Source organism: Aristolochia californica, unplaced genomic scaffold (genome assembly GCF_029961685.1).
Source record: "Aristolochia californica isolate CCGP_79_NKW_82.1479 unplaced genomic scaffold, dmAriCali1.0.hap1 SCAF_8, whole genome shotgun sequence".
In the NCBI taxonomy this organism is placed as follows: Eukaryota; Viridiplantae; Streptophyta; class Magnoliopsida; order Piperales; family Aristolochiaceae; genus Aristolochia; species Aristolochia californica.
Window position 1 is genome coordinate 4,274,738 of NW_027182279.1, and position 72,089 is coordinate 4,346,826.

Genomic DNA, 72,089 nt, shown 5'->3' on the forward strand with positions numbered 1-72,089 from the left:
AGTTATGGATTAGTAGTAAATCTTATGTCTTGGAATATATGTCTTCGGTAATTATTATTTGAAATATTGAAAACTACGTGTACACATAGTATCTTCTTTTAGTGAATGCAATAATAGTGAATAAAACATTCAAGAATAAGACTAAGAGTCTTGTAATAAACTCGAGTAGATGGTCATAATTGACCTTACATAGTTGTAAAAGTGTGGACTTGTGGGTTTTTGAAGAAAAGCAAACCATAATATTTGGACCCTTGGGATATGGGGATATGTATATGTTTACAAAAATTATGCCCAAATGGTAGTGGGAATTTGAGCCTCAGCTAGATGACTAAGAGAAAAAAAATATTGTGCCCTATCTGCATAGAGGAGGAGTTTGGGCCTCAATTGGGTGACTAAGAAAAGAAAAATAGTTGTGCCTCATATGTAGTGAGGAGTCTAGACCTCAATTGATTGTCCATAGGAGGATTATATGGATTTTATCAGTATCTTGACAAGTTGATGTGGGTTTGGGATGCCAAGTGGGGAATCATGACCTCTTTCAAGATGCTGATTGAGGGATGTGGACTGGCCACTATTATGACTATGCAGTTATTAAGTCTTATCTCTAAAAACATTATACTTAATTTGCAATGAGGAATAAGGCCTTGTTGGGAGACCAACATGGGTATGTGTATATCTAAGGCAACCATAAGGACCTCGTTGGATGATTAACAAGGGTATGTGTATGTGTAAGGCAGCCATAAGGATTTTGTTAGGAAATCAACAGGGGTATGTGTGTTTGAATAGACCAATGACTATATAAACTTTAGAAATGTTGTGCCTCATCTATACTAGTGAGGACCTTGTTGAGAACATGTAGGGCGGTATCGAATCGAACCGGTTCGCGAGTAATTTGAGTTTGGTGTGGCTCGAATAAACCCGATCTCAAATCGAATTTGAGATTAAATGAGCAGGTTCGCGATAACATAAATCCAGGGTAAAATAAGGGAACTCAGAGTTGGGACCAAAGGAGAAACCTCTCTAGTCGGGACCGAAGGAGGAAAGGAGAACACTCCCCCTTGTCCAGCTCATGAACATTGAAACAGGGGCCGAGACGCCAGAGCCAGTGGGACGATCGTGCGTGCCTTCTCCGGTTACAGGTTCTCTCCCTCCTCCTCCCTCATTGTGTCTCTTTTTTCTTTCTTCTTGTAATCGCCTACTGGAGCATCTGCTTGGGAGCTTGTACTGGCTCCCTCAAACCGAATCCGGGAAAGGAGGATGAAACCCATTTGATTATATATCACATGCATTCAAAATCCGGGACAGTAAGGATGAAACCCATTTCTTCAGCCTGTATTCGCTTTTGTTCCTGTTTTCCACCCTGAGAAAGCATCACTGACTGACCTTTATTGTTTCTGATCTCTTCTTTGCCCTTGAGCTACAACCTTCTCCATTACTTTGATTTTCATCTTGTTTTTCAAGCAGCAAACTTCGTCTCCTCCTTTTACATTCTCTTAGATTTTTTTGTTCTTTTTTTTTATTATTAGGCTCTGTTATTTCTATAAGTTATGCTTTACACTGATTTTTTCTCAAATAAACGAGCAATCCTTGTTGATTGCATCACGATGTATGTATTTGTTATTATTATAACGAAGACACAAATCCGAGCACAATAAACCGAGAATAACTAACCACTAAGTATATAATCAAGGGAGAAATACGTAATAGATGCATAATCAGTAAATCAACATAAACAACACAAAAGGCAACGATCTTACGTGGTTCGACGACAACCTACTCCACGGGAGGAAACGAGAATCCACTAAAATTGGAAAGGGGTGAAGCTTTGCGGCTGCAAGCATACAAAATTGAGGTCCGATTTCTCCCTCGACGAACCCCTCTTTCTCTACGCCGAGAATCCCCAAAACTCTTGTCGTCTCGACCTCTCCTCAAAACCCCAAATCAGAGAGCTCCCGATTTAATTTCTTAATAGGGTCCTGATGCGGATCCGAACCGGGTTGGGTCGGGTCGGGTAATCGGATTCAAGACATCCGATTAAAAAATCTCCACCTTAGCTTGAATTCGATTACTCCTCTCTGAAAAACTGAACCTGTCTATCGCCTTCTCCTCCTTGCCTCTTAGGGCATCCTCCTCAGGTACTGCAAACACCAAATGAAAGTCCAAACCGTGCTTGAACTTGAGTGTAAAACCTGAAAGTCTGAATTGACCAGCATCACTACCCGTGACAGCTTCACGGTACTAAAAAAGAGGGCTCTGGAAACTGAACGGTCTCTGCCACAGGTAATGCATAAGCGACCATGTCGGCGTAGCCATACTCATCACCCTCAAACTCCACCTACTCACTGATATGCCCTAACCGAATATTCTACAGACGAGTCGTGTCAATATTTGAATCTAAAGATAAGGAACCTGCTACAGTACCTATGACTGTACTGCCCTGAAGCACATAAAAGATTACCAACCTTTTTTCCCTTTCATCATAACCAGTGTACCCATACAGACCTCCAAAAAACTCCACCTTTAGCTGTATATTTGCAGCCAAGGGAATCAAGAGAACCTAGAGAAAAAATAAAATTGGTACATGCCGAACTTCTTACAAAATTCTCACTATACCGCCATACATCTTGATCTGAACCGTTCCAATCCCAAACAGTTTTGCAGAGAAAAAAATTCCCATCAAAACTGTACCACCATCTACCGACTGATATGTCGCAGAACAAATCCTTGATAGGACACATGTAGTAGGAGCAGCCCGAATCAAGTATCCACTCATCCTGTGAGTGTACAACACTTAGCTGTGAGAACATATTCTGAACAATCATAATGATCTTCAACAACCCCAACAACCTCTTCCTTTTCTTCTCTTTTCTCCTTCTCTTTGAGTTTTGGATAATCTCTTGCAAAATGACCTGGTTGACGACAATAATAGCACTTGCCCCATTTCCCCTTTGACTTTGGCCTAGAACGGCCACTGCCTCCAGAATCCTTCTCCTTCGTTCACCCTCGAACAAACAGACAATCTGCTTGCTCCTCGCTGCCACTGGTAGACACCTTCTTCTTCAACTCCTTAGAGTATAAAGATGCCTTAACATCCTCCATAGAGATGGTATCGTGCCCATGGAGCATAGTCGTAACGAAGTGCTCATAGGATGGGGGTAAAGAGCACAGCACAATCAATGCTTGATCCTCATCTTCAATGGTAACATCTATATTTCTCAAATCCATAACGATCTTATTGAACTCATTAAGATGTTCTTTGAGAGATGTACCTTCCTTCATCCGAAGAGTGTAAAGGCGTTGCTTTTAATACAAATTGTTCGTGAGAGATTTAGTCATATAAATACTCTCCAACTTCAGCCACAAACCAGCTGCTGTCATCTCATCTGCAACTTTTCGCAAAACCTCATCGGCCAAACACAACTGAATGAAACTAAGAGCTTTGATGTCAAGATCCTCCTTGGCTTCTTCTGACAACGTAGCTGGAAACTTATTCTTTCCATTCAATGCTCTGTGGAATCCTTATTGTACTAACAAGGCACGCATCTGCACGCACGACAAACTGAAACTCATCTGCTCATCAAATTTCTATAATGTATACTTCGTAGTCATAATTACCAAAATACCCTCAATAATGAAAAAATGCTCAGATGCTTAAATATTTTATCTGAACCTCTCTGATAAACAGAATCTCTCTCTTTTCACTTCTAGAATTTAACACCGAACAGTGACCCCCAAAATTTTTTTTTCTTCTCCTCGGCGCTTATAGAAAACCACCGAACAGTGCCCAAAAAAAAATTTCTTCCCCTTTCGGCACTTCTAGAAAAACACCAAACGGAAGCTCGGGATAAAGAGCTCTCTTCCCGTAAGCGGAAACAGAGAGGGACAAACGGAAATCCGATGCCGTCGCCGAAAAACCCCGCTCTGATACCAATTGTTATAACGAAGACACATATCCGAGCACAATAAACTGAGAATAACTAACCACGAAGTATATAATCAAGCGAGAAATATGTAATAGATGCAGAATTAGTAAATCAACATAAATAGCACAAAAGGCAATGATCTTATGTGGTTTGACGACAATCTACTCCACGGGAGGAAACGAGAATCCACTAAAATCGGAAAGGGGTGAAGCTTTGCGGCTTCAAGCATACAAAATCGAGGTCTGATTTCTCCCTCGATGAACCCCGCTTTCTCTGCGCAGAGAATCCCCAAAACTCTCGTCGTCTCGGCCTCTCCTCAAAACCCCAAATCAGAGAGCTCCCGATTTAATTTCTTAATCGGGTCCCAACACGGATCCGAACCGGGTCGGGTAATCGGATTCAAGACACCCGATTAACAGTTATAGTGCTGACTACTTGTTTGATAATATGTGCATGTGAAAACCATTAGGATATCATAATTTCTCTAAATGTGATACAAATGTCCTGTTCATTGCAGGAGTGTATTGTTCCAAACCTGAGGCTAGAATATCATAATTTCTTATGTTGGAGCTCCTTCAGATAGCCTGCCAAGTATTATGCAACTAGAGCAAATTGAAAATCCCATCATACTTGTCGAAAATCTTCACTTTCTATTCCTTGACCTTTAAGGCAAATGTGCGATGTAAGATCTTTTAGTTGGAAAGTTTGAGTGGAAGTGCTCATGATGAAATTCTGTTTTCTCAAATAACCATAATTTGTCCTTTGAACATGTAATGGCAGCTTAAAAGATAAAAACTGAAAGAATCTAAACCAAATAGTCTTCTGGTGCTGCAAAAGAAGCATGTTAAGGTGCTCAGGGCCAGAAATGGGTAAAGTTGGGGAGATTACTCGATTCTTCAAGCACAATAGTATTGTGATAGTTAAAGACTTGAATTTGAAGATTAAGCATGTGAAGAGCAAAGAAGAGAGTGAACAAGGACATATTATTAAGGTCGGTATCTTTATATTAGTTTTATCCCTTACTCTATCCCAATTTTGTGCAAATTTATATTTCTTTTCACATTGTAACTACCATCTGTGCTCCAAATAGTAATTATGAGCCACGATAGATAGTAGTACTTCTAAAATACTAAATTGACGCTTAAAATATTCACTGTAGGTGTTCAAGCAGATGGGCTTAGAATCATGGTCATTTTGTGTGTCTGTTGATGAATTTCATAGTTGTGATTAACTGTTAATGGATTCATTTGTAGGTAGAACATTTCATATAGTACATACATTAGCAAATTTTTCAAGTGTGGCTTATATGTTTATGAGCATACATTTTCATGAGCTCATGGCAACGTGCTCCTACCAGCTTGTTGCTATGGACAAGCAACTCTTCCGAAAAATGCATCTGTGTATGTTGCACTTAAAATTTCTTTTTGAACTAATGTATTTTTCTTATGTACAGAAGTGTAATCGACTTGCTTGTTTTCTTTCTTCCACTGTTAATATATATATATATATATAGGAACTAATATTCGTGAGTTCCATTGTAGTCACAGAATATAAAAGGTCAATTTTTTTTTTGAGTTGAGTAATGGACCTGGGAATTTTGAATGTCAATAATTGTTAGAGAGAGGAAATATAAAACTGCTCCTTTTTGACAGATGAATTATTTTTTTAATAAAGTTTATGCATAATTATGCAACTTTTATGATTAATTTTATGCAGTGTATAGATAATTTTATATACAATTTATTTAACATGTATTTTATGCAAACTTTTAAATATAGGTGGAAGCTCGAACTCGAACTCGGTTAAAATTATGAGGTTCGAGCTCAAGTTCAAAATATTTAAATCAAACCCAACTCGAACATTGGTAGGTTCGGGCTCGTCTGGATTCGATGCCACCCTAGGAACATAGATATGTGTGTGTGAGTAGAACAATAAACTTTGGAAATGTTATTCCTCATATATTTTGAGGAGTAAAGACCTTGTTGGGAAATCAATAGGGATATGTGTGTGTGAGTAGACCAACTATTTTATAAAATTTGGAACTGTTGTGCCTCATCTATAGTGAGGGGTAAAGATATTGTTGAACAATCGACAAGGTTATGTGTGTCTAAAAGAATACAAGTACATGAGAAAAAATGTTAATTAGGAGTAAGGAATCAAAAGTTGACATAGGTTGTAAACACGGATATAATAAGGACCCAAGTAGAGAGCAAGACGCCTCAAATTAGTGGAGAGTATGGATGTGGTTAAGTGTTCAATGAGGGTATATTATGAGATAGTGTTATAAAAAAAATTTATATGCTTCACAAGATCTAGTAACATGTATATCTTTGCAATTAGAAAAATTGAGGATGAATTGGATTCACATTTATACTAAATAATTTTCATGAAATATCTATGTTGGGTGGATGTTATTGTTAGACAATATCCAAGGTGTTAATAGAATGATACTTGCATAAGTGTATGTATAATTGTTTAATGGTTGAGGTATGTAGGGATTCTGAATTGGATTAGATGGCAAAATTTTATTGTAGCATGTATAAGTTTTAGTTTGAATATGTGCCATCTTCTTTGATGATAAATAATGTTTTGAAATTCCTATTTGGTTTCAAATTTTTTCTATGACCAAGAGTAGGACATACTAGGCAATAGTTCACCCACTTATGTGGATACTTTTTCTAGGGAATAAGGGACTCGAGCAGCTTGTTTTATACTCAAGCGAAAACATCTAAGGAGTCAAATTAAGAGATTGGGTAGGTGTAAGAATTTGACTTTATTGGGTAATTATATGTTTTTAAATTATAGTTGGAGATTTTGTACCCAAGATATTTGAAACATGTACTAGTATGTATGATGTAAAGTATGAAGTCTTACAGTAAACCTTTCAAAGTGTGTATACTTTAATAAACTTAGGAGCATTTCTTTGTGATTATGATAATATGACATTTGTCAGAATGTTAACATAATGCAAGTAGTAAAAAAAATAAAAATAAAAAATTGCCACTTAAAGGAGCACCATGTTTGATGTTCTATGAGTTAGAATTCGGGTGTGACAAATAGAGCATAACATAGCATGAAAAGTCAATTATCTTTCAAGTAATAGGAAGAAAAACAGAGCATTCAGAACTAATGCAAGTGGCTCCTTCCTCTCCTCCCTTTTCGGTAACAATTCATTCTTTTCCTATTACAGATATAGGAACATATCTCAATTTCAATTAATAAGTGTAATAATTCTTAATTCACAAAATATTTAATCTGAATGTTAATGTTAGGTATTTAGTTTTAATATTCGTGTATATAATTAACTATATATAGAAACAAGATATCATTTTGAATAATTACTATTATTATAAAACTATTTAAATATAGAATAAATAATATTAAATAAAAAGAGTGATTTATTAGAAAGTTTAATTTATTTAGTAGAGAATCTTGAAAAGCATTTTCTTTGTGTGCTTATAGAAATTGACTCAATCATCAATAGGGTGGCATGTCCCTATAATTGGGTGCATGCTCCTTCTTCATTCGTGTTAGTAACTTTCCCCCCTCTTTCTATGACATAGAGGTAAATTCATTGACACAATAGAGGCCAATTCTCATCGGAGTTTTGAGCTTACTTTGGGGTCTATCAAAGTCCTAACTAAGAAAGAAGGGTAGGTTCCACTCAATCGGTTGATGTGGTCCAAGTTCTATGAATTTTAGGATTAAATATTAGTCACTATCTTAAAAACCAAAAAATAAATAAAACTATCAAGAACAACATGTTATCAATATAGCCCCTATATGGCTTGAACTACTTTAAATGGCATCAATTGGAGTGTAAAAAGAGGCAAGGACGAGGTAATGGAGAAGTGTGGGGCTTGGTTGTACGCGGTAGGTGAAAGTCGAGGTGGAGATGGCAAGACAATTACCTGAAGGTAACAATAAGATGTTTTGGCAAAGATTTGATATTCCTAGAGGACCAGCTACATATTGTGATTGGTATAAAAAAATTGGTCATGTAAGAGATCAATGTTTGGCTCCATTTACAGGAAGCAGCTAATGAATAGGATGATGCTCACGCACTAGACGATGGGGGTGGTTGGCTGGTGAGCTTAGTGAAGTCTTAAGGGTGTTAAGTCTGAAGGAGGATATGTTGTTCTTCATGAGGTGGGTACATCAAGGTGATGAGGTAGAGGACAAGGTTGAGTTACGTTCATCAAGGTGACGAGATGATAAGGGATTAACATAATCTTTTCAGTTATTAGATAAGATCCCATTGTATTTATCCCATGTTGTAATTATTTTCCCATGTAAAGCTTGTCTTTTTTATTCTAAATTGTATAAATACCATCCTTAATCAATTGTAAAATACTGGCTCAATTCAACATCTAACATGGTATCAGAGCATATCGATCTTCTGCATCTGCCATCCTCCTTTTTTTTTTCTCTTTTGCTACCTCTCCACATGTAACTCACTCTCTGCCACACCCTCCCAAACTGAACCACCCAGACGATGCACTCTCAATTCCGTCTGCCTCGCCCTCTCCATCTGCAATGACCTTTCATCGATGCCGCAAAAACCTTTACTTCCACCGTTTTTTCTCTGCCTCCCCTTGACCATCCGCAATGACCCTTCTGCGAAGCCGCAAAAGTCTTCCTATGAATATTTTCTTCGAAATCGCCTCCTCACACCAGCGCCAGTGCTTCAACTCTCCTTGCAGAATCCCCGCCACGACATCTCTTTCTTCATCTAGCCTTTTGATCACTATTAGTTGTTCGCCTAATATTTTTTAACCTCCCAAAGCCATCATCACCGCCGCAGAACAGCCTACGCCGCCGCTCCTACCGTCACCTTCATCGCTTCTGTCCCTCCATCCACCGTCATCTTGCTATATTCCGACTCTTCTGTTGTCACCAGACATCGCCGCCGCCTCCTTCCCGAGTCTATCGCCTTCATTCCTTCCGACTTTGTTTCGATCATCACCTTCGTCATTGGTGTCGTCGTTGACCTTCACCACTGTTAGATCTGCCGATAACTACACTCTCTTACATTGCACCAGCATTCTCTGCCAATTGTGTCATCTCAGTAGAGCCAGACCTAAGTCTAGGGGGAATATTATTTTCCCCCCTCGATACCCCTGTCCCGTGCATGTACCATTCGCGCATGGATGAACACAAGTGAGAAATAGCATGACAAAAAAAAAAAACTCATTGTCAACAACTGCCTGTCTTTTGCTTCCAAGAACCCTCGAAATACATCTCTTCATCGGACGATGTGGTCTCTCTGATTCTGTATGCTCCAGCCGCTACCAATGCCATTGCTCTTCCCATCCTTTTGCTTCCCCTTGAGACACATCTCTTTGCCGGATGATGCACTCTCTTTCATTCCGTCTGCCCCAACCCTTACCAATGTCGTTGCTCTTCCTGTCCTTTTGCTTCCAAGAACCCTCAAAACACATCTCTTCGTTGGATGATGTGCTCTCTACAATTCCGTCCGCTCTAGCCGTTACCAATGTTGTTGCTCTTCCCGTCCTTTTTCTTCCTAGAACCCTCAAAACACATCTATTCGCCGGACGATGTACTCTTTCCTATTCCTTCCGCCCCAGCTGCTACCAATGTCGCTGCTCTTCCTGTCCTTTTGCTTCCAAGAACCCTGAAACACATATCTTCACCAAATGATGCACTCTCTCCAATTCGATCTGCCCCAGGTGCTACTAGTGCCGATGCTCTTCCCGTCCTTTTGCTTCCAAGAACCCTCGAAACACATCTCTTCACCGGATGATAGGTTCTCTCTGATTTCGTCCACTCCGGCCACTACCTGTGCCGCTGATCGTCAGACGATGTGCTATCTCCGATTCCGTCCGCCCCAGTCGTTACTAGTGTTGTTCTTTTCGTCCTTTTGCTTCCAAAAATCCTTGAAACACATCTCTTCGTCGAACGATGTGCTCTCTCCGATTCCATCTACCCTAGTCGCTACCAGTGTCGATGTATTTCCCATCCTTTTGCTTCCAAGAACCCTCGAAACACATCTCTTCATCGGACGATGCGCTTTCTCTGATTCTGTCTGCCCTAGCCGCTACCAGATTAACATATAATACCTTCAGTTATCGGATAAAATCCCATTGTATTTATCCCATATTGTAATTATCTTCTCTTGTAAAACTTATCTTTTTTATTCTAAATATATAAATACCATCCTTAATCAATTGTAAAGGTGTGAATCGTCTAACCAGAGAGAAAAAAGGTTGCAGTGGGAGTAATAGAATGGCAGGGCCGAACTTACGGAGGAATCAGGGTCGGGAGATGTTGGAGGTGGAGTCGAACACTGGGTTGGATCGGAGTGGGTCTGCTGGGTTGTTTTGTCGAACTCGGTGATCACGATTGCTCAACAAAGAATGATTTTCCAGCAGGACCAAATTCGAAGAGAACCCCTCGTCCCCTCTATATAATTTTTAGGCATGATTTCCCCCCCTTAATCAGGCCCGATGCCAACAAATTCATTCAAGCTCACTCCATTTCTCTCTCATTCCTGCTTCCAGAACATTTTCGCGCTCTTCACTCTCCGTGTCCGGTCTCTTCGTCTATCTTTACACCTATTCTCGCCTCTTCTATTTTTTCCTCAACCATCGCTTTTTCTTTCTTCCTCCCCCATTCAACCATTTACTTTTTTTGCGAACTCAAATCAACAGTCTGCGTAAACGTTGTTCCCATCTTTTCTCTACTGAGCAGTTTCACTGGTTTTATCTATCAATTTGACGATTAGCGGGGAACTATCCCACCGTCATTCCAATCTATTTCCCATACGGATCTGCCACTGCAGGTATGTGGTTAATTAATTTCTTTGTTTTTTATGTTTTTCTAATCAAGGCTGATTCTTTTGTATTTTATGTTTATTTATCTGCTTTTTAAGATTTTTAATTTGTTGCTTATTTTGGTTTCTCATGTTTTATTTGTTTTCTTCTTTGCCATTGATTTGTGGGAACTCTCCCTTGCGGACCATGAGCGCAACCTTTAAAATGATTTTAAATTAAATTTTGCAGTAAGTTTTGGGTTGTCGATTTGGAATTTGAATTAAATGTTTAAGTCTTAGTTAGAATGTGGAATCTAGTGTTTTTGCCTAAATCTGAACTCGATATTCTCATTTATTATATTTTTTTTCTGTTATGCAAAAGAAATGTCTGTCTGTTCTGTTTTCTTTGGACTATTTTCTTAGACTTTTTCCTCTCTCACGGAGTAAGTAACTGTAAAACTTTCATATTTTTTTTCTGTGAATGTTGATTACACATACAAACTACACTCAATACCTCCAGTGAGACTTGACCTACGATTTCAGACTAGAAACCCTCTCGTGCGGCCATTCAGCCAAAGGCTCTTAAGTGAGACTAATGTAACTATTCACATTTATGATGTACTCCTCAAAGTTTGTCTTCTGTATCATTTCATTTCAGATCTGCTAAAAGGACTACATTTCAGATCCACATTTTACAAGGTATGGCTACAATAGATAATCAAATTCTATCCTGTAAGCTCTATCTAGTCTAGAATCTGTTGCATGACAATTTCTGCCTACTATGGAAGTACAACATAGCATTAATGACATTTGTCTCAGTAATGATTGGTATTCCGTGACCTTTCAGGAACTGTGATGGAAAACTGGCAAGTCTCTCATGTTCTAGTCAAGCTATTGTTTGGCACCATCATGATCATATTTCTAGGCAGGATTGGTACATGTGATTGCATTCCTTCATCTTACAATGAGGTTGGTCTTCTTTTCTCTTTGTGCTTGTTAACACAACATTTGTTCTTGTTAACATTCTTCTTCTTTTGTTCCTGTTAACATTCTTCTTCTTCTTTTGTTCTTGTTAACATTCCTTCTAGGTGACATTCAGCATTCCTTCTAGGTAACATTTGTTCTTGTTAGCATTCCTTCTAGGTAACATTTTTTCTTGTTAGCATTCCTTCTAGGTAATATTTGTTCTCGTTAACATTCTTCTGCTTCTTTTGTTCTTGATAACATTCCTTCTAGGTAACATTTGTTCTTTTTAACATTCTTCTTCTTCTTTTGCTCTTGTTAACATTCCTTCTAGGTAACATTTGTTCTTGCTAACATTCTTTTTCTTCTTTTGCATTTAAGTTGCGATGCATGAGTTTGCCTCAATATTTTACTGCTTTTGCGACAGCTTTCTTTGGGTGATATTTTTATTTTTTATTTTTGCAGGCCGTCATGGTTTTATTAGTTAGATTTTGTGCACGCATGTGAGCATTGGTTATGTACTAACTGTTTGTGACCCCGAAAGATGAACCCACTGGTACTAAATACTTGAGCTATATCACTGAAGTGGTTGAGGACTAACTTTCAGATAGATTACATCCATTTGATTGTCATTTACCATGGAAAAAAAAAACAGAATTTTTTACAACATGATCACTGCAGTTGAAAAAAAAATTTACTATGGAAAAGGAAAAGAAAAAAAAAAAAAAACAGAATTTTTTACAACATGATCACTGCAGTTGAATTTCTGTTGTCCTGGAGGTCGCCCCTTTTTCATGAGTCGTGTGTTAAGCCGTGACTCTTAAATAATGATTAGTGAGCTATTTCAATTAAATATGGATTTATAGTTGATTTTTCCTGTTTATTCTGCTGTTCTGCTCTGGGTTCTTCATGCTTTAACTGTATTATTTTCTATGTAGGTGGGAATGCATTATCCATATGTTGATCATTCAGACAGGTGTGATCCAAATGCCTCTATTAGCTGCACACTATGCTCTGAGAAGTATCTTCTTGAATCTTACTTCAACAAAAATTATAGTCTGTTGGATTCAGATTTTCAAACATTTTTGGACAAGAAATTGTGCTCTCATTTATGTAACTGGCTCATAAGTGGTCATAAGCCTGTATTCAAACTGTCAAGCAATCAACGCCAATTAATTGGTGAAGGTTCTCATCGCCATTTACGTTCCTCAATCAAGCTTGTTATTCTTTCTGATGCTGGGAACGTCAGTACATTAGATACTCTCCTATGCAAAGTTGTGCTTGTCGAAAAGCTGCCACGGGGAGTTTTTGTAGATCCATTTGAGCTGCAACATCTTGTTCAACGTGGTGGTAAGGCTACATGTTCGAGTCTGAAAAATCCTCTGTTCCTTGTTTGCCTAACCGCAATTTTTGTCGCAGTGTTTACTGATGCTGTTGTTTTTGGTGAGACAAACCTGGAGCTGCCTTCAGCTCTAACTGGCCAATCTGTTGTTGAAGTTCACATGAATATTGGTCAGGAACTTCAGTCAAGAGATAACCGAAGTCCAGAAATCACGATGGAACTGCCTCTACATGCTCGATATCCCGTAAGTCCAAATCACCCCCAAAAAATTGGAAAAGAAAATACATGAAATGGTTACATAGTATGTCATGCTATGTTTTTCTAGTCATGTGAGTGAATCAAAACCTGACTATTGGCGATTCTTCAACTTGTCTTTCAATTGTGCTTTGCAGCCTCTTGATGGAAGTGGTTATTCAAGAGTTGAACTTGGTGCACTAATTACGTTTATTCACTGCAAAGAAAAAGAATCTCAACATAACTGCTTCTGGATGTCAACAGCACAAGATGAAGAATCTATCACTTCTGCTGGTATTATATGGCAGATACCTTGTGGTGATGGGGCACATACAAGAGTTGTATCTACAATTACATTTGTTTCAGCCTTGGTGTCAGTATTCTCCATCATTTTGACTGCTCTATTTTATTCTTCTCAGTCCAAAACCTTGATAAACGATTTGAATGATTAAGCATTTAATGTGTTCTATTTTACTCTCTTGATTTTGATCTAATTGTCCATGCAAAAGCAATTAATTATATAATAAAGACACAGATTTATAGAGGTTCACAATCCTATCTTAGATTGTAATCCACTCCCAAGGTGTTTGTATTTTAAAGATGAATTACTATTTTCAATAAATCAAAGGGTATTTACATTTAGCCACAAGGGCCTATTTACAAGCAATACCTACCCATACTTAAAATTTATGGTCAACAACTGACTAGGTTCTCTTATTTAAACCCACAAAGGGATGTTTAGCAACACCTGCCCCTACTTGGGACTTATGGTTAGTAGCTAATGAGGTACTCTTACTTTGACCCACAAAACGATGTTCAATTACTAAGTAGACTTGAAAGTCTAGACCCATTTTTGGGATTTCCATCACCTCAATAGCCAAATTAAAGGCTCAACCACATGAGGTGAGTTGAGGGAAAGTCTTGACTGCACAAGGTTTGACCAATACTTGCAAGGGTTACTTGTTTAAAATACAACTCTTATATTTAATGCATCTCAATAGGATGGTTTTTAAAATACAAAGCTCAAACAAAGAGTTACATTTCTCTCTCCAAGCCATCTGGAAGAAGTTTGGGCATTTAGATAGTTTGTTTTGTAGATCCTGAGTTAGTTTGCTCTTTTTTTTTTATAGGGCACTTGAATGGTTTTCACTTTTCTGGCTTTTCTTCTATTCTCTATTGTTTGAACACTCTTATCTTATTGTTTCAACATTTTGAGTTGTAGAAGTTTGGAATGACTTTGAAACTTTGCCAGAAGCATCTCAATGTACTAGATTAATTTTAATTGTTTGTTATCATTAAAACTTTAGTAGAATATGAGATCTTGAGACCAATGTCCTCCCTAATTCCGCCTTTATGATGATGATAAACACACTTATAAAACTAAAGTGCCATGATGCATATGAATACTCTCCATAGGTTATGCATGGATCTGTCTTTGAAATTTTTCCAAGCTCTGCCTGACAAACCATCATTTAAAAATATGTGCATATAATATTTAGCTTATGACCAATGAAATTTGCTCCCTCTAATTTTTGCATCCATTCTTTTAATTTTTCCCTCAATCTATGTTTTCTCTTCGTCAAATTTTGATTTCATTTATCCCCTTATACTCATGACAAGGACCCTAGACGTCTGAGTGTACAATCTCAAATAGATGGATGGTTTTATGAGACAAGATTGGAAACGAACTTCTGTGATGCTTGCCCAATTGACACGACTGACACTGAAAAGAAGAACTAGATGAAATGTCCGGAAAGACATGGGTTAGTTTTCCTGCAAATGGACGACTTACCCACAAGTACCACTAAAGAGAAAAATTTGCGGTACATAATGCCTGAATACTATTTTGCTAATGGTTTTTTAGTTAGTATAGAACCAATCGTCTTCCTCATCGCGAGATCTTGAAAAACACAATGAGTAAGATAAAATGTGAGGGAACAACTCATTGACTTGGCTAGCTGACTAACTGATAACAAATTTAAAGAAAATTTGGGAACAAAAAACACTGATTGAGGAGACAAAAAGGAAGCAGGAGTAACATTACCTACTCCTTGAATAGGAGAGGTAGAACCATCTGTAAGATTAATGTGTTTGATACACAAAGACTCTTTTAAATTGGAGACAATGACAACACACCTGACATGTGTCTAGAGGCTCCCGAGTCAAGAACTTAAGATGGTGATGAGTGAACATGATAAACTGCCATATTTAAATCAACACTAGTAGAACTAGGAACTAGGATAGAAACATGAGCTACAGATGCTGAGGTCGAGCAACAATGATCTAGGCCATGGGTTGAGCAATTTGTTGTTGTTGTTGTTGTTGTATCAATTGCTACATCTCATATGAAACACCCGGTGTAACTAACATAGAAGTATCTAAACTCCCACTTCCACTATCAGGAGTACTAGAATTAGCCCATGCATACTTCTCAAACTTAACCCAACATCTGTTAGAATAATAATTATTTCTGCCATAATGAACACACTTCCTTTCTAACTTACCATCACCACCTCCTCTATTTCTATTGGGTCCTCTCTACCTCTACCTCTAGAGGAATCTGTAGGGGCTGATGTAGTGTTGGAAGTATTGAGTAGTGACTTCCATTATTTTACCTCCTTTGCCTGTTCCAAGTACAATAGTCTTCTTAGCCTTCATAATCCGATTAAAAGTAGTAGAGATAGTAGGGATTTCATCAGAAGCGAACACATGAGTTTTAATAACATCAAATTCAACACCTAAACCAACCATTTTTTTTGCAACAAGCAGTTGATTTTGTTTTTTTTTCAACTAATTTTCTTCTATAGTAAACAGATGATATACATTGATCTCTTGCCATATGCCAAGGAATACACTATAATATTCTGTAACAGTTCGATTTTTTCTTTTCAACCCAAAAAAAGTCTATATACAACTCATAAACTCGAAAGAGATTACTCTCCTGTGCATATAAATATTCTAGAGACAACCATGTAGCCTTTGTTATCCCACAGTTCATCACCTAGTTTCTAAGAGTATAGACTTAGATTGTCTCACAGTTCATAACCTGATTGTCGTCTGCCCCCCAATCATCATCTGGAGGCACTGGAGGATCATCTCGAATAAACTTTATCTTCTTTCTACCCTTAAGATAGACTTAGCCCAATTAAGATAATTATGCATTGTCATTTTTTTTTAAGTAATCATGATGGTATCCTTTCCATCAAACCCAGAATTTACTCTAACCATGGTATAAAGTTCTCCTGTCTCAGCCATAATAATGATATTTTATCACAAAATAACCAATTTAAGCTTCCAGATAATTTCCATATTTATCACCAAGATGGGTCCCACTCACAAAGTTAGGGTTAGGACATAGAAACAGGATATGCACACTTCAACAATCTAATAACCAACAATTCATATCTATTTCAACCAATATCATACAAAAGTGTAACAATTAGGGCTGACACCGTCAATTGGGAGATGATGTCGTCACCTAACACTCGAATGGGTGACACATATCTAAAAAAAAAAACAATTAGGAGCCCAATTCGGGTAATCAAAGTGTAGGGAGTCCTTCAATGATTCATAAAGACTAGTGACCCTAAAGTTATAGCATAGAAAAGAAGAAAAAAACTTAACTTTGATGAACCAATATCAAAACCCTATAATTTTTCTCCTTCCAGCAAGTCGTCCTCTTAAAAAATGGCAAGAATCTGCAATAGAATGCCCCCAATAACGATTGACTACTCTAATACCATGTAAAAATTCAGATTTGGGTAAAGGAAAAGGAAGAGATTGAAAGAAAAAAGGAGAAATGAGAAGAAGAAAATTTTGAAGAGTCTGAAAGGCTTCGTTGGGGATTGTGCATGAATTCTCAGACTTATTAAATAGGTATTTGATTTATAAATTACAAAAAAAAACCCTATACACTTATGAAACTTTAATCTCATTATATCTCCTTAACTACACATCCTATGTACATGAAAAATTTAGCCATTGATATAATTTAATATGCAGAACAAGATTACATAAATAAAATTAACCACCGAAGTTATAAAATAACCAAAGTACCCCTGGATGTGTTTTCTAAAAAACGAAAAAGAAGATATATAAACAAAGAGAATTGACACAGAAGAAAGAAAAAGTGAAGGCAATATCAATCTCTTCGTCCCAAGAAAGGAATAAGCTGACCGAGTAATTGAATTCTGAATTTTTAGATGAAAACAGTAGTTATAAAGTCTGGACTAGAAGGGCTGTTTCACAGATGAGACGCAGAGTACCTCAAATATAGTTCGCAGCCTCAATTGAAGAATGGCGTAGGATGCTGCCATCATCGTTAATTGAAGATCCTTTTCGATAGAGGAAACTGGAAGATGACACAGTCAGAGGGCTCTTAGCACAAGAACTCCGACACCGTGAACTCCAATTCTCTTTTCTGTAAGCGATGGGTAGAGGAGGATAAGCCCTATTTTTGTGTATAAAAAGCAACCGCTGATGGATCCCTATCCTGCAACTACCAGCCAATTCCCACACGTCCATATGTCCGATTGATTGCTTTCTACCGAAGAAGACGAGGAGTTACAAATTTACTACTTCCTTTGGTAATCAAGAATTATTAACCCAAATGAAAGTTGAATAGATACAAAAAAAATGATTTATATCGAATAGATAATAGAAGGCAATATTATAATGGACTAAACAGATTTATAGATTGTTTGATAAAAATGAAGAGAGTATCACCAATATCCTGACCGATCTCCTTCTTTCTAGGTACAGAAATCCAACCATTTTGCCCCCATTTCCCGATTCAATCAAATTGTATGATACAGAAGCATAAAAAAAATAAAAAAAAATGCAGGTTATATCAAACAGAAACTTGCTTGCCAGATTTGAGACAGGCGAAAAATCGAAGCCTGAATCAAACATTATAACCGTAGATCCAAAACCAATGCAGATGATGTACCCTCGTTCTCTGATGGAGCAGGCAGGTTCAAGTCGACTAAGCAACCTCTGGTTAGGGTAGAAAAATTCCCGCCTGGCTCATCTCCTTTCTCCCAGTGGCACCTCTTGTGCCCTCCTAAGGCTTGACCGGTAGGGAAAACCTTCAAGCAAATGCTGCATCTGTGGTGACCACTACACGTTCCTGGTCTCCCATCTTCACCGTCTTTCGCCCTTCCTTCTCCTTCTCTTTCTCCTCTCTCGCTACAGTCACCAACGATTGCTGGAGAGTAGACACTATGCTCGCCGGTGTCAACGTAATCATCGTCCTCGTCACCGTCTCCGTCTTTCCTCGTTATGGCAAAACAACCTTTAACATTCTTATGACTGGCTCTATGTCCTCCGAGGGCCTGATGTGACCCGAAAACCCTCTTACAACTCGAGCACTCAAACCGACACATAGATGGCTCCGCCGCCTCCGGCTGGTCTTCAACAGACCTCGCCATCCACATGACCTCCGGAGCAGTGGTAGCAGTATTAGCCATCATCATCAAACAAGCGGCGACCTCGTGTTCCTCCTCGGTGAATTTAAAAGATAAACGCTCAGAAGGGTAAGAAGAAACTGCCGCGTCGAAGAGCGGCCGACGGAAATTCGGCGGCGGGTTGATCCCACGCCACTGCCGCTCCGGGTGGCACCTCATGTGACCGAACAAAGCCTTCCAAGACGAGAACCTCTTGCCGCATTCGCTGCAGGGGCGTGTCACCTTGGCAGACTCTGAGTCGGTTACATCTGATTTCTTCACCGGGGGCTTATAATAGGCGGAGTCAGGACCGCCTCCAGCGGATGAGACCCTGGCGAGCTTCGAACGCTTCCTCTTGCGGCTGCCGCCGGGATCGCCAACGGGGGCGACGAAGCTGTGAAGAGAGTCTTGCTTTGAGGAGGAAGTGGGGGAGTTGGGAGTGGTCATGAGAGAGAGAATTAGGGTTGAAAAATCTGCAAATGGACGTGGTTTCGTCGACTTAAAGGAGAAGACGAGCATTTTTGGCGGTTATTTTCTCTTTTGAATTAGGCGGTTATTGGCAGTTATGTACTCGGCAGTTTCCGCCAATGTCTCGCGAGATACGGATGCCTTTCTGCCTTAAAAGCAAATTACTAAAACATCCTTTTCGTCATGATTTCCCTGACCGCCACGTGTTTCATATGGAAAATATGGCTTATTATATATATTTTTTTAATTATTTATGTTTTGTATATCGTTATCATTAAAAATGTATTTTAATTTTTACTAACTTATACATTAAAAGATATTTGTAAGGCCCTATTCAAATTGACCATATTTCCTGGAAACATTAAAAGCTATTTTTGTTTATCTGGGATGAAAAATCTTATTTAAAAAATTATATATAATTTTTTAAATAAGATTTTTCATCCCAGATAAACAAAAATACCAAATAAATATTTGACTATTGATGTTGATATTTTGTTTTATTAAAAATTTATCGTATAATAATATATATGATTGATTATTAATTTCCATTTATTTTATTAGAAAATTTCTAAAATTTTCTAAAATTCATTTGGATGCCTTCAAAGAGAATTCACAGGAAAAAAAAATAAAATAAAAGTGCTAGTCATTCTAGGTAATCCACAAGCACATAAGAACTAAAACACAAGAACACCAGGGTCTTCTTGAATAAAGCCCACCATTTCATTTTCCTGTATATCACAGTTCTTTCTGAGACAAAGACTGTCCCTGACAAGCTGGAATCAGTAGACATTATCCCAGAAGACACAAAACCCTCTTATATCTTCAGCTCATTAGTTACACCATTTTTTTCGTCTTTTGGCCCAAGGGTCATCCCCCAATACACCCTACATACCTTGGAACTCACAAAGAAATATGAAATTCAGTTCCTACCCATCATGATACATGAATCAGATATGTGGGAATGGTTCCCTCCTCCTGAACTGGCTGCTGGACTAGAGTTGGCAACACCAAGTTTCGGAGTTGATTTATCCATGATATTAAGAGCCAGTACCATCTGGAATTCTCGTGCTGCCAAAAGTAACAATATGAAGTTAATGTTCCTATCAACCGTGATTCTCCAGTAAGAATGTAAGAAACCAGTAGACAGAAATCATTTACCTTCCACAAATGACAGATGAATGGCTCTTTTTTCTAGTTCAATTGCATGTTGGCTTCGTTCAGATGCAGATAAGGATCTAAGCACTACAACAGAAACGTAAGATGCAAAAAAGTTTGAACTTGAAAAGAAAATATTGATATGGCTAACTGGGAAATTCTACAAATTGAACATGAGCTCACTTTGAATATATTCCTCCCGGCTTGACTCATCACAGCCCTTCAGGTACTTCTGTAAGTCCTCGTATCGCTCTTTCCAATGCCTATTACTCTTGCTTTGAGATTTATCGGTAGAAGGGGACTGACCAGCTGCCATAGCATAACCGGACTCAACCCCTGCTGGCACAATGGCAGGGTTCCCCATTGGAGAAGGAACAGAGGGTCCACCGTGCAAGAAGGTTGTCAATGAAGCAGAAGGGATAGGTGCAAACACTGGCATGCAAGGTGCTCTTGGCACTTGCTTCTCATATTCTTGCTGCTGAGGTTCTTGATGTGCCGACTGCATCAAACCCATACTCTTGCCTTGTTCTAATTCAGTTTTCCTGCGTACATACACAAGTTGCCCGTTTTTATTGTGACTACTTGATGACTGGGGACCAGTGCAAGGGGTGGGATAATCATGCTTAGTCCTCTTCTCATAACCATTCGATGGAAATAGGAGCGAGGTGGGACCCGCAGGACAATCAGCCTTTGACCTCTTAATCCCACTAGCCTTAAACACATCGATGTTAGGTCCCCTTTCTTTAAGAGGGTAATTTTTTAGCACTGGTAATCTTGTAACGAAATTTCTAGTTTCATTCTGGACATCCCTCAGAGCCATCTTCTTTGGCTGTAGCTGTGGAAGCTTGTTGGTGGGCACAGTGGTTCCACAGTTACCCAACCCATATTCACCACATTTAGGTTCAATCATTTGTTGCACAACTCAGAAATGTAGATTCTCATTCAACAGAAGCAAAACAAGTTACCTGGAGGACCACAGTAGGAAAAAGCAAGAGCTTAACCTTATAAGTCTGCTTTCTTTCTTAGGTAACAAAACCATAATGAATCTACTTGCAGCAAAAGGCTAAAGATAATATAAGATGGTCACAGAAAATGCAGAAAACTACAACAAATAAATACAAAAAAATTACAGGCTCGAGTCCAAACTGCCCTATCTGTAGAGTTACCATCCCATCATTCTATAATGTAACAGAAAGTAAGGAATTCAAATTATACCCTTCCAAAAAATTTCAAGAGGAAGAGGTATAGCTAGCTTCTACTTCCAATAAATTAAGAATGATGCCTACAAAACACTTTCTGCTGTGGAAAATCAACACCAACACATTCTCTAGAGTACAGTAAAAGATATATTCAGAAGAGAATGCAGTTAAGAGTGTCACAACATTTCAGGAATAGATCTCCAACTTGCAGAAAGAATTCTTATGAGATGATTCAAAAGAAAATCATCATTTATCACAAAGAAATAAAGAGCAAAGATTTATCTGGAAGAGAATAAAAGTCAGACAAATAAAAAAACGATAAAAATAAATAGCAAGCTAAAATTACATATCAATTTCGTAAGTCAGATAGTGTTTTCATGTCCTGTAGGTGGGAAACCTAGGGATGTCTGTCATCAATGTTCAAATAAATAAATAAATAAAAAGGTACAGAGTGAAAAACAATGCGAGCAAGTGGTCAGAGTTTATCACTTTATCTCCATAAATGCAATGAAGAACGATTTTCTTTTTGGTCAAAAACAGGATTACGATTAATATTGTCCTTTTGTATCCCAAGACAAGATACAGTTGACGGTTGACATTACTCATATATATTCTAATTTCATTATCACAATAACACTTAGCCAACTGATCCATAGGCTAATTTTTCCTTCATTTTGTAAGTAGCAATAAGTTTTTAAGAGAAATTGAAAGCACAAGGCAGACATCTTGCAAAAATAAATTTCCACAGCATAAATAAAGCAAATAACATATTTAAACAGAAATTTAAACATAGGTAAGAGATACGATTAAGATAAAAGTAATTATTTGACAAATAGTTAAACTATTAATAAGAAGATCTAAATCAAAAGCAGTCCAAACATAGTATGCCAATATTGCCATTAAAAGACAGAACACATGCAAGCATCTGACTATCTATTCAATATTCGGCATTACTTCATGCCCAAACTACACAGATGCAATAATGCTACTTCAATCCTGACCTTTAATCACTAAGAATGACTTTCTGAGATTCCACAACTCTGTTTCGATCTTCACAAGTCAAAAAGCATTTGAGCAATGGTCTATGTTCCATTTCTTTAGTGCGGTTAGTTTCACTCTCTCCGCTACTCGCATCGCTTTCAATGCTCTATATGTTGACATGGTTCTCATAGTCAGGTATAAAATTGTGCAACCTTGGGTTTATCTGAAAAGGAGTGACAGATGACTACAGACTTAATTCTAGAGAATTCTAAGTTTTTTTTTTTTTAATGAAGATGTATAACAGAGAATTCTAAGTTAATCACCATTAAGTTCCAAATTCCCATATTTACACCTGGCTCACATTAAGAGTTCATGGTTTCTGGGGAATGAGCTAGAATTACATGTAATGGCTCATAACCGTTGTTCAAATATATGAGAAATTAGAGTCCTACCTTGAGTACAAGTCCTAGTTTGTTTAGGGTTTAATCCTACTGAAACTAAGATGTCTTGGTCTACAAAGATTATAAGTAAACCTTTGGGATCAGAGGAATAAGCTCCCTCCTTCCTTCTCTATGACACTAGGACTGAGATAGAAATGGAATACCTGACCTATGACTGGAACACCTGGTGGATAATACCTAGTGGACGCTGTAGCCTTATCTATCCCAAAAAGATTGATCAATGGATTGATTGACCAATCTGTTTGGTTTTTTTACGGAGAAAAATACTTCTCTCTCTCTCTCTCTCCTCTTATTCAATGGGACTTATTTTTTCCATTGTAAAAAAAAAAAAATGACTACATCTAGCAGCAGATCAACCAAAGGCAGCAAACGAGAAGGATCAAAAGCTCAACTTCCTTGGAACTCCATCAAATGCCAAACATGTTTCAAGAAGTGGATACATTTACCACATACAGTATTAGTATTGCTCCTTACTCCATACTCACCCGTGTCATACACTTTCTTTTTTAAATCTTTGATTCGTTCCAGTGCTGTATAGGTTAAGATGCAGAGGCACCCTGTGCAGCTATGTCTCAGAAGCCCTATGGAAGCGGGTGATTGTTCTTGACTGGACTAAATGACAAAATGAAGGATGGATGAGAAGAAGCTAGAGAGCTTATGCTTTTCTTAGCTTGTACAGAGCTAAAGCTTAACAAACACAACAAACCACTAACAGTGAGATCATCAGCAATGGAGTCTGCAGTTGGACTTCTCATTTTGCACGAAGCATATCCTTCCAGTAATTCCATTGGGACCCAAGAAAAACAAAAGAAAATTTTGAAACATAAAAAATAGAATCAAGGCAGTCTTAGTAAATTTTTCCCGTAGACAAATGCCAATAGATTGGGTTGAACACTAACAAACTAACGGGTTAGAAAAAGTACTCTCCTCTCCAAGATGGAGGGCTGACAAAAGCAAAAATAGTACATAAAAAGAACATGAAATAGTGCCCACATTAATATCTTTATCGAATTAACAGTGATCAAGTAAACAATTCAATTCGTTACTTTATCTGGTGTTAGAAATTTATGAACTACTAAACAGTACGTTTCAATTAAAAAAAAAAAAACTAAAGAGTTTTTACTGACAACAGAAGGAGAGCACTACTTATGAAAAGTTAGCTCAAAGAGGATAAATAAAACAGCTACATACAGGATTAAACAAACTTGTCATCCCGGAATTAGATAAAGCGACACTGAGCCACATATAAAAACTACAGTCCAATAAAAACGAAAACCTCTCTAAATAGTTGATCAGTCGATAGAACTCGAGAGAAGATAATATTTTACCAACCAGAAAAGCCTTCATGCAGAAAGATTACTGACAAAAAAAAAACAATACACACTAACAAAAAGTAAAATAAAAAAAAATCATCAAAATGAATGTAATCAGACTCGAATAAAAGAGCTATCAAGGCGCAAACATTTCGCACATTGCATTCACCTAAGAAAATATACAGGTGCGCATATATAAAGCAAGGCAAGAAAACGCCAAGGACAAGAAAAATGAAAAAGAAAAAGGGCAAGACTTCTCGAGAGGAACAAACTTCTCAGTAACCTCAAATGGGTATCGGAGAGGGGAAAAAGGGGGTCGTTATTCAAAAAAAAAAAAAAAAAAAACCTACTAAAAACAGGATCTCTGATTGAGTAATGCATGGAATAAAGAAAATCAACGAGACCTATCTTCGAGACAGTTGGAAAAAATACCTTTTGTGCATTGTAATCGAAGCGAGAGCGCGATTTGGAGAAGAGGGGAGGGTTTACGAGTTTTATTTGGTTCGTAGTCACGAAACTGAATCAGCAGCCATTAGTGGCGTTAAAGAAAACTAATCGTTTTGGTTTTTCAATTTAAGGGAAAGCTACGTCACTCGCGCAAATGGTATGCTGACTTGCGCGATGGGTCCTTTTAACTCTCTGAAATGACACGTGGATACGACTTTTAAAAAGAAGGAAGACGAGAAAACCGGAGGAAAGAATTATTATCAGTTCAAATAAGGCCGCTATATACGCATGGCGGGAAAACCATTTATTCATATAAACAAGTTAAAATTTATCTTGTTTTGCTCATTTTGCCCTCTCACTCTTGTATTTGGATATTATAAAATTAAGATTTGTTTACAGAATTTTATTTTATATATTTAATTTAATGAAAAAATCTTAATTTATTTTTTAAATTATTTATTCATATAAAAAATTTAAAATTTATCTTAGTTTATTGACAGAATAGTTAAATAAATTTATCTTATAAAAATTATATCAAAAGAGTGATTTTATATAATAAAATACCCTCTTTTTATTTATATAAATTCATGATTTTAATATTATATTCTAATTTATGAGTGAGAATTTAGATATTACAAAAGTAACAATTTGATTAAGCATATTATAAAAGTAAAACTTTTAATTATTTTATTTTTATATATTTAATTAAATAAATGAAGTTAATTTATTTTTTAATTAATTATTAATTCAGACAAGTTAAAATCATTCTTAGCTTATTAAAAAAATTTAAATAAAAATTATCTTATAAAAGTTAAATCTATTAGAATATTTTATTAATATAATTCTTATGTATTTTCCACTATACTTTTCACTATACACTAATAAAAAAAATATATTTTTACTATATTTTCCATTGCGTACACTAACACAAAAAAAAATTCATTTTCAGTTTCACTTTCACTAGGTAATTTACATTCAAAGTACACTAACCCTATAGGAAACAAAGGGAGAACTAGTTAAGGCGGTTGTATTGACACTAAAAATAAATTAAAATTTATAAATAATAAAAAATAAGATTAAGAGTAAGAGGTAAGTGATCAAAAACCAGTTTTAGTACTTCTTGGTGTATTTTTCCTATAGTTTCCTATTCGAACAATAGGAAACTCATTTTTTTTTTAACATTCTTAAAGGTAAGATGAATTTAAGAAGAATTAGGAGAAAATTTTTCAGGTCCCCAAAAATGTCGAAAATTTTGGTCCATAGGAAAATTTTCTATGGAAGAGTTGGTAATGAGGAAAAACAAGGTTGCCCCATTTGACCTAGAAATATAGGAAAGAGAGCATTGGTGTTGGTAGTAGCTTCTTCCCCATCAATTCAAAGAGAGCAAGCTATCTATCACCAACTCTCTTCCTTACTTTCATTCTCCCCTAATACATATAAGATATTTGGATTGCCTTGATTTGATTTATTTTCTTCTTGTTCTCATCTTGTTTGTAAGGTTTTATCTTGTTCTCATCTTGTCTCCCCCTTACTTGGATATTCTAGTCACGTAAAATTTGATTACCACAACATGTAGAATTAGTCGTTGTTGGTTACCTCTGTCATGTATTTCCTTTTCTACTTCTCCCATCAAATTGGGGATCTCTTTGTTCATTACCAAAAGACCCAACTTGCACAACATAATGGTGAGAGAATAAAAAATTACTCCTAGCCATATGAAAAAGGTCTACACACCAGTTAAAATGGTCATAGCCTGAAAGACACTCTGTTCAATTCCAAAGGCAGAAAAATACCACAAATTTAGGGCACAACAAAGAGACTACTCTCTTTTTAAGGGTAACACTTATACAAGTCATCTCTTGGGTGAAAAATAAAAGACTTAAATCAAGCTGGATATTGGGCACACTCACATACTTTTTAGGTAGTGGGTTTATAAGCATTGCTCCAACGTGATTTAAAAAAAAACAAATTGAAGAAAGAACTTTGAGGAATTAAGGGTGTGAATAAAAATATTGCAGCTTTCATACTTTAAAAGGAAGGGGGTGCATAATGCAACTCTTCATAGTGCAAAGTAAGAAGGAAGTGATTTTAAACCAATACATGGATAAAAAGTGACCAAGTTTTACTCAAGAGGGAGGTAAAACAATAATTCCTCTATGAACATGATAATTGAGGAAACTTAAAAAAAAATCTCCAATAAGAAAGTTTTGAGATGGAACATCATAATAGAAACTTTCTAAACATAGACTTCTTACATAAGACAATTACTTTTTAACACAACTTGACCAATTTACAAATAAAATAAAATTCAAGAGATAATTTCCGGAATGGGAGAGGTTTTAGGACTCTAATACTTGGAATTTAGAATGAGCAAACAAGACTTTCTAATTCAAAACTTTCAGACTTTGTCAAAAAAGGAAAGTAAACTCATAACGAGAAAGATTTATCTTAAGGAAAGTAATGAAATATGAGATCAATCAAAAAAAAATTTTAAAGAAGGAAAGATACTCAAGTTGGTAAAATCTTGACTAGATTTTGAAAACAAATAGGAATCTTAACCAACAGTAGCAACTAAAAAAGTGAAGCAACAAATTCAGCTTAGATTTTGATTTTTGCATGCAATAGGACACCAACATGACCTTTGCTTCTTCCAATGTGGATATATCACTCTTTAGAAACACCAGAGTGAAAAAAGGTTTATTGGGATAGAAATTAGACTCAAATATATTTCTTTTGAGATATAATTCTCATTATAATTCCTCATAATGTTGGTATAAACCGTTAAGAAAATTAAGGATTTATGCTATTCATGAAAATTTTCTACTGGACCTTTGTTGCTTCAGATGTTGATTTATCTTTCTATAAAAATATGATTTCAATGATTCTTTTTTAGTTGGAAACTAGACTCAACTATATTTTCAATGGTATATAATTTTCTATAGGAAATATACGATAAGAGAATAAAACATCTAAGGAAAAATAGGAAATGGGAAAGAAAAACTTAAGAAAAAAGAGAAATTTCTTTTTTTCCTTTTTCTTTTACTCCATCTTCTTCTCCTTTTTTAGTTCAGAGGCCCACTCTGATACCATGTTGGTTTTTAGGGACAACACATAAACACAGGAGATCTCAAGAGAAGGAGAGAATATAGGAACTCTAGCTCTTGGGAGAGAGGAGAGAAGAAACCAAGAGAGAGAAGGAAGAGGAAAAGAAAGAGAGAGAGAGGTATATGAACGAATTTGAGCCAAGAGGAAGAAGCTTGAATGTACTACCCCATGTCTTGAGGCTATATTTATAGTTGTGTGAAAGTATTTACAATGACTACAATGCCCTTAGGGCTACATGCTTCAAAAGAAAAAAGACATACGAGGACATACATCAACTTGCATAATTACAATTCTATGTCATCTCTATAAAATTCCTTATTTACTAGCCATGCCACCCCTACACACTGTTAGGAATTGAATGCCCTAATTCCAAACTAATGAGAGCAATAATAATAAATGAGTAAGAAGGGAAAAATACAACAAGATTTATACAGGTTCACCTCAAGGTGAAACTACGTCTTGTCTTTCACCGCTGCAGTAATCCACTATGAAGATAAAATACTTTACAAGAGAAAGTGCACACTGATAAGTGTTTCTCTCTAACCTCTCAGGCTGCAACTCGAGATGCTCCTTGGATTAAGATCATAAAACCCTAATAGCGGTGGCCCTCAATTATAAAGAAAAAATTAAGGCAACCATGATATAAGAGTAAAATTCTCAAACTACCCTTAATGAAACAACAATTAATATATCATGGATCGGGCGGGGGCTCTGCCCCCACGACAACCAGACTGTGTAGGTCGATCCACAACCAACTCAGCGTAGGGTGTTAATTAGGCTCCACAACTTAACACACACGTGGGTGTCTTTTAACAAAAGCATACGGTAAGAGAGTACAACATCTAATAAAAAATAAGAACTACGAAAGAAAGACAAGGAAAAACGAGAAGCACCCCTTTGTTCTTTTTTTTTTTCTTCTTCCCCCCTTTCTTCTCCATCTTCTTCTTCTTCCTCTCCTTCTTCTCCATCTTCTTTGTCTTCCTCCCCTTCTTCTCCATCTTCTCCATCTTCTTCTCCTTTTCCATCTCAGATCTTTCCCCGCTCTGATACCATATTTATTTTTGGGAACAAGACATAAACACAAGAGATCTCAAGGGAATGAGAGAAGAGAGGAATTCCATCTCTTGGGAGAGAGGAGAGAAGAAACCAAGGGAGAGAAGGAAGAGGAAAAGAGAGACAGGTGTATAGACGAATTCGAGCCAAGAGGAAGGGGCTTGAAATATTTACCCCATGCCTTGAGGCTGCATTTATAGTTGTGTGAAGGTGTTTACAATAACTACAATGCTTCAAAAGGAAAAAATACATACGAAGACATACACCAGCTTACATAATCACAACTCTATGCCATCTCTATGGATATTCTCCTTATTTACTAGCCATGCCACCCCTACATAGGTGGGTGTGTCTTAACACTATAGAATTGTCAAGATCACCTACTCATGCTGACACTGCCATTTCCCAAAGACATTCTTAGTTTTCATTCACTATGTCCATGATTTTCAAGAGAGAACAATAATTTAAGCATCCTCAATTCCTTTAAAATTTTCTAAAAAGAGCTCCTTCAATTCTGTAATAATTCTGTAAAAAAATTATTTTTAGGTCCCAAATTGGGATAGTTTCATTATTTGGTGATATTTGGAGACCAAGTCAAATACAAGACAGTGGGCCCATTCACTGAATTCCTTTATCTAGTGAAAGTGATATAAACATGCATGTGGCGTCATCAATGTCGATGCTGAATGCCCTTTAATTTAAATTTGCTATAAAAGTTTTAAACAAAAGGATTGACATTCCAAAGAGGATCACATTTTATTAATGAAATTAATGAGAGTAAATCAAGTCGAGTTCTTCTAAAGTCTTCTAGCTCATTTTTCTCAAGTACCAAGTAAGGAATTGCATAAGTTTTGAAGCATCAAGATGGTTGGCTTAAGAGAGGGAATAATCCTCTAGAGTTGTTATAAAAAAGAGTTTCAAATCCTCTTTCAAAGTTTAAATCAAGATTACCCTATATGTACACATAAAAAAATTATGTTGAAGAAGTTCAAGAAAATAACAAAGTTAGGTGCAGTCAATGTACCATCATTGAATGCACTAGGCCTACCAATATATCTAGCATCTAAGGAAAAATATCTTGGATACACACATGGGTCCACATCTAGCTGAACTATTTCACACCTAGGATGAGATGTCTTGCATTGCATATTGAATCATGGACTACCTGGGTACTTAGTTACAAATCTATGGTAGAATGAGAAGGTTGATAATATCATACCGATTCAAAAGATAATATATTATTGGCTTGCTAAACAAAACTTCTCTTTCTCTTGAAGACAACAACATAAGTCTATTAAACTAAACAATAGGTTAAGTATTGAAAGCCAAAATATTACATAAACGTTTAATTCCATTGTAAGGATGTCAATTTCTAAACCATATAAGTTAGCAGGGGCAAGAGAAAGGCAATGCATGTGAACCACCATATGTGGATCATATTAAGTATTGGATTCACAATATTAAGTTTAATGTTCCATTCAATGGAAAGACCAATGTACTAGTGCAACATTTTTTGCAGTAAATTCCATATTATTTCTAGTCAGTTTCATTCCAGAGATCACATACTACCCCAAGTTTGAGTGGATATGGAACAAAAAACTTAAAAGTTGTCACCTGCACATCATGATCACTAAAAAAAGAAAATGAATGATGACAAACTCACATTTCTCGGTCTTGATACTGTAATTGTGTTTACAAGTGTGTAAGCTTGTTGGTAAATCCAACTAAAAACCCATGAAATAGAAAAATGGAACATTGTAAACTACGTACAAAGCATCTTAGGGACACAAAAATTCTTTTCAAAATCAGGCCATGAAATAGACCAAGTGCATGCCTTCTATTTCTAAGAGTTGGCTCAAAATTGAAATCAAGTAATGTTTGAAGCCACTGTGGAGGAGGATTCAATAAATTTGCTATTGTAGGAGGATGCCATTATGAGCACTTTGTAGCTTCAAAATGGTTTGGCACTGTGGTTTTGTAGGACCTCACTTAAATAATCACGTACTTGGAGACAAACGTAATCAAGCCCACTGAATTTGGTGAAACCAACTCAAACAATCTTGATGTTATCAGTTATATCTTGCATCGGATTCAAGGAGCTTCACAATTTAGTATATTTACTTGGGCTGGACCCTCTGTTAAAAAATCAAGTTTGATGTCGTTCTTCAGGGTATTAGAATAGCATCCATGAATTTCACATTCAATTTTAACCAGGAACACATAAATAACCTAGAAAGATCTTCATTGAACATATTGGAGCCCAAGGAGGGAAATCGGTGGAGAGGAGAGGGAGAGAGTATTACTTGATCGAGGATCGAAGAGAGCATTGAGAGGAGGAGAGAGTATCGGGGAGAAATTCGGAGAGGAAACGGCTTTGCATAAACGAATTAGGTCAATGCATTGAACATATTGGAATCCGATGTTTTTTCCAGGTAAGAGATTTCTGGCAGTCGATGGTTGGAAAACCTTACTACGTAGATATGTATTTCCTGGAAAAGTGGGGCACTAATGAATCAAGGAAACACATTTGTGCCTAGAAAGGGCACTAATAGGGCCTTAAGAAACTAGATACATATTACCTTGACATAAAGACTCCTTACCTTGTCGGCCAGAGCTTGATTGAGGCTCGAATAGAAATCACAGAGTTAAGAAAAACTCTAAAATCGTGGCTACAAGATATAAGAAACCTAGATACCTATTGCTTTGACATACAGGCATCTCACCTTGTTGGCCAAAGCTTAACTACTCCACATCATCTCCTTCTAGAGTTAAACCATTTGATCGAATCAACTCCTTTAACTGATGACTTTAGCAGGGAAGTTACCCATTGATTTCTCATGAATCTTTAGCCCTCACCTTCATGCCACTTTCTAGAGTTTCCCATTTTCTAGAACGAAGAGGGGTTCATCTTTCTTGTAGCACTTCTCACATGGAGGACATCACCTTCATAGAGGGGTCCCTTGAATCAAGTAATGTTTTCAAACAAAATAATCACCTTTCTCATTGATGGAAATCACTTCATAGTCATGACTTAATGAGAGAGATCTAACATGGTCTCGAGGAGCCAACTTCAACAGGTTCTGGTGTAAGAGGGTCGGGACTATTAGTACTCCCAATGCAACAACACTCGAATATGCTTCTCAATCACACACAAAATCAGAATGAAGAATTGATGAATTCTTCCCCATGAAGTAGCTGAGGTATATATTGATGATGAAAGATAAAAGTTTTTGCATGAGGTTAGAATCATAGAGATTAGATAAAACCACAAACAACTAGTCAAAAATAGAATGACAAACACCAGTTCATGTGTTGTATGGTCGAGTTGAGCAAGTGTTGGAGCTTCGTCCATCATTTAGAGTCGTTGATATGGGGAAAAGTTTCAAATTGGGCAGTGAAAAAACAAAATGAGGAGGTTTTGAAGGAAAAGAAAGGGGCAGTGGGAATTGGATTTTCCCGTGAAGACATTATGAATACTCCAAGCAAAGAAACATAGATGAAGACGATGATTCCAAAAAGCAATTGTGAGATTAGAGATGCAACCACTAATTAACAATGAACAAAAAACTATTTGATGGGTATACCTAACCTAAAATAAAAACTAAATTGGAAGAGAGAAACAAAATGTTTTTGTAAATTGCGTTAATTTACAAAACCTTCTTTGATACCATGTTAATTTTTTTGGAAAAAAGAAATCATTCATTGACTTAACTATAATTGAGTACAATGAGCCTTTATTTATAGTAGATGATACAACTAGAATCAAATTACAATTGAACTACCCATGTCCTAGTTACATCCAAAGTCAAACTCTAAAAGATAAGTCTTAACATAATTAAACAACTGAACATAAATAGAAGAGTAACATAACTAAAACACCTTCAAACTGATACTCTTATGTGAGACCTCCTTCCCATGAGACTCCTCTTAAATTCTGCCATATTAATTATGCTCTGTGAAACTTTTTGTTGTGAGAGTCATGTGAGATTCTTTCATACCTATTCTTCAATAGAGGAATCTTATGTGACTCTCATGGTAAACGAGTCTCACAGTGAAAAAATCATGTGGAGTCTTACATGAGTCTTATGGGAAGAAGTCTCACAAAGATGTGTTCTAGAACTATTAGTTCTCTATTTGTATATTATTTTTATTATTTTTTAGGAGTTAAAATTTTGGCATAACTAACACATCCATAGCTTAGTTTTACTTTAATTCTAGGTGTTTTATCTATTATAAATAGAGAACCAATATACTCAATTTCTATAACTCAATGAAGTCAATTCTCCCCTCAAATTTCAACAAAAGTAGGTAATCTAGGTTTGTGGGTTTACCGATCAACTCACAGAGAATATGAGTTATTCTTAATTTTATTTTTGTATTTTATTCTTAATTGTTTTCTTACTTGATGGATTTTTTTGTGAGATTAGTCTTCTCTTATTCTTTTAGTTCCTTTTTGTATGATTTTTCAATAATTAGGCCAGTGTTCCCCTTCCTTTACCCAACTTCTTTATCTATGTGAGGAGACTCATCAGACTCAACAATGACAAGTATCATGGCATGCTTGAACAAATCATTTTTCTTTCTTTTCAATTTCACCAAAATGCTTCCATGGGAAATCCCTTCTTTGAGTTCCCCTCGATCATAAATCCCTACTACAATGCCCCTCCTTCAAGCTTTTAGAATCCATCTCGACCCTAGTATTTCTTCAAATTGTCATCTATTTTTCATCAGTGTAGAGTAAAACCCATACATCCACTAAGTGCAAAACAACAGTAGTACCCCCAACATCCAACTCGGTTCAAGTCTTTTATTTTTCGCTCAAGTGGTGATTTTTTATGAGCTGCCCTTAAAATAGTGAGTAATCTCTTTAAAATGCTTTAAAATTAGGCTTATTTGCCTTTGAAATTGAATAGAGCATTTTTTTGTAGACTTAGATAGTTTAACTAGTGTATGGAGTTTTGTTGTTTGGGTAGGAGTAATTTTTTTTCTCTCATATTTTTGTTGTTCAAGCTGAACCTCTATAGCAAGAAAGAGTAATCCCTAGTTTGAAGGAGAGAAGTGGAAGAAGTACAAGAGTGTTGAGGAACCTGTAATGAAGAAGGGTATGACCACCTTCCACATTCAATCCAGGAGCTGTGGTAAAAGTTATTCAATGGTAGTGACCAATGTGAAGTTTTCAAAGTACATCCAAGTAAGGGGGAGAATTGAAGAGGAAGAATTTTGCAAAGGAGTTGAATGCAGTTGAAGATTGAAGACTAAAAAAATTTTACTTTGCAAGTTGAAATTAGCAACTCCATATTGAGGGGTAATATTGAAGAATCAAATATGGAGTAATTTTATGTGACTCTCAAGGTAAAAGTGTCTCACAATGAAAAAATTAATATAATGGAGTCGTACATGAGTCTTATAGAAAAAAGTCTCATAGAAGAGGTGTTTTAATGCTATTAGTTCTCTATTTTGTGTATGAGTTGTTTATTGGTTTTAGCATTTCTACTGCAGGACATGGGGTAATTAATTTTTACTCTGTTTCTATGTGTTTTCTCTATTATAAATAGAACACTAACATTCTCAGTTTGCATAAATCAATAAATTCAATTCTCCCCTCGAATTTCAAAAAATCCTAAAGCGATCCTTTGAACTTGGTATTGATCTGATCTATAACATTGGTTAAGCTACCCAAATCCTCCTTAAAACTAGCTTGAAGTTCATCTATAGAGACCTTTAGCCATCTTATAGATAATTGGTTGTCTTTATCAACAAGTGCTATGTACAAAGGCTACTTGGGGGGTCACCTCATGCTTCAAGGGTATGCCTACTCATTGGCATAGGCGTGTCTTGAATGTGGGGGAGGTGAATGGGAAGTAGGAAGGAAGTATAAAGCTAGATTACTAAAGTAGAAGGGGTGTTTACTTGGCTCCTATCTGAATCAAGGTATTGGCCACCTTCCACATTCACTGCACCAAAATGTTATGACTCCACTTACATGCAAAGGTTCTAGAGGCTATGGTACTGACTTAGGGTCCCAATTGATATCTTGCATGTGGGGTTTGGAAGACATTTTATGTGGAACATTGATTTAGAGCAGGGATAGGATTAGGGTTTCAAAACATTTAGGGTCAAGGGACAAGATAAGAAGGTAGCTGGTAGGGCTTGAAGTTATGGTTAGGTAATTTAGGGTGTTGGAAAGATGGTAAGATAAGTGGTTTAGGGGTTCAGGGTGTGAAAATGGGAGTTTTAGGCATTTTGGGACCAAAGGTGGTGGAAGGGAGTCAATATGGGGGGTGATTAGGGTGAGGATTTTTTGGACTCTAAAGAACTGAAACTAAGCTTTTTTTTATAGACTAGAGGGGGACTAAGAAAAAGGTAGAACTTTTCTAGAAAGATTTGAAGTACTCTAAAGATGAGTAGTGAGAGATGAACAGGAAACTAGTGTTTCTAGGGTTGGCCCTAATTACGGGAGACCAAATTTAGTAATTCTTGACTTGAGATGGAAGGGTGGGCCTTAGAAGGAAAGTGGGATTCTAGTTGAAGATAGGAATGAATGTGAAGACTCTAGGAAAGATAGGGAACTTCAAGTTGTAACTTTCATAGGAAAGTTATTGAGAGGAGGTTGCCAATCTCCTATGTTAAGTATAGTTACCTAAACTCAGGAGTGGAGTTCTAGAGGAACTATAACTTCGAGAATAGTACTTGTGCGGACTCTCTTAGACTAGAGAGTGTTAAGTTTTAGAGCCTAATTAATGTCCTATACTGAGTAGGTCGAGGATCGACCTACGCGGTCAGGTCGCCTTGGGGGTTAAAAGGGGGCCGGGAAGCCCCCCTCTCGAGGGTGTGATGGCAGAACCCCCATCTGGTCCACGATATATTAACTGTTGTTTCATTAAGGATAGTTTAGGAATTTTACTCTTGTATCGTGGTTGCCCTAATTTTCTCGTTATAATTGAGGGGCACTGCTATTAAGGTTTTATCATCTTATATCGAGGAGCATCTCGAGTTGTATCCCAAGAGGTTAGAGAGAAACACCTATAAGTGTGCGATTTATCTTATAAACTATTTCATCTTCATAGTGGATTACTGTAGTGGTGGAAAACAAGACGTAGTATCACCTTGAGGCAAACCTGTATAAATCTTGTTGTGATTTTTCGTGCTTATATTTTCCCTTCTTCCACGTTTATTATTATTGCTCTCGTTAGTTTGGAATTAGGGTGTCTAATTCCTAATAGAGAGGACTTGTGGGGGACTATGAGGACTTATGAGACTAGACTAGGATATGGAAGATAAAAATTAAAGGATAGATAGACCAAGGACTCGATGACTAAACTAAGGGTTACAAATATCAGTAGACTTCATGCTATAATATTAGGGATGGGCAAGTGGGCTACTAAGGAGAACTAGACTAATGAATGGAATTGAATGGATGGAAGATACTATACAAGGCTCTTACCTTTCCTAAGGAGCATCCTCCTCAGGGGAGTGGATAAGTTGGCGAGACTCCTAACACTAATAGATACCCTATTAATAAATGATTAACCACCTAATGACTTTGATATCATCAATTAGACACCTTGGGTAAGATGAAGCTAGATAAAAGTGAAGTTCTATTTTTATTCACAGGGGTATCAAAGAGTTTACCGTATATAGAATCAACTGGCTAAGTATTACTGTTCTCTAACCTATGTGGGACTAATAGCCTGGACACCCAAAAACTTGTGCTCTAAGCTAAATCCTAGATACATCGAACATGGACACTTCTAGATTCTTCTTTTTTCTTAACTCATGTGGTTTTCCTAGGGAGAGCCTCTTCCTTGAGCCTTATGACTTGTTCTCTCCTACTTGAATCAAAATGCTTGCTTACAATAAAAAAATAAGCACGTCCAGAAATAAAATACTAGAATCTATCCTATAGAGGTCCACACAAGGGCAAACAAGCCTTATTCTTCTAGCCAACGTCTATATCTTTCCTGAGCTCTCTAAGACTAAGAAGTGGGATTCGTAACACAATCTTGAGCAGGATGAGCCCAATTGAAGTGAACCTCAATAATAAATTTCTTATGTCTATTGTGTTTAATTTTACATTCCATTATCTAGATTTTGAGCTTTTAATTTATGAAAATTTTATACAACTCGATTCATCCCTCTGCTTGAGTTGCCATCAAAACCAACAATCTAAATTCTAAATGTATTTATAGTAAGATGATCTAAGGTTCAAAATAAATAAATAAAAAATTGGTTTAAGAGGCCTATGCAATGTATATCATCTAATTCTAAATTGATGACTGAAAAACATGGTTCTAAGTGTCTAGACATAATAGATGTTTTACCATCAAGTCAATTAGATAGTAATGCAACTTAGATTGAATAAATATGTTGATTGACTTCTAATGCTTCTCAACTTAGCATGCATATGTGCTTTTCTTCTTATTGGAATTTTACTAATATCTATCTATCTATCTATATATATTTATTGCATTGGTTACCTACATAGTCCTATAATGCACACACACACACACACACACATGCATAGGGTTAGATGTGGACATTTGTTTATTCAACTACTAGATGTAAATTAAATCACTTAAGCTTCATTTCTTTCTATTTTAATTTATTTTATCAAATTAAAATGCATATTTAAGATTTATTTATTATTTTTATTTCAATAATAAAAATGATATAAAATATTATCATAAATATAATGAAGTAAATGACATCCTTGCAAGTACTCTTACTACTTTTCTAAGAAAAAAAGTGACTCCTTCCCTATTTTTAAAAAGGACAAGCATTTTGAAAAACTCATCATATAATATCATCATCGTTCACGCCTTTATTTGTCTAAAGAAAGTGAAACTTGGGGCATTTTTGGTAATACAACAAATTTTGTTTGTCATATTAATTGGAAAAAACAAAAATTTGAGATACTTTCACTTTAGAGTGTGAACTCATGGGTTTGTATTACTGCAAGGAAAACTGTGAAACCTCTACGAAAAAATTTAAAGCCATCTTTGGAAAAAAAAACTATTTCCTTTTATTGTGATTTTCCAATTAAATGGTGATTCCTATTCGTAGCCTATTTATACATTGTTGCTTCATATGTGAAGCGTCATCTCTAGGCTTACCAACCACCATCTACATCGGTGACTCCGCCATCTCCGTCGGTGAGTACATCGTCTTCACCACCGCTCTTATTCATCGTTCTATTCCATAGGGATTTTCATCTGATCAACAACTGATTTAGGTAACCTATAAACAACAATGTTCCTTTTTCCTCTTTCTTTTTTAAATTATAATTTTTTCTCCATCTCTTGTTTCGTATATGTATTCTCTCAAGTTGTGATGTTGAAATGCCCTCCTTTTTTTTATTGTACAATATGATTCTTGTTCTCTTCTATATTTGTGATCTTCTATCTATTTGGTGATCTTCTATCTATCTGGGTGGTTGCCCTTTGTAAATTTAAGATGTATTTTTTTTTTATCAAAAGAAGAAATATTGGAGATCCATCACTACTATTTGCAAGCTATATATCTGATTAAAATGTAGATGCTAATGTTATTTATAATGGGAGCCTTTTGGTCGAATCCTATATTTGTATGGAATTTCTTTGTTCATAACTATATGTTTGACTTGATCTCACAATTTTGTCATTTAACTTTCTAAGATCTGATTTTTTTCCTTCCTTAGTCCTTTTTTTAATATCATTTTCTTGATAATTTTCCTCTTTTTATGAAAATTAATATTTACCATTAGAAAAATCCAATTTTTTTATTACCAATGAAAAGATCTCATTTTTTTTATTATCAATGAAAAATCTCATTTTTTTGTTACCAACAAAAAATCTCTTTTTTTATTACCAATAAAAAAATCTCATTTTTTTATTACCAACAAAAAAATCTCATTTTTTATTACCAATAAAAAAATCTCATTTTTTTATTACTATCGGAAAAAATCTCATTTTTTTATTACCAACGAAAAAATCTCATTTTTTATTACCAATAAAAAAATCTCATTTTTTTTTAATTACCAATGGAAAAAATCTCCTTTTTTTATTGCCACTGGAGTTCTTTATTACGTGATAGATATTATAGATTAGTAATGTAACGTTTTGTTTTGTTCACTATATTTCAGAAGAATTATATATTTTAGTGAAAGTAGCCATATCTTTCAAATAAACAAAACAAAATGGTTATAAAAGGTAGCCCATGCAAGAATTCATTGAGGAGGGTCTATGGTGAATGGCTCTTGATTGGAAAGTTTTAAGCCTAGAACGTAGACATGATTCATGAAGAATATTTCTACAGGCTTCTATCCTGGAAGCTACACAGAATACACTTAGATTCACAACTCTTCTATAGAACACAAGATTAGAGACTCGAGTAGTTCCAAGGAAGCTTTTATGATAGATTTTCAAACAAAAAACAAACTTACAAGCCACTAGAGATTGCTTCTGCAATCTATGAGATAATCCCACATAAGAGAGATCTACTACTTACAAACTTGACTATTCGTTTAGGGATGAATCTATGAGATAGTCAGAATCATGGGGTTTGAGCAAAAAAGCTTTTAGAGTTCAGGAGTTGGCTCAACAAGCTTAAGTAGTAGACTTGACTCCTTTGCAACGATGGAGAGCAAAGTGAGTTTACTGTTCTTGAGAGTAGATTTCTTGGAGTTGATTCTCTCAAAAATAATGAATCAACTCCAGTGAAGTCTGTTCTCGACTTCCAGTTGGGCAAAGTACTGTTTTGAAAAGCTAACTTTCTTTCCTTTCCTTTCCAGTTGGGCTAAGCTAACAGTGGCTCAGTACTGTTTATATTTAAGCAGAAGTTGACTCCCCCATATTGGCCAAATTTTCCAGCTTTAAACAGTCCATAAAACCAGAAAAAATGGAGACGTGGTGGTCGTCGAGGCTATCTCAACCAGGCTCCTCTTGTTGTAATCTTCCGCTGAATGTTGGCCATCTAAAAGCTTTTTCAGCAAACCCTGCTATTGTTTATTCAGCAATGGGGGAGGGGTCCCCCACCCTGCCTGCTATTGGTAATGGGGAGGGCATGGATGCTAGAGAAAGAGAGCCCTCAGGGTAGGCTAGCCATTTTTAGGAACTTTGGGTTTTAGCTGTTTTAAAAAATGAAAGAGGTAAAGAGTGGTACACTGCTATGGACTCAAAATCCATCTAACTCAAAGACTACTTTTTAGTTTACTATTAGTTTTAGATCAAAGAGTTTAAATTTCCTTTTATTCATTCTATTATTTTTCATTTTAGTTTTATACTCGATTCCGTATTCTACTTGGACTTCATCTCAAGTTGGACAAATGAAGAAACTCTTCTGGTTTGTGCTTGTTGGGGGACAATCTGTTTGCTGCAAATGGAGAGGAATTAATTTTTCCTGTACAGGTTACCTGTCTAATTCTGATTGAATGTGATTCTCAATTGCAGAGTGTGAAAATGAGTCTGTCGAAGAAGCAAGCTATTATCTCGCCCACTGGGATCTCTCAATTGAACAATGACTCACTGAAGGCTATCCTTTTCAAACTGCCTCTGAAATCTCTCCATAGATCAAAATGTGTTTCAAAGAATTGGAATGCTGTGGGCTCAGAGGCTCCCGTGAGGAAGCCAATTGGAATTACCGCGGGGTTGTTTTATTCCGATGTGAAAGGAAAAGTGTGGGGTTACGCATCCAGTATCGCCGGCGAGGAGTACGAAGAGGATCCCATGGCCAATTTTGACCCGACCCTTAGTTTCCTGCCGTGTCATCCGCATCAGCTTATCATCGGTGCCTGTAATGGCCTGGTGCTGTGCCTTGAGAATGGGAACCATTGGTTAAACTTTTACGTTTGCAATCCCTTAACGAAAAGCTGGGCTGCTGTGCCAATGCCAGAATCTGTTGGAGGATCAATCACGTACTTCGCTGCTATTGTTTTTGATCCGAGTGTTTCTCCACACTTCAAGATCATTCGCTTCATGCATAGGTGCGAAGGAGACTTGGCGAATGGTGAAGTGCTGCAGATAAATCACTATCTTGGTGAGCAATTGCTTAGAGACCCCTGGTATTTCAACCCACCTAAGGAGATGGATATCGAGGTATTCTCTTCAGAAACAGGTAGGTGGGTTAAGTCTACGATTCTTCATGGAGCTCGTGTCTCTTGTTCGTGGTTGCCATCTCTTACAATAGATAAAGTTCTGTTTAAGCTAGCGAACCCAAGACATCTGCTGAGATTTGATTTAACGGATAACTGTACTCCACTTCCAGAGATCCTATTGCCTGAAGATGCTGGATGTGCTTCTTATGGCTGCCTGGGCGTGTCTGAAGGGTTTCTTCTCTTTGCCCATTGTGATGTTTTAGCCTTGAGAATTTGGCAGTTGAGGCTCACCAATGACGTTGGAGAATGGGACTTGAAACATGACATCCCTTATGAGAACTTAAGACAGCTAGCTCTTCAAGATCTTGGTTCTGAGTTGGGCAAGATTTCACACCGACCAGCAGGATTTCTGTCAGATTCTGAAATTGTATTTCTGGAGGGAACTAGGGTTGTGGCCTACGATTACAACCTTGTAAGAATCAGGAGACTTGCAGGTTTAAAGCCCTACAACGTTACCACCGGTCAGTTCAAAAACTTCGTCTTCTCACCATCCCTGCATGACCCTTTGAAGATCCTCAAGACTGGCAAGACTGAAGTGCATGACCCTGTGAAGATCCTCAAGACTGGCAAGACTGAAGAGCTTGACTGAACTCTGCTTAGCATCATCTCAATAAAATGGTGGTTTGGACATCTGAACTTGCTAGTTATAAACCTCTGGATTCACCAATCAGTTTACAATTACTCATAGTTTTAAAAGATATTATTTGGTTAAAGTCTTAATACTTTGTTCTGGAGCTATAATTAGTTATCTGTGGTTGAATCTTTTTGTGTTAATTTAGAGAGTATCTGAATGCTGCGTGATTGATGTTGGGTTAATATGGTCTGGCGTGATTGTTGATAGGTAATATTCTTCTGCAGGATGGTGCTTTCTTTTTCTGCTGTTTTTGATGTTAAAAAAAATGCATTCTCGATATCGTTCTTGATATCATTCTTGAGAAAAATGCATTCTGGATATCGTTCTTGATAAAAAATGCTGCCTGGGTCTTCCATTCTTTGTCATTAATTCTGACAGAAGCAAAGAAAGAGCGAAAACTGAAAAGAATTTAACATCTTGCGGGAAAAGCTGCTTGCTGTTAGCAAGAATGTAGGTACAGACTTCAAAGAGTTTCCACTTACTCTTTTCTTTCTTTCTTTCTCTCTGACAAAGACGAACTCCTCGTTTCTGGCAAGAGTTACGAGGAGTTTGTGTCAATTGTTCTATATTGCTTTTAGTATCTTATAGTAGTACTCTTGTGACCTGCGACTATTTGACAATATAGGATTATAATAGTATATATAATATAGTATTCCACTATAAAATTACATAATTATTTTTTCCTTCTTAATATAGTTTATAGTAATATATTACAAAGTATTCTATTACAAAGTAACATAGTTGTTCCTTAGAACTTAACATAAGAATTACATAGTGGGTTGTGGAGGGATTGATTTAGGGAGCAAATATTGGTCACATGGAGAAAGTTCTCTTGGGTTGGGCAAGACACAAGGGAAATTTTGTCCCAACTATGAATTGTAAAATAGATTTATTTGATCTATGAATCATGGATTTAATATCAATTAATATAATCCATAAATTTTTCCTAAAAAATGCCTCTTTGGAAACACTTAATTAAATAGCTAAAATATGGTTGTTAATTGATCTTAGACTGATTGATGCCAAATTTATGATTTGTAGATCAAACATTGCAAATTTATGATTCACTGACTTTAAGAGTAAAACACCCCTGTTTTTCTTTTTCGGTTTGATATATTATTCCTGATCAATTTTTATTTTTGCAACTCAACCTGAATATTATGTTATTCACAATTACAATGCTCTTTTAAGTAGTAAAAAATAACTATGTTACATGTGGTGGAATACTATGTCATGCACCCCTATGATCCTAAGTTATTAGATAGTTGTGGTTCACAAGAGTACGATAGATTCTAGTTTGTATGGTATGATAGTTTGACTTCATGCATTATATTACTTTTAAGACAATATCAAACTAGAATTTATCATACTCTTATGAACCACAAACATTCAATATCATATGATTATGAGGTATATAACATAGTATCTACTATAGTGTAATCTAGTTATTTTTTATTACTTAAACATAATATTAGTAGTGTTAATATAGTATTCAATTCCAGAGGGGATGACTGGGTTACAAAAATAAGAGTTGAACTCACATAATATGTCAAACTTTGTCCTAGAGGTAATTTCATAAGTGCAATAAAATATTAGGGGTATTTTTATCCTAGTTTATCAATCATGAATTTGACATCTTTGATCTACAAATCATTATTTAACACTAATTAATCTATTATTGATTAATTTTCCTTTTTTTTAAAATTACCTTTTTACTTCCAAAAGTAGTTTTAAGGTATAAAAGAGTTGTTGCAAATAGTGCTTTAGTTTAGATATTATAACTTTTTTTAAAAAATCTGAAAAAATTGTGAGAAAAGAATGCCCATTTATTTTTTGGAAAATTTCTCGACTTAGAATAAATGTTAAAAGGGTATCAGTGGCATTCTATGTAATTAAGTGGAGTGGCATAAAGTATAATTATGTCTAACTTTGAATTCTTTTTTATCCTCACATGTATTAGGGCTTCAACCTACTGATCTATAAATAGTTTTTTGAGAGGGGGGGGGGGGGGGCTTGAGAAACCCGTAAACTCTAGCCTAGTGTCCCCTCTCTTTTCTCTTTTTTTTCTCTTCTTTGCCTTCTTTTCCCTTCTCTCTTTCTTCTTGCCTCTTCTTCTCCTTAAACCTAGACCTTCTAGTGATGTGTTAATTTCTAGGGCCAACACATAAACACAAAAGATCTCAAGGGAAGGAGTGGAAAAAATGTTGGATTTATAGAAAAGAGAAATACTTCATTGACTTATATTAATCAGAGTACATGATCCTCTATTTATAATAGAGGAAGATAGTAGAGTCCAATTACAATAAAATTATATTTGCCCCAATTACACCCAAACTCTAACCCTTAAAGATAAGTCCTAGCATAATTAAATAACTCAATATAGATAAAAGACAAATATAACTAAAACTAAAACTCTTCTAGGACGTGACCATAAGATAAAGATGCCTCTATGAGTCCTTCTTGATCCTCCAACTTATGTGATAAGGATGCCAACTCATGGTAATCATGGTGGGTCCTACTTATGGGCTTGGGCCCATCTTGTGGACCTTTTTTGGTCGTGTGACCCATCTTATAATACTCTTAGATATGTGGGCCTTCCTTGGTCGTGTGGGCTGGAGCCCATCTTCCAACACTCCCCCTCAAGTTGGGGTGAGAGAACATCATGATCTCCCAGCTTGATGCAAATGATTTAAAAAATATTTTTATATAAAATAGCACATATTCTAATATGCCTTCATCTTCCAACATTCCCCCTCACGTTGTTGCGTCCTTCCATGAGGCCCTGTTGGCATAATATAAGTAAGAGTAAAAATCACTCCTAGTCGGTAAGACAATGCTCTATACTCTAGTCTTAATGCTGGATGTAGGGCACACTCCGTCTTCTGTAGGTAGTGTGTCTATCGGTATTGCTTTGAAGTGGCCACCACCGTGTCCCTCCACAGGACAACGAATCTCAAGTGGTAGGAGTAATAAAAGCCATTACAAGGGGGGGGGGGGGGGGGGGGGGGGGGGGGGGTGGGTGTAGTGGGTTTATTTAATGGAGTCCCAATCCGGACACTGACTCTCATGATATCCCTACAGTGATATTTTTGAGAGTTAGATTTATCATGGTGTCCCAATCCGGGCACCGACTCTCATGGTGTCCCAACCATGATATTTTTTAGAGTCAAATAAATTATGGTATGAGAAAAGGTACTGAGACCACCTCTTCTTCAATAATAATGTCTCATCTAAAGAGATATAATAGCTGCAGCTGAATATAACACGACCATCTTCCAACTCATATAACACGAACAAAATAATAAACCTTGTAAAAGGATCCATGAAAGAATCATAATCCGATATAAATATTTTTTCTTAGATGTAGAAGCTTCTTCTTTTATGCACCCCCTTTCTTGAATATTTTGGTCACATAAAGTTATCCACAAAATATGGAATAAAATATCTCTTTCTTGTACTTCTTCTACTTCTCCCCCTCAAGCTGGGAGGTAATGACAGTGATCCCAGGTTGAACCAAATATCATAGATACAACAATAAGCCAAAATAACATAAATGTATTAATAAGCCCTTAAACCAGGGAGAAGTGAAATATTTTCCTGTTATAGCAACTCAAACCGTGACACAAAACAAAGGGCAGAAATTCGGATTTTTCAATGCAACAGAATACCAACATGACCTTTGATTCTTCCAATGCGAATATATCTTTAAATATAAATTAGATTGATATGAAATTTTATTCATCTAAAACTAGACTTAAATATCTTTCATAAAAACATAACTTCTCTCCATAAAATATAATTATCATTAGATAAATAATCTGATAGATTTTGGTCTTTGTCATATTGCCGAACTAAGTACTGTTTGTCCATTTTTTCCAGCATGACCATTGACTTTTCCAAGATCAATATCTCCTTATAAAAAATCATATCGAGAATTGGTTGAATAGGTAAGAAAATAGACTTACATATATTTATTTTTATATATAATTCTCCATATAAAGTCTCTTTCTTGATAATATAAAATACCTCGAAAGTTGAAGTCTTTTTGCTCAAACCTCTTTTTTAATTTGACCTTTACAGCTTCAAATATCGATTTCTCTTTATAGATAATGTAGATAAAAAATTGGTTGAATAGGTAAAAGAATAGACTTATAGATATTTCTTTTGATATATATTTCTCTATATAAAATCTAGTTCTTGAGAGCATAAAATACCTCGGAAGCTGAAGCTATACATATCTCTCCGTAGATAACTTCGATTGGAAAAAAATAGTTTTTACTTGGAAAGTAGACAAAAATATCTTTCCATAAATATATATTTTGAAATATGAAAATCTTAGTATAGAGGTAAAAAATGTAAAGAAAAGTATTGGTGTAGGGACTGAAAAAGAAATACGAACCTAGACTTATAGTTTATGGTTTAGAGAAAAGGATCTTATTATCTCTGTAGGTTGACCAAGTCAACTCACAAAATCAGATCTGATACCATGTTGAATTTATGGAAAAGAGAAATACTTCATTGACTTATTATAATCAGAGTACATGATCCTCTATTTATAATAGAGGAAGGTAGTAGAGTCTAATTACAATAAAACTACTTTTGTCCCAATTACACCCAAACTCTAACTCTTAAAGATAAGTCCTAGCATAATTAAATAACTCAATATAGATAAAAGCCAAATATAACTCAAACTAGAACTCTTCTAGAATGTGACCATAAGATATGCCTCTGTGAGTCCTTCTTGATCTTCCAACTTAAGTGATAAGGATGCCAACTCGTGGTAATCATGGTGGGTCCTACTTCTTATGGTCTTGGGCCCATCTTGTGGGCCTTTCTTGGTCATGTGCCCCATCTTATAATACTCTTAGATATGTGGGCCTTCCTTGGTCGTGTGGTTTGGAGCCCATCTTCCAACAAGAAGAAACCAAGGGAGAGAAAAAGGAGAAAAAAGAGAGAGGTGTAAGGATGAATTTGAACCAAGATGAGGAGTCCTGAATGCTTTAACCCATGTCTTGAGGTTTGTATTTATAGTTGTGGAAGGTGTTTACAATGACCACAATACCCATAGGGCTACATGCTTCAAAAGGAAAAAGTCATAAGAGGACATATACCAACTTGCATAATTATAACTCTATGCCATGTCTATGAAAATTCTCCTTATTTACTAGCCATGCCACCACTACACATGTAGGTGTTTTGTAACACTCCTCCTTACTCTAGTGTTTGTAACTCCACTTTGCAAATAATCTTAGTCAAGAAACTTGTGTGCTTAAAAAAAAATCAATCTTGTGTGTCTTGAAAATAAATTTTGATTGCCTTGCTCGATTCATCTTCTTCTTGTTCACATCTTTCTTGGTTTTCATCTTGTTTTCATCTTGTCTTCCCATTACTTGGATATTCTAGTCACATAAAGTTTGATTAAGATATCATGTGGTTACTTCATTGTTGGTTACCAGTTCTTTTATCAAGAGACCTAGCTTGCACAACATAATGATGAGAGAAGAAAAATCACTTCTAGCCATATGACAAAGCTCCATATACCAGTCAAAATGGTAACAGATGAAAGAAGAAAAAACACTTCTAGCCATATGACAAAGCTCCATATACCAGTCAAAATGGTAACGGCTTGAAACACACTCCGCTCAATTTCAATGGCGGAAAAATAGACCAACTTTAGGGCACAACAAAGAGACTACTCACTTTCTAAGGGTAGCTCCAACAAAAAAATACCTCTGGATAAAGAATAAAAAGACTTGACTCAAACTAGATATGGGGCACACTGCTATACTTTTTAGGTAGTGAATCTATAGGCATTGCTCTGAAGTGATTTTAACAAAAACAAATCAAAGAAAGTACTCATAGGAATCAAGGGTGTGAATAAAAAGATAGCAACTCTCATACTTCCATAAGAAGGAGACACTTTTAGACCTATAGATGGATAAAAAGTGACTAGATTTTACTTAAGAGGGAGGTAAAAAAATAATTCCTCAATGACCAAGATGATTAATGTTGGAAGATAAGCTCAAGCCCACACAACCAAGGAAGACCCACATATCTAAGATGATTATAAGATGGGCCACACTACCAAGGAAGGCCCACAAGATGGGTCCAAGCTCATAAGAAGTAGGACCTACAATGAGTACCATGAGCTGGTATCCTTATCACATCAGTTGGAAGATCACGAAGAACTCACAAAAATATCTTATCTTATGGTCACGTCACAGAAGAGTTTTAGTTTGAGTTATGTTTGTCTTTTATCTATATTGAGTTATTTAATTATGTTAGGACTTATCTTTAAGTGTTCGAGTTTGGGTGTAATTGAGACAAGGGTAGTTTTATTGTAATTGGACTCTACTAGCTTCCTCTATTATAAATAGAGGTTCATGTACTCTGATTACAATAAGTTATTGAAGTCAATGAAGTATTTTTATTTTCCATAAATTCAACAACTAAAGAAACTTAAAAGAACCCCAATAAGAAAGTTTTGAGATGGAACATAATAATGAAAACTTTCTAAAAATAAATTTCTCATATACGACAATTACTTTTTTAACACAACTCGACCAATTTACAAAGAAAATATTCAAGAGATAATTTATGGAATAAGGGAGATTTAGGACACTAATATTTGGAATTTAGAATGAGCAAACGTGACTTTCTAATTCAAAATTTTCAGACTTTCTCAAAAAAGAAAATTAAACTCATAAGGGGAAGCCTTCTCTTAAGGGAACTAATGTAATGTGAGATCATAAGGTAGGAAAGATACTCAAGTTGTAAAATCTTGACTAGATTTTGAACAGAAATAGGAAACTTAACCAACATTTGCAACTCAAAAAGTAAAGTAAAAAATTCTGGTTAAATTCGAACTTTTGCATCTAACGGATTACCAACATGATATTTGATTCTTCCAATGTGGATATCTCTAAATAGAAAGATCATATTGAAAAAAGGTTTATTGGGATATAAAATAGACTCCAATAGCTTTCATTTGAGATAAAACTCTTGTTAAGAGACATATACGTGTGTAGGGGTGGCATGGATAGTAAATAAGGAAAACTTTCATAGAGATGATATATAGTTATAATCATGCAAGTTGGTGTATGTCATCTGATGTCTTTTTCCTTTTGAATCATGTATTCCTAAGGGCATTGTAGTTATTGTAAACACCTTCACACAACTATAAATATAACCTCAAGGCATGGGTAGAGTATTCAGGCCTCTTCCTCTTAGCTCAAATTCATCCATACACCTCTCTCTCTCTCCCTTTTTCTCCTCTTTCTCTCCCTTGGTTTCTTCACTCCTCTCTCCCAAGAGCTAGAGTTTCTCTCTTTTCTCCTTCCATTGAGATATCTTGTGTTTATGTCCTGACCCTAAAAATCAACATGGTATCACAACGGGCAAAGATCTCAGACGGAAAAGGAGAAGAAGATGGAGAAGAAAGGGAGGAAGAAGAAGAAGAAGAAGAAGAAAATGAAAAAAGAAGAAGAGAGTTTCTCATTTTTCCCTCGAGTCTTCTTTCCCAACTCTTATTTTTCATTAGATTTTTCACTCTTTTACCCTATGTTTCATATAGCAAATTATATACTTTTGGAAAGATATTTCACTCGAATAGAGGTGTCAAATTTTAGAAATCAAATGAACTAAAAAAATTCCAACTACCTAATTCCAGCACAAACTAAATAGAACTTGAAATTTCAGAAAACCTAACCATGCATAAACTGTTTTAGGCCCTTAATTTCAACAATCCGACTTAACTACTCAATTAACCCGCTACAAACTAAATAGAACCTGGGATCGCAGCAAGCCTAACCATGCATAAATTAATTCAGGCCCTTAATTTCAGAATCCTTCCAGAGATTAAACTTACACTAAGACGAACATAGAAAAGAGAAAATGAAACAACCATAAAGATTCCCACAAAACTTGGGGGTCTTGCATGGTCCAACAACACCTGTAATTTGAGATCCCAAAACTAAATATACAGATCTTATAAGTAATTAAAAGCCCTCATTAACTAAACCCACCAGCATGAGACATAATTTCAAAGATCTCATGGGCACGAAACAAAATGAAACAGTATAAGACACCTTCCAATTTCGAAATTCTCATAGATTTAACTATGAGAACCCAAATAAGGCATGCAATCTAATTGCTGGAAGTTTACATCTCAGCAAGCACCTAAGGGAAACAAGACAAAACAGAAAATAATTTAAACCCTAAAAGAGATCATCTCAAGATTCGTATGGAAAACCTTAAATCTGTTTTTTTGTTTTTTAGAATAAGATTAAATCATAGATATTTTGTCTCGGTACATTAACAAAATTCAAGCCTTAATATTCTTAAACCAAATGTAAAGCCCCTTGGTCCTGCACTAAATTGCATCAATTGAGAAAATAAACCAAGCGATGACGAGAAAAATGGTAAATAAAAAAATGGATGACGGGCAAAAAGGGAAAACAAGAAGACTGACTAGAAATAATTTCTCATGAACATGTGGGAATGTCTCCTTCTTTATGAGAATTCAAAAACCATTTGATATGAATATATGAATTGAGATTTGAATTAAATTAGAAGTATTTCAAGTTTTGAAATTGTGTGGTTCCTTGCATTTTATTGGAAGATAGGCCCAAGCCCACAAGTCCATGGAAGGCCCACACATCCAAGTGTGTGGAAGATGGGCTCAAGCCCACAAGATCAAAGAAGGCCCACACATTCAAGAGAGGTGGAAGATGGGTTAAAGGCTCATATAACAAGGAGAAGCCCATAGGCCCACACAGTGGTGGCATGATGGTAAATAAAGAGTTATCTCATAAAAATAACATCAATGTAATTAATTTAATTTTTAGGGGTATTATTGTAATATTGTAATCTTATTCATCTATAAATCAAGCCTCAGGGGGAGGGTTAGGACACAAGTCTATAACCTCTTTCTGCCTCCTATTTTCTCCCAACATGCCGTCTCACTTTCTCTCCATGAGCTAAATCTATGGAGTCCTGAAAGTCAACAAGGTATCAGAGCATTATTTTTCAAGACTCGTAGCTATACTTTTTTAGAATTCTCACTTTTTTACCGTGTCATCTTTTACTTATTTTTATATTGAGAGCTCTCAATCTGATTTTTTGCCCCTATTGCGTCTAGAGGGAACAACAGTCCGTCATATTTGAGTGCAAGTAGCGATATGAGTGCAAGTGGTGATTTTTGTTTATATGAGTGCAAGTGGTAATTTTCATCTGTAAAAGCGTCTCTCTAGTTCTACATACACATGGTATCAGAGCATTGATTTTCAAGACTCGTAGCAATGGTGTTTTAGAATTCCAATTTTTTGTTTTTTTTTTGTTTTATGCTCTCGTTTTTGCTTGGTTCTCTTCTCTCGTGAAACTAAGTTTTCTTTACTATTGTTGATTTTTGTCTAAAGGCACCGACAGAAGAAGCTCACAGAATCAAGGCTCCAACAACGATGGGTTGCTTGGCTATTGTTCTCTGTCTCCTTCTCTCCTGCTTCTTTGCTACTGTTTTCGTTGCCTCCACTTGTCCCTACCATGCCAGGCAGCAGAAGCAGACGCTTAATGTGGTCGCCAACGGCAGCGGTCGGGGAGGTGCCTTGATTGAGTCTAAAAGGTTTGAGGGGTCGTTGGACCTGGTGAACCTTTAAATACCACATGGGTCTAGTGCTCTCCTCTCCGATCAAAATCCATCTCATCTGGTATGACCGATGGGTAGTGGCGGAATAGCTACTCATCATTGACTTCCTCCTCTCCATCTCTGACGCCATCACATCGTCCCCCTCTGTGGTGCAGTGGTGGTCCACCATCGCCCTTTACACAGACTAGACCATAGCTAACATTAGCCGTTCGATCAACACTCCAAGTAGCTGTCTTTAGAGCAGTATTCAACCGAGTCAGTTGATATTTCTACAAAAAAGTGTTTTGGCTGGCACTTGATGCAGAACAACTGCTCCCTTAATTCTTGCTAGTCTTTTGCTATCTAATTGCCGCCCAAAGTTTCTCTACTCTCACTGTTGTCCCGCTCTACTCGGCAATCACTAGTGACGATTCTGGAAGACGAAGACTCTATTTCCTTTTTCGGAAAGTCTCTGGCTGTCTCTTCTCTGGCATTTCTTTGGCATGTTATCTTCGATTGCTGATTAATCTCATGCTACTGATTTCTCATTTTCATTGCCATTGTGTTGCCATTTATGGATGATGAATCAACCTCCCACTTTGTTCGGAAGCAATCGCCATGGGGAAGACAGAGATTATTTAATCCACCAAGTTAGGTAGGTTGATTTAATCTAGCACTTGTTTGCAGAGACTGAATTCTAGCTGAGTCAACCTAGTGAACTAGGCTACCCATCTCGCTACGGTCAAGTCGCACCAGACTCTGCTGAGTCAACTCGGTCCTGGTCAACTTGATTCGGTCAATCTGCCTCGGCTCACTTGCTTGTTGCCTTTGTTATACGGGTTTGGGTCTTGAGTTCTGGACCGATTCCTTCCACGACTCTACTATATTGGTTTGATTCCTGACTCAACATGAACCGCCCTTAGCTTCTGTTGGAAGATAGGGCCCAAGCCCACACGACCAAGGAAGACTCACATATCAAAGTGTATTAGAAGATGGGCCAAGCCCATAAGACCAAGGAAGACCCATGCATCCAAGAGAGATTGAAGATGGGGTCAAGGCCCACAGATCAAGGATAAAGTCCATAGGCCCACATATATTGATTGCAGGATGATAAATAAAGAGTCATCTCATAGAGATGGTATTGATGTAATTAAGCTAAAGTTCTAGGGTTTAAACCCTAAACCCTAAACCCTAAGTTCAGGGGTATTATTATAATATTATAGTTTCATAAATCTATAAATAGAGCTTCAAGGGGAGGGTAAGGAAAAATCAAATCTATAAATAGAGCTTCAAGGGGAGGGTAAAGAAGAATCAAATCTATAAATAGAGCTTCAAGGGTGAGTTTCTTTCATTTTTTTCTCCATGAATTTAGTTTCTTTCATTTTTTTCTCCATGAACTAAATTCATGGAGTCCTGAAAAATCAACATGGTATAAGAGCTTTGATTTTCAGGACTCCAACTGTGGTTTTTCAGGTTTCATTCTCCTCCTTGTAGGGTTAGAAAATATTTTTTTTCTTTTCCTTTATTTCTTAGTCTCGTGCATTATTATTTTTTTATGCTTTCTTATTTTGATTAAATGATATGACCTTGGAGTCTTGAGTTCAGTATCCTTGCTTGTCATTATTTTTCGTCCTTAGTCTCCGTCCCCATCTAGTCCATCCTGCTCTGTTGCTATTTATCTAACTGTTTGATCGCTGCTGCTTTCTCGTCCTTACTGATCGTCCAGCAGCTTCATCGACTTCTAAGCTGATAGTCCCTGATTTCCTTTCTGTTGCTACGTCAACAACAGATTACAACCTCCTCTAAGTTGTCTGTTTGATAGCCATCTATCTTCGGAAGTTATACATGCATGATCGTATTTCTGAGAAGAGTCTCTGCCGCCGTTGGATATCCTCCCGAAGGTTTGCTATTTCGGCTCTGTTCGGCCGAGAGGCCGAAGACGATGACATCTTACGGAAAAAATTTTCTGCCTGAGCTGCATCAACCTAGTCCGAGTTAGCTTGGAATACTGGTATTGCTCTTAGCTTCACTGGATTATTTCCTCTGCCTCATTATCTTCAGAAAATTGTCACCCGTTCATCGCCGGGTGGCCGCGACGATACATCTTAGCTCTCTCTGGTTTGCCGCTCTGCTCAGCTGCGGGGAAAGACGACCCACCGTAGCCGAAGAAGAAGAAGAAGAAGTCGGCCACCGATCCCGCCGAATTATCATCGACAACCATCCGCTGGCAAGCCAAAACTATCTCGGCCAAATTGACGGGATTTCCTTCCGTCATTACGTTGCTGTCCATTCATTTCTGGTTTACGAAGCTATTCGGTGCCGTTGGTTTACGAAGCCGGGATCGTCGCCGTGGGGAAAGAGTGAGTTACCTTTTTCCGTTGCGATTTAAGGAGTTTCTGTCCGAAAAATTTCCTCCGAAAGGGCCGAGCTTTGTTTTCGCCGAGAATCGGGGAGGAAGGAGATACTGAAGAAAAACTAGATTTCCTTAGTTAGGAAATTTAATCAGTACTGGTTCAGCGCCTGCCGAGACCTGGACTCGACTCGCCCGAGTCGAGCCTGCGTGCCAGCGAACCAGCAACCTGAGTAGATTTTCAAATTACGCCGTCCTTGGCGCAGGTGCCGCTGTGTGACCGTTTCAGGAGGACGAATATCCGGCTATCTCTGGTTCATCTTTGTTCTTCGGATGACGAGAGTTTTTTCATCGGTAGGAAAGTTTCTTGTACTGGCATGTTGGAAACTAACCTTGATCCACGAAGCCCATAAAAAACAAGCTTCGGATTTTCAATATGCTGGCAAGAGAGGTCGGCAAGAACCATGCGCTGGCAAGGAAGTCGGCAAAGGAGGTTGGCGCTGGCAAGGAAGACGGTAGAACTAGTGAACGTGTTCGGCAACGATGAAAGGTATATGCGGTGCCGATTAAATCCAAATGTCTATAAATAGGACCTTAAACTATGTAATCTATAATCCAGAAATAAAACGAAAGTTCAGAGAGCTTTGTTGTCCCGAGAGAGTTTAAATTTTTCGTAAGAGACGAGCGTCGATTATTTCCAACAGTGGTATCAGAGCTGGTTGAAAATCATTTCCGAAGGTTACATTGCCCAAATTCCGGCGAGAAGATGTCTCCTGTGGAAGGATTTTTCGGCGGAAGAAAATCCCGAAACAGAGACGACGTCTCTGTTTTTCGGCCGAAGGAGGAAGACGAAGGCGGGTGAGTTTTAAATTTTTTTTTAACGTTCCGAGTCGACTCGTCCCGAGTTCCGCACGTTCGGAGACTCGTCCCGCACGCTTGACTCGGTTCGGCTAAACTTGTCCCGCACGCTCGACTCGGTTCGGGTCAACTCGTCCAGAGCGCCGAAGTTGCGTACGGACAGATTCGTCCGACCCGGCTTGAACTCGGCCGGTTCAACTCGCTGAGTTGACTCAGTAAGTTTCTGGAGGCTTGTAGAAGCTCATCTGACGTCCGATCAGGGTGATTTTGGAGGCGTTGGATTCGTATTTTCGAGGGCTTCAATTTGATAAGGTAGAACCTCGAAAAAAATATATCATTTTTTTTCTTTTGGAAAAATGGCTAATAATGTGATATCTTTCCAAGTTTCTATTATCAAAAGTGATATTTATGATAACTGGAGTATAAAAATGAAAACTCTTCTTGGAGCACACGATGTCTGGGACATAGTTGAAAATGGCTTAAGTGAGCCAGAAAGAGAAGATGCTCTTAAACAAGAGCAAAAGACATCTTTAAAGGATTCAAGAAAGAGAGACAAGAAAACTCTCTACCTCATCTATCAAGCATTAAATGATGATGGGTTTGAAAAATTTTCAAGTGCAACCTCCGCCAGAGAGGCGTGGGAGAAGTTGCAAACCTCTTACAAAGGAGTCGAGAAGGTGAAAAAGGTACGTCTCCAAATACTAAGAGGTGAATTTGAATCCTTGCATATGAAAGCTTCCGAGTCTATTTCGGATTATTTCTCAAGAGTAGTAGCTGTTTCTAATCAATTGAAAAGAAACGGTGAAATGCTAGAAGATGTGAGAATAGTAGAAAAGATACTCCGTTCGTTGGATCCCAAATTTGAGCATATCATCGTGACGATTGAAGAGACCAAAGACTTGGAAGAAATGACAATAGAGCAACTTCAAGGATCGTTGCAAGCCTATGAAGAAAAGCACAAAAAGAAGCAAAATCTCTCTGAACAATTGTTCAGGACACAGATCAAAGAAGATGATGAAAAACAAGGCTATGCAAGAAATGAGCGTGGTCGAGGAAGAGGCCGAGGCCGTGGACGTGGAAGAGGCCGCGGCTCTGGAAGAGGTTGGAATAACAATTCCAACAATAGCAAAGAGAGAGGTGAAACCTCAACAAGAGGTCGTGGAAGAGGAAACATGAATTCCAGGTATGACCACTCTCATATTCAATGTTATAATTGCCAGAAATTTGGGCATTATGCTTCAGACTGTAGAGCTTCCAAGAACAAGTTCGTTGAGGAGATAAATTATGCTGAAGCAAAGATAGAAGAAAAAGAAACACTGTTATTAACATACAAAAACAGCAATGAAGAGCAAGAGAATACTTGGTATCTTGACTCAGGGCCAAGCAATCATATGTGTGGAAGAAGAAGATTGTTCGTCGATCTCAATGAATTGATCAGTGAAAATGTCTCTCTGGGAAATGATTCCACCATGGTGGTACAAGAAAAAGGTATTATTCTTATTCGAGCAAAAGATAGTAGTCATCAATTAATTTCAAATATCTACTATGTACCAAATATGAAAAATAATATCTTGAGTTTGGGTCAACTCTTAGAAAAGGGCTATGACATTCATATGAAAGATGATAGCCTTTTTATAAGAGATAACAGAGGAGATTTGATAACAAAGGTACATATGTCAAAGAATAGAATATTTCCTGTAAATATACAAAACGATGTTGCCAAGTGTTTATAGGCTTGCTATAAAGATACATCGTGGTTGTGGCATCTTCGCTTTGGGCACCTAAATTTTGAAGCTTTAAAGCTATTGTCCAAGAAAGATATGGTGAGAGGCCTTCCTCGAATGGCTCACCCGAATCAAGTGTGTGAAGGGTGTTTATCAGGGAAGCAATTCAGAAAAAGCTTTCCAAAAAGATCAGAGTCAAGAGCCAAGAAGCCACTTGAGCTAATCTACACAGATGTATGCGGACCTATCAAGCCAAACTCTTTAGGTAAGAGCAACTACTTTCTTCTCTTTATTGATGATTTTTCAAGAAAAACATGGGTATATTTCTTGAAACAAAAATCAGAAGTGTTTGAAGTCTTTAAGAAATTTAAAGCTTCAGTAGAGAAGGAAAGTGGTAAAGAAATCAAAGCCATGAGATTTGATCGAGGGGGAGAGTTTACTTCCAAAGAATTTCAAGAATTCTGCGAAGTAAATGGAATTCGTCGACCACTGATAGTTCCTAGATCTCCCCAACAAAATGGAGTGGCAGAAAGAAAGAACCAAACTATTCTCAATATAGTTCGGAGTATGCTTGAAAGCAAGAAATTACCTAAAGAGTTTTGGGCAGAAGCTGTGGCGTGTGCGGTTTATTTATCAAACCGATCGCCAACAAGAAGTGTTTGGGGAAAAATACTACAAGAAGCATGGAAGGGAAGAAAACCTGGTATCTCCCACTTAAGAGTCTTTGGGAGTATAGCTCATGCACATATACCAGATGAAAGAAGAACCAAGCTTGATAACAAAAGCGAAAGTTTTATCTTCATTGGTTATGATACATGTTCCACGGGCTACAAGCTGTATAGTCTGGCCAGTAAGAAGACAATAATCAATCGAGATGTGGTGTTTGACGAAGAAGGATTATGGGATTTTAGATCTCATAACAGTGACTTCAATATCGCCCCTCTATCTGAAGATGGACAAATATCGGTCGAACAGAATGGAGAAATGCCACTAGAGCCTACAACTCCATCTACTGCAATTACACTCGAAGATGAGTCACCTTCATCACATCCAAGTGGGAGCCAAAGGATCGCGCCACGGATGCGAAGTCTTCGAGAAATATATGAAGAAACCGAGCCATCTGGTAATCTCACTCTTTTCTGTCTTTTTGCTGATTGTGAACCAGTAAGCTTCCATGAAGCTGCTCAAGAGAAGAAATGGCAAAATGCCATGGATGAAGAAATTAAGGCTATCGAGAGGAGCAATACTTGGGAACTTATTCCACTCCCAAAAGGGCATAAACCCGTTGGTGTCAAATGGGTGTACAAGACAAAGAGAAATGCCAAGGGAGACGTTGAAAAACACAAGGCCAGATTAGTGGCAAAAGGATACAGTCAGAGAGCCGGCATTGACTATGATGAGGTATTTGCTCCTGTTGCTCGTTTAGAAACTATACGACTAATTATTTCTCTTGCAGCTCAACACAAATGGAAAATACATCAAATGGATGTAAAGTCTACATTCCTAAATGGAGTTCTCGAAGAAGAAGTTTACATCGAGCAACCTTTAGGGTATAAAGAGAAGGGAAATGAAGACAAAGTTTTGAAGTTAAAGAAGGTTCTTTACGGGTTAAAACAAGCACCAAGAGCATGGAATAGCCGGATTGACAAGTATTTCCAAGAGCATGGTTATACAAAATGTCCATACGAGCATGCCCTCTATATCAAGATCAAAGAGGAAGATGTACTGATTGTGTGCCTCTACGTGGATGATTTGATCTTTACAGGTAATAATCCAAACCTATTTTATGACTTCAAGAAAGAAATGGCCAAAGAATTTGAGATGTCAGATATTGGGCTTATGGCGTATTATCTGGGCATCGAAGTGAAGCAAGAAGAAGATGAAATTTTTATTTCACAGAAAGGCTATGCAAAAGAACTCTTGAAAAAGTTCAAAATGGAAAATTGCAAGCCAATTAACACACCGATGGAATACGGAATCAAGATATCCAAGAATGAAGAAGGAGAAAACGTAGATCCAACTTTTTTCAAAAGTTTGGTAGGCAGTCTACGGTATCTAACCTGTACAAGGCTGGATATTCTGTATGCAGTTGGACTGGTCAGCCGCTACATGGAATCTCCAACCACCACCCATTTTTAGGCCGTAAAGAGAATTCTTCGCAATTTAAAAGGTACTATGCACTTAGGCTTGTTTTATTCAGTTTCTAAAAATTACAAGCTTATTGGATATAGCGATAGCGATTGGGGTGGAGACATAGACAATCGAAGGAGTACTACTGGCTTTGTATTTTTCATGGGAAATACCGCCTTCACATGGATGTCAAAGAAACAATAGATTGTCACATTGTCGACTTGTGAAGCAGAATATGTTGCAGCTACTGCATGCGTGTGTCATGCTATTTGGCTCAGAAATCTATTGAAAGAAATAGGCTTAATACAAGAAGAGCGTACCAAAATCTATGTTGACAACAAGTCAGCCATTGCTCTAGCAAAGAATCCAGTATTCCATGATCGAAGCAAACACATTGATATTCGCTACCACTATATACGGGAGTGCATTGCAAGAAAAGATGTGCAAGCTGAATATGTGAAGTCACAAGATCAAGCTGCATATATCTTTACCAAGCCATTGACAAGTGAAGACTTCATAAGGTTAAGGACTCTACTTGGAGTTACAAGATCAAATTTAAGGGGGAGTGTTGGAAACTAACCTTGATCCACGAAGCCCATAAAAAAGAAGCTTCAGATTTTCAGTGTGCTGGCAAGGAAGTCGGCAAGCTCAATGCGCTGGCAAGGAAGTCGGCAAGCTCAATGTGCTGGCAAGGAAGACGGTAGAACCAGTGAACTTGTTCGGCAATGATGAAAGGTGTATGCGGTGCCGATTAAATCCAAATGTCTATAAATAGGACCTTAAACTATGTAATCTATAATCCAGAAATAAAACGAAAGTTCAGAGAGCTTTGTTGTCCCGAGAGAGTTTAAATTTTCCGTAAGAGACGAGCGTCGATTATTTCCAACATGGCATTCGGTCTCTGGTGAAATTTTGGATGTCTCTTTGGTGGAGTTTCTTTTCTCCGGTTACTGCTAAACATAGATACGACTGTTGTATATTTCTGGAATCAGCTTTCGGAAACTTTATCTTCGGTCGAAAACTTTCCTTCCTGGCTGCTTCTCCAGGATCTTCGATTCGGATGCTGCTGTCTTTCTTATCCCGCCGCTTTATCGGCCAAGTTTTTAATCCAGCCTGTCCGGAAGTTGCTGCTATTTTTTTCTTCGGAAGGTCTCTGTATTAGAATACTGCTCGCTGATTCGAATACTGGAAACCTCCCGATAATCTCGGATTATCTCGGCTTTCTCTGATTACCTGCGTAGAAATTTGTGCTCTGCTGTCGACGACTATTCCAGCCTGTTCGGAAAGCTCGTTGTTGTTTCCAGAAGTGTCTGCCGCTTTACTAGTGAACAACAGAATTCAGAAATTTCCAGTTTGGAAAGTTTCCGTTTCCGTATTCAACATCTCTCTGCTGGCTCACGGAGGACGAAGGCGCTGGCTAAATTGATCCCGCCGTGTTGCTGTTTCTGGACGACGAACCGGCCACTCTTCTGTTCGGGGAGGAAGAAAGCAGTTGCCAAATTAATTTTTTTGTTTCCTAAGTTAGGAAACCAAATCCAGTGCATTACCATGGTGAAAATTATCCTTGCCGAGTTTTTTTCCGGACTGTTTCCGCGGACAGTCTTAGGCGCCGAAGTAGGGAAGAAGACACTATTCATATATTTCATGTTTCCTAAGTTAGGAAACATGAAATAATCAGCCAGCGAGCCAGCACACCAGCCAGACCGAGTCAACCCAGACCAACTCGGATCGAGTCAACTCGGGTCTGGGTTAACCTGACTTGGGCCACTTAATTTCTACCTCAGGATACGTGCCCAAGATTTGTAAATTTTTTTTCTCTAGCTGAATTATTATTTTCGAAGAATTGATAGATTATTCCTTGGTCAACATATTATTTGGTATAGATATGTGCATTGCATTACTTCATAGGTCATTTTATAAGAATTATTTTGGGTCGTGTTAAATGGGCCCAAACCAAACCCATTTAAGTTGCTACTATTGTGTCTCTTTTGATGAGACAATATTATTGAAGAAGAGGTAGCCTCATACCATTATTTATTGTCAACCCCATCAAAAATATCAAATTGTTTTTGGTTGGGAGTCCATGATGGAGGAACTTCATCCCTATAAAAAATATCAAATTTATTTGTGGTTGGGATTGATATTGGTGGCATGTAATTTGTTGTGTATAATTGTTGAGGGTAAATGTAGGATATTGATATTGAAGATTGTGGTTTAGGTTGAAGAGAGAAAATAAACCAAGATATGATGAGAAGAATGAGAAGAACCAAAAAAAAAAAAAAAGATGATGGGAAAAAAGGAAAACAGGAAGGGTGACCAGAAATCGAACTTACCCTTCCTCTTTTCCTCCCTTTCTCCTTCCTCGTCTCCTCCTCTTCCTTTCCCTCTCTCTCGCTCTCTCTCCCTCTCTCTCATTCTCGTTCTCTATCCCCCTCATCTTCCTCCTACCATCTCCTCTTCCTTTCTCCCTCACACTCTTCCTTTTTTCCTCCCTTTCTCCTCCCTCGTGGCCTCCTCTTCTTTTCCCTCTCTTGCTCTCGCTCCCTTCTTCTTACTCCTCCTCGTCTCTCTCGGTTTTTTCCACACTCTCTCTTTCTCTTTCAATTTCTCCCTCCTTCTCCTCTATTCATTTTTTTACTAAAATGCTTTACCTATTTCTCACCCCCCCCCCCCCCCCCCCCCCCCCCCCCCCCCCCCCCAAACACACACACACACACATTTCAAACCCTATATCAATAAAATGGTGTTATTCATCAATCTTCATGTGTGTATACATAATGGTGTGTCCGAAAGAAAAATGGACTTACTGTTTAAGTAGGTAAGACAATTATGCTTGCTATGAACGTTCCTCAATTTTATTTGCCTTATGTAGTTCTCACAACTTATTTTTTTATTAATCGCATGCTTTCTAGTAGTCTACGAGGTCAAACCCCAGTTTCAAAGTCTTTCAATGGTTCATCCTCATTTCCATTAACACCACGTGTATTTGGTTGCCCCACTTTTATTCATATTTTGGGTCCCCACCAAAATAAGTTTAATCCTAGCGCAGTTAAGTATATATTTTTTTGGATATTCTAGAAATCAGAAAGGATATGTAAGTTACTCACCTGTTCTGAGACGTACCTTTTTTTCATCCAATGTCACATGTTTTGAGGATGTACTATATGTTGTACTCTACAAGAATGCCCAAGCCCAATGTGCCAGTGGGTTTACAACTTCCAGTTGATGAGACTCCTCCCTCTCCAACTGATATTCAACCACTTGTAGAGCCCTTTGATGTCCTTGAGGTATTTTCTCCTCCCTCTTCATCACTACATATTTGACCACCATATGTTACCCAACCCATTTCATTTTGTAAAGAACCTTGTTCCACTACTATTCAGCTTTTGTTCTCCTCTCACCCCATCTCTATCTATGTTTCTACTCATTGGTTGTTGCCTAGTTGTGTTTTCTCTTTTGTCTGCAGTTTGATCTACTCATATCCCTACAAGTTACTCAAAGGCATCCGCTGATCTGAGATGGAAAGCTTTGATGGATGAAGTGATCCAAGTAATGTACGAGAATTCTATTTGGGAATTAACATCTCTTCTATCATCTAAGAATGTGGTCGGTTTCAAGTGACTATATACAATAAAGTATAATCTGGATGATTCAGTGGCCAGGTATAAAGCAAGGTTATTTGCTAAAGGATATGCCAACTTAGCAAGCCCTTTATTGCCTCAAACAAGTGCCTAGAGCTTGGTTTTCTCAGTTAGTTCATTCTTCCTTGATTTTGGCTTCTCTTATAGTAAAGTAGAGTCTTCTTGGTTATTTTTTTTTATTATTCATCTACTAATTGTCTGTATATACTATTGTACATTGATGATATAATTATCACTAGTACCAACCATCTTTCATTAAACGTTTTGACCTAGCTCTCCATCAATTTTTTTGGCCAAAACACTTATACCGAGGTGACCTAGCTCCAACTTCTCTATAATTAGGACGACCATATCTCTCCTCTAGGTCTAAAGTTTTTCTATGTCACAATTTAAGTGCAACTTATTATCTCTTAAACTCATCTTTCATTCTCATAATAAACATATAAGAGTTGATTATTACTTTGTAAAGGGAAAATGCTTCCATTGATGAACTCCAAGTTTGTCTGATAGGTACTCTTGATCAGTTAGTAGATGTCTTCATGAATCCGGTTTCAAAATCGTCTTCGCCTTATCAGCTCCATGCTAAGCATTTAATCATCTCATGCTAGATTGCTAGGGGATGTGAAACCAAGCTAGGTCATCAAAGTACTTCATACATCATCCGAACAAGAGGACCTGTACATGTACTCAGCCTACCAACTTGTTGTTCACCTTACGAAAGAGATTGAAGAGGATATACCAACTACAACTAATAAAGAGATTGGAAAATTCTCTATATAAAACCAGCTGAAGATGTCTTGTAAATAAAAGAGAATTCAACTCATTCAACCTTGTGAAGTTTTCAAATTTTCCAATATCAGAATTATTAGTAATTATTAATTACTTTAGTGCTCTATTTCTATTATGTATTAATAACATTAATTTTTAGTAGCTAATTTCCAAGATAACCAATCATGATAAATAATATTGACAAAGAAAACTCTGAAGCTTGGGAAAAAAAAAGGAAAAAAAAGGTAGGAATAAATGAAATAAACTCTAACTTAGGCGTCTTATTTACCTCTGGTTTTGTTTCATGACATCTCCAAGTAAATTGTCAACAAAGATGAATTAATGTTTCTAGCTAAAGATGTAAACTTGCCTAGAAGGCTATCCAATGGTATGGTAGGGTGATGACAAGTAGATCCAAAGAGAGAAAAGGGAGAAGTAGATATCCAATTGCTTGCTTAAAATACAAGCGACACCTTGAAACTCCAATAATCATGATATTATAATATTGAAACCACTTTTTGTGAGAACACATATACGTCCAGCACCCTACATGAAAAGCAAAAAAGACAATCTCATGCAAAGACCACAGACATGTACAAATTACTCCATGCAAGTAAATTCTACTACAAGATCTCACTCATGGGACCTACATACAACCTTGTCCATGCAAACGACTTCTCCTACAATATCAAGGGACCCAAGTCAAGGCGAAAAATTATCTCATACCTAAGTGAAGAGAAATCAACTATAGCTCTCTCAAGATACACAAGATTTTCTTCTACAAACACTCACATTAATCCTCTCCAACAATATCCAAGAAATCAGCCTCTAAAATGGAAAGGATACTTTAAAATTTGACTTTTCCTATTCTTTCAAGACTCAAGAGGAAAGAAAGGCTGAACTCTTTCTAAACCTTTGAGAATCTCTCTTAGATGTTTTAGTTGTTATTGATTTAAAAAAAAACTCTATAAATAAGTCACATGCATAAGGAAAACATAGATTCGAAATCAATTTGATTTTTTTAAGGAAGTGTTTTTTAATCAAGGAAGTCTCATATGGTATCAAAGCCGATGGTATGATCCAACATAATTTTTTAATTAATAAAAAATAAAAGGCATGTCTCCTACCTTTCCTCACTTCCATACATATCTTCTCTCCATCGTCCCCATCCCTTGTTATTTTTCTTTCAAAAAAAAAAAAAAACACATAAAAAACCATGCCATGTCTTTCACTCACTCCATGTTCATCACCTCCATTACAATCCTTATTCTGGTGGAACTCTTCTTTGGAGAAGTCAATGGATATTTTAATTAGTTATATTGATGGATCCTTACCCACACTACCACAAGTCATCAATGACAACGCCAGCACCATTATCAATCTATATCGTGAGCAATGGGATCTCCTAGATCAACTTATTGTATGCTAGTTAAATGCACAATGACTGAAGAAGCCTTATGCCATGTGGTTGGTCTTTAGATACCAAGAGACGTATGGCAGAAGTGTGAAATAATTTTTGCCAATTAATCAAAGTTATGTGAGATGCATCTTAGACAAACTTTGTTTCTTGAAGAAAATGATGGTCAGCCTCTCAATGAAGAAGTGGGTCAGTTCAAGGGAGTATGAGATGATTTAGCAACCATACATCGTCCTATCTCTAAAGAAGACAAAAACTTTTGGCTTCTTCATGGGTTAAACACCCATATGATTCATTTCTTACATCTATGCTTGCACGGCCGCCGATTCCATCATATAAGGAACTTTTCCCCATGCCTCAAAGTTATGATTTATACCTTAGTGAGTCCCTCAGACATTCATTCTCAGCAATGGTGGCCAGCACAAAATAATTTGGTAAGACACCTTGAAACTTCAAAAAGCAACTATTGTCAATCCCACTCCCATTCAAGTAAATCTCCCAACTGCCTCTCATTTAATCACTCCACGCCAACCCATCCTTTCACCATGACTCATCCATTTGAAAACAAGAAGCAATCCACAAGTCATGATTTTTGTTTAATTGGGTCGAAGACCCTATCCCAAAATGACTCGCCTCTTAGGAAACCTCTTCTGCCAACTAATAAATGCAAGATCTTTATACTCATTAATGTATGCGGGACTATCCTTTAACACTTCTCCTCATGTGTAGGCCCGTGGATAATTTGGGTAGAGGCCCTCACATGGTGGCACATGGATAATTTGGGTAGAGGCCCTCACATGGTGGCACCTAGATAATTTGGGTGGATGCCCACATATGAGAACCTCGTTCTGATTCCATGTTAAATTGGGTCGAAGGCCCTATCCAAAAATGACTAGCCACATAGGAAACCTTTTCTCCCAGCTAATAAATGCAAGATCTTTATACTCACTAATGTATGTGGGACTATCCTTTAACAGTTCCATTCCTTTATGCTGTCAAATGTGCTACCATTGTTTCAACCATAATTATCAGTGCTGGAATATACCTACAACACTAGCAACTCTCTCCATATCTGAAACAAATTAAGAACCACAATGGTTTCCATACATCGGCCCACTACCCATTTGACCAATAATCCAAGTATGTTTTCTCAAGTAGCTCCATATAATGGCACCAAAAACGTTCATGTAGGAGATGGTAGTGTTCTTTCCATAGCAGCCAACGAAAAGGTCATGTTACCTCTTCTTAGGACCTTTTTCATCTAAGAGATGCCTTACTAGTTCCACAAATAAAAAAAATCTTCTATCAATTTCAAGGTTCACTAGGAAGTTATCTTAGCCATTTCTATTCTAGTTGATGACAATTTGATTCTTCAAGGAAGTTATCTTGTTTAGATGGCTGTTTTAGCTGCCATAAGGCTGAACAATCCAAGTTACCTTTTGAAAGAAGTGTTAATAAGGCATCTAGGCCATTAGAAGTTATACATTTTGATCTATGAGGGCCAACTCATTTGTTATCTACATATCATTTTTTATATCATTTTATATTTGTGGATGACTTTAGTAGATTTGTTTGGATATGTCCTCTTAAATTAAAAAAAAATGAATCCTTTTGTATGTTTATCAAGTTTGTAATATATGATAGAGACTCAATTCTCATGTAGGATCTAATTGTTTCATTCTGATGGAGGTGGTGAGTATATGTCTTCTCTATTTAAGTCCACTTAGATCAATATGGTATTTTGCATAACATATCCTGCCCTCATAATCCTTAGCAAAATAGGATAGTTGAGAGGAAGCATAGAAAAGTTCTTGAATCCGGATTAGCTATATTATATGAGAGTAGAGTCCCTACCACTTTTTTGGCTTTTACTACATTTGTATATCTTATCAATTGTCTTCCATCCAAAGCCTTGCCAGGTAAATCTCCATTTTTTACATTGAATAAAACATTACCCACTTACTTTTCGCATACACACATTTATATCTCTTTATTTTCAATGCTTACATCCTTATAATACGGATAAGTTGTCACGACTTTCATTCCCATGTGTTTTTTTTTTTTGGTTTTCATGAAAACTACAAAGGTTACAAATTGCTTATCACTGGAAATAATATCTATGACTAGGCATCTTTACTTTGATGAATCCTCTTTTTCATATACTAGTCCTCAAAAGTTTAATATATCTTCTTCTAAAATTCTTGACTAAAGTGAGTTTCTAACACAAGTGCTTGAAACACATACTCCTCTACCTTCTAGACCTCCTAACACCATCACCACGTTATAAACTCAACATGAAGTCTACATTCCTTACCCACTCACATCCTACTCTATCTAATGATCTCCCTTCCTCTACTCCTATTCCCTTGGACCCCTTATCTGGACCTTACCCCTCTCCCTTTCCTGTCCAACACCCTCTAGTCACTTAGAAATAGTTTATCTCTTTACCCTCCACCTTCAAATTCCTCCTCAACCTCTTAACACCCATCCCTGCTAACTAGAGCAAAGAGTAAGGCTAGTGCCTCTATTCCTCAAGCTCACATAGTCAGACATGCATCTGAAGTCACTTCCTACAAAACAGCTCTCACTTTATCACATTGGCATTTGGCCATGAAAGAAGAATATATTGCTCTTCTTAAAGCTGACACATGAGATCTAGTTCCAAAAACTTTTCGCATGAATATTGTTGGGTCAAGATGGATTTTTAAAACAAAATATCATGTAGATGGTAGTATTATAAAATTCAAGACTTTTCTACTGGCTCAAGGACACAAAAAAATTCTTGGTATAAATTATATAATCAAACATTTAGTCATGTAGTCCGATTTCAAACCATCTATGTAGTTCACACTTGCCCTTTTTCATAATTATCCATGCATCAATTCAATATAAATAATACCTTTTCACATAGACATCTTAAAAAAGAAATCTAAATGTGTCAACCACCAGGTTTTGAACACCCCAGGTATTCCACTCATGTATGTCGTCTTAAGAAAATTCTTTATGGACTGAAACAAGCTCCTCAAGCTTGGTATGTTTGATTAATTGATTTTTTAATTCATTTTGGTTTTGAACCCAACATGGTTGATCCCTCATTTTGTTATTATAATGTTAAATTCTAGGGCTTAAACACATTGAAGTTTTGATAAGGTAATAAGAGAAGAAGGAAGAAGGAGAAGATGACTTATGAGAAGGACATATGAGAGAGAAGTGGAGAATGAGCTCTTCCCCTTAGGGCATACACGAGCTCCTGTCTTTGCTATTTTTTATAATGAAAAAATTATCATAATTACAACTCTGCCCTTAGGCTATGATTAATAAGAAGAACTAAATAATTAAGGCTAAATATATGGCTTCTTGTAACACTCCCCCTCAATCTAGTGCAAAAACATCAACAACACCCAACTTGAAATATGACTGTTAAAGTAAACCCGCAAGAACGACTTTGGTGAACTTATCTGTAAACTGACTCTTGGAAGGAACATACAGCGTGCTAATAATTCCGACTCTAAGCTTCGCCTTGATAAAATGACAATCAATCTTAATATGCTTGGTTTTTTTAATGAAATACTGGATTTTTAGCAATATGAATAGCAGCTTCATTATCCCAATGAAGCTAGATAAGACTTTCTAGCAAGAAATCAAGTTATGTAAGGAGAAGTTTGAGCTACAATATTTCACTTACTATAAGTTTCATGGCTTTGTATTCCACTTCTACACTTTGCCTTGCTTATACATTGTGCTTTTTGCTTCCCACCAACCATCGTACAAAACCTGGAAGTGGATTTATTCTCATCAAGATAACCTACTAAATCTTCGTATGCAAATCCTTCAATTTTGAGGTGTTCATGTTTTTTTTTATATAAAAGCCCTTACCTTGGAATTTTCTTTAAATACCTCAAAATCCTCTCAAGAGATTTCTAGTGAGAGAGAGCTCAGGTCTGTGCATAAAGTAGTAATAACACTTACTACAAATGAGTTATTTGGGCCAATAACTATCAACTAGATTAATCTTCCAGCTAATCTTTGAAAATTTATAACATCTTTCTCGTTACTAGACCCTGCACACTTCACATTTGGGTCCATCAAGGTGTCAAGATGCCTACAACCTCCCATTCTCGTTTATCAAGTAAATCCAAAACATGTTTTCTTTGAGATAAGATAATACCATGTTGATATTGCAATAGTTCAACTCCAAGAAAATATTTTAATAATCCAAAATCTTTTGTTTGAAAAACTTTGCCCAACCCCTCCTTTAGTTGATAAATAATATTTTTGTCACTCCCAACAATGATAATGCTGTCCACATAAATAGCCATAAGCACCACAACATTAATCATGCATTTAAAAAATATAGAATAATCCAACTCACATATCTGATAACCAAAACCACACACCACTTTATCACGTTTATCAAACCATGCTCGTGGTGATGGTTTGAACCCATAAGTTGACTTCTTGAGCTTAGAAATTTTTTTCCCCTCACCACTAAACCAAGTGGTTGAATCATATATACCTCACGAAGATCACAATGGAAGAAAACATTCTTGACATCATATTGATACAATGGACCAACTGAAATTAGTAACAGTGGATATGAGAAGTCTTACATAATTGATTTTGGCCACTGGAGAGAATATTTCTTCATAATCAATTGTGCAAGTTTGAGTAAATCCTTTGGCAACCAACAAGGCATCAAGGGATCCAATACTTACCATCAATTTTGTGTTTGACTGTAAAAACTCATTGACAACCCTTAGATTTTTCCATGGGGTAGATCAACCAAATCCCAAGCATGACTATGATACATGGCTGTCATATGCTCTTCCATTGCAGCTCTCCAATCTTGATGTCTAAGAGCCTATTCATGATCCCTGGAAATGGACAAAGAAGACAAGGTAACAAGAAAAGAGCAACACTTTGATGAGAGTCAGTGAGTAGAAATAAAATTTGACATAGGATGGGATGTAAAGGCCTTTTTAAGAAATACAAGAATCAGATACTTTATTAATAGCACTCAGTCACGTATCATATAGAGGTAAAAAAAAGGAGGAGAGGGGGTGAAGTACCAACCTTAGAATCATTAGACATAATAGGTGAATTGTCTAGTGGCTCAACAGGGCAAGACATGCTTGTAGGAGACTCAAACATGGAGGAGTCGAGGCTTTATCATAAAAGGTTCATCCTCAAATAATGGACATCAATCGAAATAAAGGTTTTTTGGTGAGGAAAAATGGTAGCAAACATATCCTCTTCGGCTCCCGGAGTATCCCAAAAAAGTACACTTAAAAGATTTTGAATCAAGTTAGGGTTAATTTGACAAGAGATTGTGAGCAAAATAAATACATCTAAGTGCTCAAGTTGGAGTCGAAAAATGTATGTCATCCTTGAAAAAGACGAGAAAATATATGAATTTCCAAGCCCATTAAATGGCATGTGGTTAATGAGATAACAAGTAGTCAAAACAACATAAACTAGTAAAATTGAGAAATATTCATAGATAAAAATAAGCTCGAGCAACTTCTAAGAAGTGTTTATTTTTGTGTTCAACTATTCCATTTTGTTGAGGGGTATGTGCACAAGATGTTTGGTGAAGGATGCCTTTTTGAGAGAAAAATTATGAAATAGAGACAATAATTATTCTTTGGCATTATCTGATCTACACCCTTGAATTTTTTTGGTAGAATTGAGGTTTCTTTAAAAAAGAGGCAAAGATAGAAAAAAATTCAAAATTATCTTTCATTAAATATAACCAAGTCGCTCTAGTACAATCATCTAAAAATATAAAAAATATTTTGAATGAGTTACATTGGGAACTTGGACTGGTCCCCAATATATCAGAATGCACTAGAGAAAAAGAACAAGAACTAACTTTCTCTGGATGAGAAGAAAAAAAGCTCCAAAGATGCTTACTCAACTCACAAAATTCACTAGGTAAACTATTAAATGATTTCAAGGAAGGACCTAATGCTTGCAAGAATGGTAGTGAAGGATGTCCCAACTAATTGTGCATTGAATGCTTGTTGTGATGAAGTAGCCATTGTGGATGATGACATTATTTAGAAAGTAGAAACCCTCTTTTTCATGGCTGCTACCAATCACCTGCTTGGATTGATTATCCTAGAAAATACAATAAAAGGATAAAAGTGATAAAGTAATTTAGTTCTTTTAATATAGCTTACTGACATAAAGCTCAACAAAAATTGTGAAACAAATAGAACATTAGACATGGGTAGCAATGGAGAGTGTAAAGAATGTCATATGCCATGACCCTTAGTTTAAGAATTATTTGTAATGGAAACAAAACAATCAGTAGGACATGAGAACAAAGAAGATAAGTTACCAAGCTTCCCAATAAGATGTTTAGAGGCACCTGAGTCAATTATCCATGGAGAAGTGTTGGAACAAGGAAGAGAAAAAGACATACTTGTGGTAGACTAGTGGCTGGTGGTGGGCTAGTAGTTGTGGCCAACATATTTTTAAACTTCTAAAAGATTTCAAATTCTTCATATGTGATTGTATGGGAACCTGTGGGCTAAGAAGTTCTAGTTTCTTTGTTATCTGGGACAACAATTGCTTCATTCACATTGCCTAGTTGTTCATGCAACTTCCAACATCTATCAACAAAATGATTATTTAATCCACGAAAGAAACAAATACAGGTGGTGGACTTGTCTTTGGATCTCAAAAAGTTCTTCCTCTACTTCTACCTCTACCTCAGCCAACACCTCTATCACAACCTCTACCAGTGTAGTTCCATGTATACTCTAAGGGGGAACTCTCTTTGCTATTATTTATAATGAAAACTTGTCATAATTACAACTTTGCCCTAAGGCTGTGATGAATTAGAAGATATAAACAATTAAGACTATATACATGGATACTTGTAACATAACTCTTATAACCATCTTTACAGATTACTAAATGTTGATGACATAGTTCTCACAGGTGACAACACCTCATTCATTACTTTTAAAAAAATTACATAATACCTTCTTTGTACAATCCCTAGGACCTATAGATGTCTTTTCAGGCATTCAACTCCATCAAACTAATTATGGTATATTTCTCACTCAACTCAATATTTGCATGACTTTACATTGAGCCAACATGGATTCATGTATACTTGTAACACCTTTAAATCCCAATACAAAGATAGATTTTCAAAGGCCAACCTACTCAGATCCTAATAACTATCATAGCCTCATAGGAGTCGTCTAATATCTTACTCTATCCAACATCTTATATTATGTTAATTTAGTAGCCCAATATATGCATTCTTCGATTATATTTTAATTCACTTTAGTCAAATGAATACATAGATATTTAAAAGGCACCCATGATTATGGCCTGGTTTTTAAGAATCTTCCCTTGACATGATAGTCGACAATGAGGTATGCTACATTTTTAGGAACTAATTTAATTTCATGGTCTATTGAAAAATAACCCATCATCTCTCACTCTACTACGAAGGCTATTTATAGATAAATGAGCTCTACTTGTGTTGAAGACACATAGCTCTAGTTACTACTCAAAGATTTGCATATCTATTCTTCTCGCCCTCCTACATTTCTTTGTGATAATTTAAGTGCCAAATATTTATCTCACAACCCTTTATAAATCTTGCAATAAACACATTGGTAGATATTATCATTTTTGTTTGAGAAAGTCACCATCGAAAACCTTCAAAATTCAACATATTTCTCCATTGATCAACTCACAGATATATTCACCAAGCCATTTTCTTATTCCCACGTCCATATCATCAATAACAAATTGAATGTTTGACCACCCTCTTAGTTCAGCTAGAGGGGGGTGTGGGTGCACGTCTAGGTGAAAAAATAAATTCTCCTACAAAATCTCACTCATGGGACCTGTGTACAACCTTCTCCATGCAAACAACTTATCCTACAATCTCTCATTCAAGGGACCCACGTCAAGGTGAAAAACTATCT

The 72,089-nt window shown here is 36.8% G+C and overlaps 4 protein-coding genes across 10 annotated transcripts; 2 read left to right on the forward strand and 2 right to left on the reverse strand.

Moving 5' to 3' along the window:
* The first annotated feature begins 10,324 nt into the window (after window positions 1-10,324).
* On the forward strand, window positions 10,325-13,703 carry LOC137939164 (uncharacterized). 4 transcript variants are annotated; one of them, XM_068784374.1, is made up of 6 exons: window positions 10,325-10,725; window positions 11,354-11,394; window positions 11,543-11,664; window positions 12,597-13,008; window positions 13,078-13,244; window positions 13,393-13,703. In XM_068784374.1, the coding sequence occupies exons 3-6, from the start codon at window positions 11,551-11,553 to the stop codon at window positions 13,684-13,686; spliced, it is 987 nt and encodes a 328-aa protein (XP_068640475.1). In that variant the 5' UTR covers window positions 10,325-10,725; window positions 11,354-11,394; window positions 11,543-11,550; the 3' UTR covers window positions 13,687-13,703. The 4 variants fall into 4 exon arrangements, with proteins under 4 accessions (XP_068640475.1, XP_068640474.1, XP_068640477.1 ...); XM_068784373.1 differs by having other exon boundaries at window positions 12,597-13,244; XM_068784376.1 differs by lacking the exon at window positions 11,543-11,664 and having other exon boundaries at window positions 12,597-13,244.
* A 4,441-nt stretch (window positions 13,704-18,144) lies between these two features.
* Window positions 18,145-19,125, reverse strand: LOC137939453 (zinc finger protein ZAT3-like). The gene is made up of 2 exons (XM_068784717.1): window positions 18,495-19,125; window positions 18,145-18,440 (listed from the first exon to the last, which is right to left on the reverse strand). The coding sequence occupies exons 1-2, from the start codon at window positions 19,123-19,125 to the stop codon at window positions 18,145-18,147; spliced, it is 927 nt and encodes a 308-aa protein (XP_068640818.1).
* A 673-nt stretch (window positions 19,126-19,798) lies between these two features.
* Window positions 19,799-24,775, reverse strand: LOC137939311 (uncharacterized). Of its 2 annotated transcripts, none has more exons than XM_068784593.1 (4): window positions 24,688-24,775; window positions 20,485-21,266; window positions 20,305-20,388; window positions 19,799-20,214 (listed from the first exon to the last, which is right to left on the reverse strand). In XM_068784593.1, exons 2-4 carry the CDS (start codon window positions 21,209-21,211, stop codon window positions 20,066-20,068), a joined length of 960 nt encoding a protein of 319 aa, XP_068640694.1. In that variant the 5' UTR covers window positions 21,212-21,266; window positions 24,688-24,775; the 3' UTR covers window positions 19,799-20,065. The 2 variants fall into 2 exon arrangements, with proteins under 2 accessions (XP_068640694.1, XP_068640695.1); XM_068784594.1 differs by having other exon boundaries at window positions 19,801-20,214; window positions 20,485-20,843.
* A 13,205-nt stretch (window positions 24,776-37,980) lies between these two features.
* On the forward strand, window positions 37,981-41,736 carry LOC137939554 (F-box protein At3g26010-like). 3 transcript variants are annotated; one of them, XM_068784835.1, is made up of 3 exons: window positions 37,997-38,092; window positions 40,287-40,950; window positions 41,101-41,736. In XM_068784835.1, exons 2-3 carry the CDS (start codon window positions 40,296-40,298, stop codon window positions 41,577-41,579), a joined length of 1,134 nt encoding a protein of 377 aa, XP_068640936.1. In that variant the 5' UTR covers window positions 37,997-38,092; window positions 40,287-40,295; the 3' UTR covers window positions 41,580-41,736. The 3 variants fall into 3 exon arrangements, with proteins under 3 accessions (XP_068640935.1, XP_068640936.1, XP_068640934.1); XM_068784834.1 differs by having other exon boundaries at window positions 37,981-38,012; window positions 40,287-41,736; XM_068784833.1 differs by having other exon boundaries at window positions 40,287-41,736.
* Window positions 41,737-72,089: the final 30,353 nt, after the last annotated feature.

Coding starts and splice junctions, on each gene's coding strand:
- LOC137939164 (XM_068784373.1), top strand. CDS start 11,551: ATGGAAAACTGGCAAGTCTCTCATGTTCTAGTCAAGCTATTGTTTGGC. Junction 11,665..12,596: donor TTCCTTCATCTTACAATGAG/GTTGGTCTTCTT, acceptor TTTTCTATGTAG/GTGGGAATGCATTATCCATA. Junction 13,245..13,392: donor CTCTACATGCTCGATATCCC/GTAAGTCCAAAT, acceptor TGTGCTTTGCAG/CCTCTTGATGGAAGTGGTTA.
- LOC137939453 (XM_068784717.1), bottom strand. CDS start 19,125: ATGACCACTCCCAACTCCCCCACTTCCTCCTCAAAGCAAGACTCTCTT. Junction 18,441..18,494: donor AACGAGGAAAGACGGAGACG/GTGACGAGGACG, acceptor TCTACTCTCCAG/CAATCGTTGGTGACTGTAGC.
- LOC137939311 (XM_068784593.1), bottom strand. CDS start 21,211: ATGATTGAACCTAAATGTGGTGAATATGGGTTGGGTAACTGTGGAACC. Junction 20,389..20,484: donor CCGGGAGGAATATATTCAAA/GTGAGCTCATGT, acceptor TTTCTGTTGTAG/TGCTTAGATCCTTATCTGCA. Junction 20,215..20,304: donor TCATCTGTCATTTGTGGAAG/GTAAATGATTTC, acceptor TACTTTTGGCAG/CACGAGAATTCCAGATGGTA.
- LOC137939554 (XM_068784834.1), top strand. CDS start 40,296: ATGAGTCTGTCGAAGAAGCAAGCTATTATCTCGCCCACTGGGATCTCT.